The 72,089-nt window shown below is 41.8% G+C and overlaps 1 long non-coding RNA gene and 1 other non-coding gene across 2 annotated transcripts; both read left to right on the top strand.

Annotated features, from left to right (window-relative positions):
- The first annotated feature begins 12,493 nt into the window (after positions 1-12,493).
- trnai-uau (transfer RNA isoleucine (anticodon UAU)) lies at positions 12,494-12,583 on the top strand. The gene is given in 2 exon segments: positions 12,494-12,531; positions 12,548-12,583. It is a non-coding gene; the product is annotated as a tRNA-Ile (tRNA).
- A 27,265-nt stretch (positions 12,584-39,848) lies between these two features.
- Positions 39,849-55,575, top strand: LOC133485573 (uncharacterized). The gene is made up of 3 exons (XR_009790722.1): positions 39,849-39,939; positions 41,710-41,807; positions 55,463-55,575. It is a non-coding gene; the product is annotated as an uncharacterized LOC133485573 (long non-coding RNA).
- Positions 55,576-72,089: the final 16,514 nt, after the last annotated feature.

Genomic DNA, 72,089 nt, shown 5'->3' with positions numbered 1-72,089 from the left:
TCCTAGTTTTGTGTCAGCAAACCTAAGGATATTTACACAATATTTTGCTCTCAAACACTGTAAACTATATTTGACAGCAAATGTAAAATATGTGACAAACTAATGATCATAGAATCACTTGCTATTTCATTTTATATTGTATTAAGTCCATGTGTTGGCAGTTTGCAGTTATTTTCCTATACTGAAGGACAAATCCAATTATCTGGCACAAGATCGCCATGGTAGCACTTATCACTGGATGACTAAGTGCGCCTTTTGTAACGCAATTTGTACCCCACCTTCTTCCCATCATTCCCCTCTTTTGGTCCATTGAGGACTTATGCAATGTAATACTGTTCCTAGTTAGGGAAATCAAGTTAAATAAACTGTGACAAGAATTGAATCCAACCAGGGGCTGTTATGCAAGGAGAATGTTACTTCATAGATTAATGTATCTTGGAACTGCCACGCCGTACAGTCCCAAGACCTGTATTTATTTTCTTTAACACTGGAATTGTTTTGTAAGATTATTGATGATGACAGAAATAAAATGGAAACAATTAAATCCGACTTCATTTAAGATGTAAAACCAGCTGCAATTTAGTGGATCACATTTACTGCACGTTCACCCTGTGATTGTGTAGGGTTTCTCCTTCCTCCTACATTACAAAATAAAACAAACAAAAAACATGCATAATAGGTTAACTGAAGACTCAAAATCATTCATAGGTGTGAATGATTAAAGGGGAACCCTACAGTCTAACCCAATGTCAACTGGGATATGCTGCCAACAGGACCCTAGAAAATACATGGAGACCACCAAAAACAGCAATCGAATCATGTACAAATAATTTTAAAAGCAAAATAATTGATTAACAGGCAGAAAGAGCAGATATTCCATACACAGCAGTGATTAACTTCTTCTTTTCCTTTCAGCTTGTCCCATTAAGGGTTGCCACAGCGTGTCATCCTTTTCCATGTAAGCCTATCTCCTGCATCCTCCTCTCTAACACCAACTGCCCTCATGTCTTCCCTCACGACATCCATCAACCGTCTCTTTGGTCTACCTCTCTGGGCTGGCAGCTCCATCCTCATCATCCTACCAATATACTGACTATCACTCCTCTGGACATGTCCAAACCAAGTCTGCTCTCTCTAACTTTGTCTCCAAAACATCTAACCTTGGCTGTCCCTCTGATGAGCTCATTTCTAATTTTATCCTCCGAGAGCGAACCTCAACATCTTGATTTCCGCCACCTCCAGCTCTGCTTCTTGTTGTCTCTTCAGTGCCACTGTCTCTAATCCGTACATCATGGCTCGCCTCACCACTATTTTATAAACATTGCCCTTCATCCTAACAGAAACTCTTCTGTCACATAACACACCTGACACCTTCCTCCACCCGTTCCAACCTGCTTGGACCCATTTCCTCACTTCCTGACCACACTCACACTTTGGACTGTTGACCCCAAGTATTTGAAGTATTCCACCCTTGCTATCTCTTCTCCCTGTTGCTTCACTCTTCCCCCTCCACCCGTCTCATTCATGCACAGATATTCTGTCTTACTTCTTCATTCCTCTCCTTTCCAGTGTACCTTTGTAATTGTTCCTCCACCTGCTCCATGCTTTAACTGCAGATCACAATGTCATCTGCAAACATCATGGTCCACAGGGATTCAAGTCTAACCTCATCTGTCAGTCTATCCATCACCACTGCAAACAGGAAGGGGCTCAGGGCTGATCCCGAATGCAGTCCCACCTCCACCCTAAATTCCTTTGTCACACCTACAGAGCACCTCACCACTGTTCTGCTGCCCTCATACATGCCCTGTATTAACATTAGTATTAACATACTTCTCTGTCGCTCCAGACTTCCGCATGCAGTATGACTCTGGGTACTCTGTCATAGGCTTTCTCTAAATCTGCAAAGACACAATGTAACAACTTCTGACCTTCTCTGTTCTTTTCCATGAAAATCCTCAAGGCAAATAATGCATCTTTGGTACTCTTTCTAGGCATGAAACCATACTGTTACTTGCAAATACTCATTGTTGTCCTGACTACTCTGTCCCATAACTTTATTGTGTGGGTCATCAACTTTATTCCTCTATACCACAGCTCTGCAGATCACCCTTGTTCTTAAAAATGGGCACAGCACACTTTTCCTCCATTCCTCAGGCATCTTCTCACCCGCTAGAATTCTGTTAAACAAGGTGGTCAAAAACTCCACAGCCACCTCTTCTAGATGCTTCCATACCTCCACAGGAATGTCATCAGGACCAACTGCCTTTCCATTTTTCATCCTCTTTAATGCCTTTTTTACTTCCCCATTGCTAATCATTGCCACTTCCTGGTCCGCCACACTTGCCTCTTCTAATCTTCCTTCTCTCTCATTTTCCTCATTCATCAACTCCTCAAAGTATACTTTCCATCAATCCAGCACACTACTGGCACCAGTCAACACATTTCCATTTCTATCCTTAATCACCCAAACCTGCTACACATCCTTCTCATCTCTATCCCTCTGTCTGGCCAACCTGTATAGATCTTTTTCTCATTCTTTAGTGTCCAACCTGCCATACATGTCATCATATGCCTCTTGTTTGGCCTTTGCCACCTCTACCTTTGCCCTATGTTGCATCTCCATGTCTTCTTTTCTCCTCTCCTCTCTCCTCTCAGTGTCCCACTTCTTCTTTGCTAACCTCTTTCCTTGTATGATTTCCTGTACTTTAAGGTTCCAACACCAAGTCTCCTTCTCTCCTTTCCTGCCAGAATATACACCAAGTACTCTCCCGCCTGTCTCTCTGATCACCTTGGCTGTAGTGGCCCAGTCTTCTGGAAACACAGCAGTGATTAACTGATCCACTTAAACGAGATGCTGCATGTCAAGCGGATTTCCATAGAAATAAAACAGGTTTGACCAGGATAAAGAACCTGAGCAATTCTGTTGAGCTATGTCGCTATGGCTACGATTATAAATCTATTTGCTATAGCGCTTCCTCATTGGGGTCGCCGATGAACTGGAGCATTTTCCCGCTGCCGATGGGAGAGACTGGGTACACCCTGGACTGGTCACTAGACAATCGCATTTACACTCACCTATGGACAATTTATAGCCTTGACCCACACAACACATTTCACCAAATTGCATGCTTGTATCATCAGTTGAATGATTCTGTTCCAAAATCGCCTGTAACTGCTCCACTTCATTTAACCTACCATGCATGTCTTTGGAATGTAGGAGGAAGCTGGTTACTCAGAGAAAATCCACATAACATGGAGCGAAAATGCAAACACACTGGCGGGGCTGAGCCAAGATTCAAACGTAGGATTCCTCGACTGTGAGGCTAACTACGATGAGATTTGTGAAATTTAAAAATGTATTTCAGTCAGTCTGGTCTATTTGGATGATTGCATTGGAAGGCAAACTGTACAGAAATACCGGTACATAACAAAACTGATTCATGCCCACCTTGGTTTTTATCATCAGGCAGGTTCTTTCTTTAAATATGGCTAACTGATAAAATAGTTTTTGTGCAGGATCCAAGAACAGACAAAGATATAAATCAGGTTCTTTCTATTTAACTGCAATTTGTTTTATTGCATGATAACTGGAAAATGTTTATCCTGAATAGTATATAGCTCAGTATTGAGGTAATGCGACTTTGGGGGGTCATTGGTAGTGAAGTGGTTCACATCATTGACTTGATTTCAGATGGTCACTCCTTACCTCATTTTCTATGCCATCAGTCTGTGAGTGATAAGCTACAGCCTCTAATATGATCATGAACAGGATTCGATGATGACATTGAGTCTGAGTTATACAGAAGAGCTGCTTCGAAGACTTTTTGTAGAAACGTTTTATTTGCTGGCAGTTGAGAAAATGTGATGACACATGATGCCTGTGGCTTTCCATTCGGTTGCAGCGTGAGAGAAAAGTGGACCAGTCAGCCACCTTACGGCCACAGTCATGTCATTTTCTTCCCAAAACTTGTGACCATTGCTGAGAGCTGGAATCAAAATGGACTCGTAAGTTTAGATTTCCATTGTACCAGAAGTTTGTATTTTTAATTTTTTCCTTCAATCAGATGGTGATCCCTAATACCTCATTATCCACAGTGTTCATTGGTTATGTAAGTTGAACAATACCACAGACGGCTCTTTCCATTTGGAGCAATCATTCCTTCCTCTTTCTGTTTCCATCCATCACTCTGTGCCAGGCCACTTCCTGCAGCTGAGCTCAGCACTGATAGCAGCTTGGTGCATCCCACTGGACCGACCTTTGCCCTCATGTAGCGGATAAGGAAGTGTCAGTGGGAATAGGCCATGTCAGGTGGGTCTCTGCCTGGTCCCTGGCTGCTCCATTGCATTTCTATTCCTCCCTGCATGGAGTCCTCCACATGTGTTTCCTGTTGTTTTTCTCACTAACAGCCCTGTGCCGGTACAGCACACCAAAGCTGAGGCCTTTTTCCTGAATCTTTGTTGGGCTTGGCCTATGGGAAAGGCTTAAATTTAGGTGTGCATGATAAGAGTCACACAACCCTTGAACTTTTTTGTAACATGACAAATACAACTGAGACTCATCATTATCATTCTGTCATTTTACTGCCCAAAGTTATATTTTGAGACCATAGTGTCATATATCTACAAAGAGTTGTCGGGAAAGATTCAGGAGCAGACTGTGGATATTCTGATTTATAGTATCCCACAGATGCCATAATATTTTTTTCATTAAGCTCTAAAATGTATGCCAACAGTCAGTTACTTTGTGGGGTACTTTCAACCACCTAGTTGGTGGTTATTGAATTTTGTTGCCAAAATTACAGGCACAACTTTGCCTGCCATTGGTAATCAATTAGTTTTATATAGTGGCTTTGTCAGATATTTGTCAGTAAAGCACAAACCTCCAGTAATGTGCAAACTGTTTACAAAAGTGAAAAACTAGCGTCACACGTGTTTGTCCTTCTCTCCCCACCATTCTTCCATTCCATTAATAACATGATGAAAGTATCTCAACTTTGTCGGCATCCTCCAAAACTGAATGTGTTTTTTGATGGTCCATGCACGTCTTCATAACGTTTTGTGAAGTCAGGGGGCTAGTTGGTGCGAAAGTCACTTTATTGTGTGCCGAACACAGTAAGAAGTGACTTTGCAGATGGGACTGTGCAATTTTTTATTCAGAGTAATCTAACGGTACCACTCATCTTTCCACGTTCACAGTTGGTGGGACAAAAAAAAACACTAAACATAATGAAGGAAAAGTTAAATTTACATCAATTATCTTTGGGTCATTTTTTACATTCGGATTAGTGACCAACATTAATGATCAGTTAATGAAGAGATAAATGAGGCACTGTCCTGCGTAAAAGAAACTGAAAAAAGTGTACTTTTGCATAAGTGTAGTTGACACCAATGCAAGATGTCCACCAGTTTTTGTTTTTTTCTCGGTTAAATTGATTGGACTCAGCAGCTTGCTGTGTGATGGATTGATGAAAAAATACACTTGGAGTATTATGAAGATTGCAGCATGTCCCACTTCAAGAAACAGTCAACATTAGACAGTGGAAATTGGACTGTTCTGACCTAATTATCTCCAGCAGATTGCAAAGCCAGGCTGTTTATACCGCCTCAGATTTTTCCATAAAATATGGAGCTTGTAGAGACTTTATTAGAAGCAGCCGGGCTCATCTGCTCTCTCTCAGGCTCTGGTTCGTCTACTGGGACCTCAGCCCTTTCAACTGAAAGAACACCAAAACCAGAACCTCCCCCACCTTGACAGAGCACGACTCTCGCATTTCCAGGGTCTCAGAGGCCCCCTCTGTGCTGCCCCCCAAATGTTTTCCATCAAGGAACCGGCATACTAATTTACAGTGTGGTGGGAGGAAAAAAAGCTGGCGTTTCAGCAGTTCACTCTCTTCTTCCCGCTCCCTTCGGCACCCCCTTCTCTCTTCTTGCCCCCTCTTTCCTGACACAGCATTAGTGTGCCAGTGTGTGACATCACCGCACTCATCTCCACAAGACATGCAGACATTCCAAACAGAGACGGAAAATGGCTTCGAAAGGGGATGTGCAACTCCCCCGCCAGTTAACCTCGACCTCCTTCAGCATGGGGATGGTGGTTAATCTGCCCGATGAGAGGACAAGAAGAAGAAGAAGAAGAAGAAGAAGTAGAAGATGAGGAAGAAACAGGAGAGTTGGCTGTAGAGCTTTTTTTTTTGAAGCATGCCTTTCTTTTGTACAGACAGTGGACATTTCTAGACAGTTTATCCTGCTTTCCCGGATCTATCAATTTTAGACAGGAAAGACTTCTCATCAGGTTTCCTTCTCTTTTGCCCAGTGATTTGTATAATAGGAACTGAGATCTCAGTACTGGGCTGCTCTCCTTCTATTGGCCACAGGTTTGCCTTGGCCACAAGCCAGCCAGCTGCCTGACACTCCATAGCATGGGAACATCCTGCCATACACGCAAATCACTCACTTTTCTCTTTCCACATTATTGTAATAGATGCATGAAACGGTACCGAAAATGTTTCTTTTAGGAATCTTTAGTTCCACGTGGCTCTCATTTCACTCACAAATGCAATAAAGAGGCAGGTTATTACCTGGTAATGCAGCAGAATGTGTATTTGTGCGTGCACATGATCGGGTGTGTTTGACTGCACTCTAGCAGAGTGCCTCCAATGGAGGCCTGCAAAAAAGAGATTAATGAATGTCTGCCCTTGGTTTCTTCCAGGGGGCTCTCCAGTTCACTTTAAATCATTCACAAATACATAGACATCTGCACATGCTGCCACTTTAAACCACGCTTAAGCACAAGCCCAGGGTTCCTCTTTCTTCCAACCGTTTGATTTATACGTCCTCAGTCGGAGTGAAATGCTGTCCACAGATGGAAAAGTGTATTTTGTGTGGGGAAGTGTGTTTGCATGTCTGTGGAGCTGTGCACGTTGTGTTGTGTGAGTGCTCTCTGCTTTATGTGCGTTTACTTGTGGAGTGCTCGCAAGAAGAACAAGAAAGCGAAGCCCTCTTCAAAGCATCACCAAGATGCCAAGTAAATGCTTTGTTTGGCTGCCTTTTTTAAAAAAAATTCTCATTAGTCATAGTTCATGTCCAACTAATCCTTCCTTCTTTCCCCTGATTGCAGGATGTGCGTGTGTGTGTTAGTGTGTGTATCTGAGTGTGTGTGCGTGTGTGTGTGTTTGTGCATGTGTGTGTACAGGACCGTGGGGGCAATTATGGTCATCATCATCATGCAATACAATAGCAAAAAAATAAAGAAGACAATAAATTGGGCATGACTTTCTCCTTACATCCAACTCAAAAGCTATTCTTCAAGTAACTTATCATTAAAGGTGTTAGATAGTGCTGTTTTGGTTAAAGAAAAGGAGTCTCAATTAATCGAGAGGCATGCTCAATGGATTAACACATTCCTAGCCTTTATGAACAAATGTATAGCAGGGAGGAACGGCTGACCCAAATAAATGACTTCTCCAGCAATCAAGAGGGCCCGGTCATATTTTCTTCTCTCGAAAAACTCAAACATTCACTTTAGGGCAACTTCAAAAATCATGAAATTGGGGTCAAATGCATAATTATTTCCCCCAGGAAGTGGAGCAGAGACTGACGCAGGTTTGCCCAGTGCACCTCGTATGCAGCGGGCGAAATAAGTATTTAACACGTCACAATTCTTTTCACTAAATATACTTCCAAAGGTGCTATTGATCTGAAAGTTTCACCAGATGTTGGGAACAACCCAAGTAATCCATACATACAAATAAAGTAGAACAAATTAGCTCAGAAATTAAGTTGTGTATAAAAATGTGACACGACACAGGGAAAAAGTATTGAAGCCAATCATACCACCATAAACTTGCCTCGATCAGGTGCTCCTTGCAAGATTTCTGACAGAGGAGTGCAAAGAATAATCAGAAGAGCTGTCCAAAAGCCAAGGAGTACCTGTGGAAAGCTTCAAAAAGACCTGGAATTAGCAGGTACTGTTGTCACAAGGAAGACAGCAGACAGATAGTAAAAAAATATATAGGGGGTCTAGTTTACGACGATACGACATACAACTTACTGTAGCTGGTTTTCATTTGATTGTGTAGCATTCATGGGTTTTCATACAAATACTGTATTTACTGTAATTATGTTAGTGTAGTTTAGTGACATACTTAACATGTTCCATCCAACTACAAATTTGTAGGAGCAGAAGTCAGTCGTGAACTGAGTACAGTGAAATAGCAGAAGTACGTCGTAAACCGAGTGCTCCTCTCACCCTCTCTCTCGCTCTCCCTCCCTCTCTCTTTTCACAGTAATCAGCACCACCTCGGCCACGCACCTGTCATCAATCAGCCCTCATCATCACCTGCATATAAGCCTGCCAGATCCCGGAAACCCTCACCAGAGTATTGCAGCTTCTCCAGCGGTACAACGGCTCCCCAGTCTCCAAGTAATCTACTCTATTCCTTGTCATCGTTCTGACCTCCATGTTCTTCCTCGTCCTCGGTGTATCCTCCCTCGTCAAGTGGATCTCTGCCACCTCGCCATCAAGTCAGCCACCCGTCCTCGGCGCTGCCTGCCACGTATTCTCTGCATCAACAACCCGCCAGCGCATCTCAAGGACCATCCCCATTTACCTTTCAATAAAATGTTCATCACAACCTCTCAGCCTCCGCCTGCTCTTGGGTCAGGTCTCCAATCCGATCATGACAGAAATTTTGGCACCCTATTTTGTGCAACTGTGATAATTTTTTTTTTTTTTATTAATTAGCTTTACGAATAAGATGGAAAAGGGCCTGGAATGTGCGTGCACTTGCTTGTTGGTGATTCCTATGTGCAATGTAGGGTTGTATAGCTCCATCATTGAGTCTGATGCACTGCCAATAATAGAATACAATAAGGATGCATACAAAGCATCAATTCATTTTCGATAACGCTTGTCCTCCTTAGGGTCATGGGTGAGCTGAAGTCCATCCGAGCTGACTTTAGGCAAGAGGTGGAGTGCACCCTGTGGACTGGTCAATTGCAGGGCATAACTTGTATAAAACAACTCAGGCAAAAATTTGGGATATTTAGTTTTCATGCAAGAGGTGCTGTTGGAGCTGGTAGCCAAATCCAAATGCACGTTAAAGACAACCGCTCTGGGGTCACACCATACCGTCTTTCTAAGTGCTGTCCGTGTTCTTTAGCATCACAGCATATTTTCACATTTTCTAAATCCGATGGAGCTAAACACATGACTTACTGTAGCTCACTTCTTCTGCTTCCTCTTTGGGCCGCTGACCGCACAATGATGAAGTAAGATGCAAGAGAGGGTGAAAGAATCATAATTTAATTCATTGGTAGGCTTTACACGATCAGGATTTTTAGGGAAGATCATCGATCAGCGAGTGTAAAAAAACGGTAGCCGATCTGATCGCAAGATGGAGCAATGTGTCTATTTAAATGACGTGTTCATTTACTGCATATACTTGTGTACTTAATTGCTCAAAAAATTATATTTACAATAAATAATGTATGTTTGTTCATCTATTTATGGCAGTTAGACATAGTGACAGACAGAACAAATGAATGGTCTTCTATTAGATGGCAGGAAGTACATACATTACATTAATGTATCCACTTTTTGTGACATTTTTGTTTGTTGGTGTGCAGTGAGATTTTTCAATTGTAAAATATGTTCCTTGGCTCCATAAAGGTTGGAAATCACTGCTCTAGTCAGATCGTGTATTCTAATCAGTCAGGTCAAACCAACATTACAACATGACAGAAATAGTGGATGCTGTAATTAAATTACTTCACACACACCAAAACTTTAGAGCATGATTCGACAGGATGCCTGCATGTTCGCTTACAACCGTTAGTGCTAGCATTATCTTGCAAGGCAAATTACGTTCTGTTGCCTGCTTGCAAGCTGCAGCGTATTAAAACTACGGGAACATACCTCAAGCAATCCTTAAACGAACGTTGTCTCCCAAGCACTGGTGACCACCAACACGTTTTACCCCATTTCGTTCTTATAAACACACGGCGCGATCCATTCCTCACCATGGTAATGAGTGTATCCGGTCGCGTTTCAGTTGACAAGATAAAGCCCAGTGAACGTAAAAAACGAGATGCGGTGTTATCGGAATACAAGATTTTATTGCAGTAGTCTGACATAGTGCAATTGGGAAAGAGCAAATTTGTTTTGTAGTCTGAGCCAGGTATTACACGTTGTCTGTCTCAGACGTGTTGTCTGTCCCACACCGCTGACATGTTTTTTTTTAAAATAAATTTATTGGCGGTCAGATGTTTATAGTACTTCATCAAAAGACACACAACAAGGCTAAAAATAGAGCTTTTGGCTTCAAATATACTGTACACGATGGCAGTGCAGAGTATTGGATCGGCAAATTATGACATTAAAACCGTCGATCGGCATAAAATGCTAATTATCGGCCGATACCGATCAAGCCGATCAGATCGGTGTAAAGTCTGTTTGTTGGACGACATTTCTAAGTAATCACGCCCAAACACATTATTTAATATTAATTACAGATTCAGTTATATGCACTGCAATAAAATAGATTCCACAGATTGGAATGAGTTGGGAAGTTAGGTATTGTGATTCAATCTCAAATTCTATCCGTGATAGACTTCTATCCTTAGAAAAAGGTCCTGCGAATATTACTGGCGATGTACCTCCATGGTTTCTTACCATCATAGCTAAGGGCTTTTTTTAAAGTTATCTCTGCCTCAATGTCTAGATGATATAACATGCATTACTAGGATGTTGAACCCAAAGGCATAGTTCCATATGAAGCGTAAAGCAAACAACAACAAAAGAAAATACGAAGCCGTAACAACAAAATAAAACATAGTTACTTCAAGAGCCAGTGCCTGTGTGACTTCAAAGGTCAGCGTTTCAGAGCTCAGTGAGGCAGAGGAATGAAATTGTCTTCGAGTTAACAATCAGTCAAAGCTCACAATGCCAAAAATCCACAAAGTATGAGTACAAACATGGAAAAGTGATTGTACATATGTACTGTACATATTGCATTTTAAACATAATAATTACTTTTATGGGATCAATACAGTGGCGCACGGTGGACGACTGGTTAGAGCGTCTGGATGGATCAATATAATACATGTACCCATCTAATCGAATGTTTTTTTTCTTCCTCCATTATTACGTCATCATCATTCAAATGCGGTGAAGTGGAGGAGCAGGCAAATGTTAATGGTCTGATTTCAGTTGACTTGCTGTAACATAAGCACAAGATCTTATAACTAATTTTGAACAATGCTTGGCATAAGTTAGACATGGACCAGTAAATCAGCGCATTTAAATACTCTTATTCTAGTTCAATGCACACAAACTCATGTACACAACTCTTAAATCCATTAATACTGGGGTCAAGGCTCAACTAAAAGTAGAAATTCATTTTTTTTTTTTTTTTGAAAAATAGAAGTTTCATATTAGCCCTCCTTTACACAGCCTGGTAGGTCATGGAATGAAATGCAGGATAATTCCCAAAATAATTCCATCTAGTGAGAATAGGAATAAGGAGTCAGATAAAGAGGACTGGGGTGTACAAACACGCATAATTCTCATGTCCAAACCACCCCTATCACCACACATATCTCCTCAATCTCTGCTTGCATTTTCTTTTCAGAAACACACATGCGCATGCACACTTAAACACACATGCACTCATCCAGTGGAAATTCCCTCATCATGACTCCCGTTATGATAATAACTGTTATGTCCAACATTTCCATAGCAATGTTAACAAACATCAGAGCCAGACGGCGCAACTGCCAAAACTCAGACAGATAAAGCATCCAAATGTTTGATTCTATCGCACTGCTGCTCGGCCTGCAATCTTTGAGTGCCTGCACTTGCTGCAGTGAAGTTTAAATTCATCCTCACCACGAGGGTTTTGACTCTTATGCCTTGGTGGCTCTGGTGTTGATGATGAGGTGTTGAAAGAGCTCTGCTGGATGGAGTGGGGTGTTACTGTGGAAGTCTAACAAAACAGCATTTCAGCCACATGGGCTCTGCCGTTAACTTGCCACAAGGATGATTGGCTCAATATAATTGGGTGTGCATGTGTTTCAACAGCAAGTGAGAGCCTATGGAGTGATGATGGGTTGTGATCGATGTATGACCCATAAATCCATTGTTCCATGCCTTTTCCTGGGAGGCTACACTCATTCGGCACTCCATAGTTATGTTTATGAGTGCCCAGACTGTCGTTCAAGTGATTTAGTGGTGATCTTTGGACATTTCTGTGAGATTAGGTGCATAATCTCAGTCACATGCAAACTTGTTACAGTATGTCTAGACTGGACTTTCACGTTTTGCACATTGTTTCAACAGTTAAGCAAATTGTAACGGTTGAGACAACCTATTGTGCTTCAACTGTGTATTTTGGATGCTGTCAATAAAATAATTTTTTGTTGTTGTCTCAAAAAGGGTAGCGTTTTAAACAAATTATGTATAAAATAAACTGGATTATACTGTACAGGCCGAGCTCCAGTGGTGCAATCGGTTAGCGTGCGGTACTTATGACAGTACTGTAGAGCAATGCCGAGGTTGTGAGTTCGAGCCTCACCTGCAGCAGAATTTTGGCGGCATGGTGGGAGACTGGTTAGAACATCAGCCTCACAGTTCTGAGGACTGGGGTTCAAATCCCAGCCCTGCCTGTATGGAGTTTGCATGTTCTCCCGTGCCTGCGTGGGTTTTCTCCGGGCACTCTGTTTTCCTCCCACATTCCCAAAACATGCATGGTAGGTTGATTGAAAACTAAATTGCCCGTAGGTGTGAATATGAGTGTGAATGATTGTTTGTCTATATGTGCCCTGCAATTGGCTGGTGACCAGTTCAGGGTGTACCCTGCCTCTCGCCCGAAGATAGCTGTGATAGGCTCGCCACACTAGTGAGGATAAGCGTAACAGAAAATGGATGGATATACGCTCAAGATTTTCACCTATTCCATTACAGAATAGAAAAGACCTGTCCCACCTACACAGTGATTTTATATTTTAAGTGCTTCGGATTGCAGTGTTGTGTTTTATACCATACATTGGACTAACCGGCAATGATGAGTATTTGGTTCTCGTTAGTTGCATCGTTGCTCTGTTAATTAACTCTCACTATGACAAGGCAAAGAATATTCACACATCTAATCCATAAATGCATAGATCGGTTTCAAGGTATACCGCGGTTTTGAAACGTCACGTTTGGAAACCCTTTGAAAACTTTCCATCACCGGTATGAGTTTTTTTTTTTTTTTTTGTGGGGTTGTCACTGCAAGAAAATGGACACCACCCCTCACCCTCTTGTTGTTGGTGTGAGCAGTCCCCTATGACGTGGCTCTTTTGGCAGTTTTTCAGGTACTGCCGCTTTGTAGACGTAGGATTTTCTGCAAAACGTGCTTACAAAGAGTGACGGCTAGAGGAGGCCATGCTTCCAAAACTATATCACATATAGGAGAGCACCACCCATCACTCTTCAACAAATTCAATGTAACGTTAATATATTAATATCACATTGTCTTCAAATTTGCAATCAGCTATTAGAAGTAGCGAGTCTACAGTTGGTGAACTAAATACAATAGACTTGCTACTGAGGCAGATAACACTCTGAAATCAAATGATGCCAGACATTTTTTTATTTAATTTAGAAAAATGTTTATTGTTATTGTTTTATTGTTTATTTTGTTTTTACATTTACTAATGTACCAAATATCCTATATGTTGTTTAAAAATAAAATCGCTTGTATTTAATTCAATACTTATTTACACAAACATTTCCAAATAATACATTAAGAGCAGTACAACATTTAGAGCAGTACAAGAGTGCAATATGATGATACAACATTTTCGTCAGAATCTGATACTGGCCAATACCCACTTGAAACCAAAGCATGTTATCATGTTTTATGTGTGTTTAACAATTATTCACATAGTTACTGAACATTAGCTAAGTATGTATTTACTGCATGTATTTATTTAAATATTTGAAATATACAAATTATTTTTACAAACATTTTTACTGCCGTAGAAAACTTGACTTGTCACTCTATTTCATGACATTTTGGAATTCAGAGCTTGGACACAACTATAGATTTAGAATGACATCTCACATTAACAGCCAAGCTCTAATGTATGTAGTATGTTTCTGAAATATGTTTCATACAGGTTACAAAGAGAAAGCTACAATTGCTCTCTGGAATATAATTGTGTGATATAACTGATTGGTCAAGGTTGAGCAATAGTGCTGACATGTGCATGGGAGGATAAACAGACACTGTTCTTAAGACCGTCATATACAAACTCACACACATAGACACAGAAATATACACGTTGCTGCATTCCACCAGCATGAAAGTACTTTCATGTTTAGAGCAGAACAAACTAAAGAGGGCTTCATGTCCTGTGTTTATCTGCAATATGTTCGTTTCCATGACGGCATCGCCTTCCAACAGTAAGAAACTAAACATTTGTTTGACAATTAGTGAGAGTGATGATACAACACATACATTGATTTTAATTTGCAACTGTCATTGGCTACTCATTAGCACAACAGTTTAGTCATACACACTTCATCACCAACACTGTCCTTACTGTAAGATTACAGTATATCAAACCCAAGTGGTGGGCCAATGGAAACAACAACATACTATAGCTATTAAAGTATACGGTACAATGGTACAGTTTGGAATTCAGTCTACATTTTGATAAAATAAACTGCATAAGTCGAACTTGTGAGTCGAACTATCATCATTAGGGGTGTAACGATTCATCCACTACATCGATCTATTGATTCATATTCCTACACTACGACTCTATTGATGTGTGCTGGACAAAGTGGGCTTCGGTATGAAATATATCATTTTAAAATCGTTTAAAAAGTAACCAATTGATTGTATCGATACTAGGAAATAACGCATTGGCTTTACGCACAGCAAACTTTATGACTCACCGCGGTGCATGTTGGAGCCTTTCAAGTGGGCTTAGCTAGCGGCTAACATACAGTAGAGATGCGTTTGTGATCAACGACTCGCGAAGCAGAGATTACCTGTGTGTGTAAAGTTGTGATCAACGTGAAAAATTTTGAGTCGAGGACCCCCTAACAGTGGAGACATTTTTAATCTCAGCTGAAATAATATAAATAACAATAAGATGCTTCCCCCCCCCCCTTTATTTAATTGCAAAGCAATACAAGTACATCAGGAAAATCATTTATATTTAATGACCATAATTATTTTGTATCCGATTCTTACAGAAAGAAACAACAGGAATCTACAATTTCACCTACACTGTGCAGTATTCAGGTATTCATTTCACAGTCACACTGGTTGAATTTTTGTCTAAAAAGTTACTGAATCAATTTCAAGCCACTGAATTGTTTCAGATCATATTGTTCTAAATGAACCAACATTGCCCTTGAATTGAATCGGCAACAACAAATCGTTATAAGAATCGAATTGTTGTTAAAATAAATTGTTCCATCCTTAATCATCATGCATGATGTAATGTGAAACGCCTGTATTAATGCATACCAAAAGATGCCAACTGTCAATAAACAACGGAAGAACAACAAGCTAATGATGGGGATGAGATGAAGACCCCATCCTGTCCTAATGGGGTGTCCCGCATTACCAAGCCCTCAGTGTCATGCCAGCCAGGGATGAGGGAATCTTAAACCAGGAGTTGACCATCGGTAGTCACAGAGATGAGGGAGATTAGTGAAGATTGGTAGGCTGATGAAAATGTGAGGGTTATCTTAAATCTTTAACCGTTTGTGTTTATGTTATATTACGCACATTAAAGGTCCCATATTTTGCCTATTTAGATCTCCATAGAGTGACTCTCAACATGGACTTAGAAAAGTGTCTATTTCATTTCAGAAAAGACCCTGGTTTTGTCATACGAGTGTCCAAAAAAGCCCCTTCTGACAACTGCTAAGACTGCCCCCTTTCCTTTGATTGATTGCCTCTGTGTAGAGACCCACTTTTGAGAGTGCACGTTTGTTATGTTGACTGCGCTGGCTCGGGACAGAGAGGAAGGTAGAGATCTTCACTAGTGATGTAGATTAGCTCGCAAAATTCGAATGACTTGATTTCAGGCCACTCAGCAGACAAACGTCTGGAACTCAGGAATGCGTGCACAATTTTAACTCATATTTCACATTTACTGAGGCACCATAGAGCCAATATTACATCCCAAATACTTGTACTAGAAAAAGTCAGTTGGGCAATACACGGGACCTTTAAGTTAACCTGTCACAAGATGTTTACTGAGCAATTCAATTCAAAGTCAGCGCTGGAGAATACTAGGAACATAAAGGCAAAAATCTTTCACAGCATGATGACAGAGCACACTGGATGAAGAAATTGGATACACTCTTAAAGATCTAATGGACATGCATGTAAGAAGCATGTAAGAAGCGTAGCTTACCTGTGTGTGTCTTGTGTATGAGGGGGTGACCTGCTTATAAACTCTGAGGAGTGGGGGGTGCTGCAACGCCTGCCTTTGTGGCTTTGGCTTGATGCCCTTTTGTAAATGTTGTGCGTGTGTGCGTCTGTGTGTGTGTGTGAAATAAAATTAAACAACATTTTATTTAGATCAGTGGTTCTCAAACTTTTAACACCATGTAACACCTAAGAAAAAATAATCATACCGCTCCAAGTACCACCATCATGACCAACATTAAAACGCATGTTTAGGCCCAAGTGTTCATCAAAAACAAGACAAGTTTTATTCCTAAAAGGTATCCATCCATCCATCTTCTTCTCCTAATCTGGGGTCGGATTGTGGGGGCTGTAGTCTAAGCAAGGAAGGCAGTTTGTCCAGCTGGACTGGGGGGATCATGAGGCCTTCCCAGTGCAGCTGAGAAGAAATAATATATATATAATTTGTTAAGACACTGTAACATTATGCACAATTTGAACATTTAATTTTGTGATTCTTTCGTTTACCACTAGAGAAAGCTTGCCTCACACTAGCGTTAAGTGCCCTTTTGTTCTTTTCTTCAAGTTGGAGAAAGTGAGGCTCACCATTTTCTAACAAAATGATTTTCTTGATTGTGTGTCTTTTTTTTTTTTTTTTGCTTAATAACATGGATGCGTGGGTAAGCAAAAGGCGTGCACCTTTTCTATAAACTGCCATTCTCGTTGTCTTTAAGGTGAGTGTCTTTTATTATCTAATTTTCGTCAATTGGCTGCAAAGCTTATCGGAATGTCTTTGTTGCTTATCCCTACCCTCAAATAAAATTAAATCATACTATTCTGCCCATTGTCTTTAGCCTGACTGCTACCTACCTCTTGATTGCTTGATTGAATGATTGATTGATTTTCATTTAACACAAACGTAACAGAAGTTACAGTAATTATAAAGAAATCAGAAGAAAACAATTTGCTTAACAAGCTATGTCAAGGGGACAAATTAGTATTTCACGCTATACCTATTTCTTGCTATGTATACAGTGACCACTATTTAGGTAACCCCCACAACCTGGGCCTCTGCAAACATCAACTCCTGTGCCACCTAATAAGCCAGCAGCAGGCCAAGCAGGAGGACACCAGTCACGCACATCATTTCAGCCATACATCATTACATCCCAAATAGTAGAAAAAGTTGGTTTGGCGAAATACGGAACCTTTATTCATAAAATGAGAGCTGAGACACATCTGTGATGCAACTTTTATAACACTTTGGTCACTTGTCATTGAGTGTTTAAAGAATCTTTTATTGTTGAAGTATTATTATTACAGTGGTTAACATAGATTTTTGTATAGCTGTTAACAGTATCAAAATATAACTGAAACTTAAATTTATTGAACTTTTTTGTCATTGCTTGTACACAGCTCATTGTTTTAAAGTTTTATAATGGTGACAACATTATGAAATGGGTTGTTTGAGGTTCTACTGCAGAAGTCATAAGGTAATGAGTGTGTCAATAGCCAATTGCAAAAATGATAATAAGTGGTTAATGTTTTATGATACGTACATTCAGCAATTGTATTATAGTTCTCACTGTCAAACAACAGCAGGAAATTTACCAATAGAGCAGTGGTTTTCAAGCATTTTATGTCAAGTACTACCTAGAAAAGATTTGGCTTTCCAAGTATCACCATGAGGGCCAATATTAAAATACTGTACAGTAAAAAAATACAGAGGCAAAGATTTTAGTCCCAAAAGGCACATTTACTGTACTTAAGTTCAATACAACTGAACTGTACTTTAAAAACATATTGTACTTTAATTAAAAAATGTACTGTACAGGAAAAGTACAAAAATAAAAGTACTGAGCTGGATTTAAAAAAAACAAAAAAACAGATTACCTAAGATTTTGCATCGCTACAAGCTTTATTTGAATAGGTTTGTTTGTATTTCATGTTTTAAATATTCCATCCATCCATTTTCTGTGCCGCTTCTCCTCACTAGGGTCGCGGGCGTGCTGGAGCCTATCCCAGCTGTCATCGGACAGGAGGCGGGGTACACCCTGAACTGGTTGCCAGCCAATCGCAGGGCACATAGAAACAAATAACCATTCGCACTCACAGTCATGCCTACGGGCAATTTAGAGTCTCCAATTAATGCATGTTTTTGGGATGTGGGAGGAAACCGGAGTGCCCGCAGAAAACCCACGCAGGCACAGGGAGAACATGCAAACTCCACACAGGCGGGGCCGGGGATTGAACCCGTGTCCTCAGAACTGTGAGGCCGACGCTCTAACCAGTCGGCCACCGTGCCGCCAGTTTTAAATATTGTCAATTTTAATTGTATTAAATTCAGTTATTCTTTTGTGTACCACTAGAGAGAGCCCACGTACCACTATAGTGGTACTCGTACCATGCATTGAGAATCACTGCAATAGAGTATTACAACAAGTGTTACGCTTGACACAGTGTGGATGTGGCTTTAAAGATAAACAACAAGACCAAATAGCGGAATTGAGTTGTGTTGTGCTCTCCTCTTCATTATCATCTGTCATGACAATGCAAAGCAAAGCAGCAAGTCCAATGACTTTTCCCTGGCCAGACTGCAACAACAATAAAAATCTTGAATAATATTCATGTAACAATATTTATGTAGTCACTTTTTTAAATATATACCGAGAATGAATACATTTTGTGACCATAAAATGAAATGTAGACGTTACAATGTGCAAACTGACAGGAGGGTTCAAAGTAGTATGCACTGTATTGCTTTATAGACCATCCTAGTGTTTGATAGACAAGGATAGTTAATATAGACTATGTGTTTTAATGTATTTGTCAGTACTTGTGCGTTAGATAAGTTTGAGCCAGCGTTCGCCTCGCTCCATTTGAATCCAACCCCAACTGAAATAAAGAACATGTGGGAGCTTTTCTGAACCCCCACACCCCCTCCCTGCTGGTTAAAATCGTATTTCCCCTTGTGACTTCTTACTGTCTCACTCCAAACCTCTGCCCATCCCTCATCTTACCCTTTGTATGTACAACTGTACACTAGGAACAGGCAACACCAGTCAACCTCAAAATTTCCATTCGGAAAAGAGACGAAAAAGCTAAATAAACAGATGATGGGAAAAAAAAGAAAAAAAAGAAGAGAAACAACACTAGCGTGCACGGCAGCGATCGGGGGGCAGATGCTGTGCCAACTGTGTTATGGTTGGCAGACCTTGAAGTGCCTGATCGAGAGTTGCGGCAGGAGGGGAGAGAAAAAAACAGAACTGGATCGACAGTCTGCCATACAGTGCGGTTGCCAGCTGCTGTATGTTTCAACCATGGGAGAAATTTCACGTGGTTCTAATTTTCATATTAAAGTAATGGGGGTCTATCAGTGTTTGAGGTGTACAGCTTTCCGCCAGCTGCTCTGTGTATGTGTGTGTGTATGAGCCTGTACATTTGCACTGTTATTGAAGCTAGCACATGTTCTCAAAGCTTTACTGTAATTCGCTTGAGTGTTATTCTCAATTTCAGAATCACGACAGCACATTTGAACATTTTACGGTAAATTATAGGTATTTGTTACAATGTTGTTGTTTTTTTTCTTTTTTTAGAATTCAGTGTGAGGTCCACTTTTTAACCAACAGATGTGAGAAACAGTATAGTATGCAAATCACACATTAAGCAAAAGCTCTAATTCAAATTCTAATTTGATGAGATTTAGTCAAGTGAATATTCTACTTTGAATTCCTTTAAAGTTGTTACAAACATTGCAGAGGGACACAAACAGAAAAGATAATCTTGCCAAATTTGAAAATGTCCCTTTCCAATCAAAGTCAGCCTGTTTATCTGATGGATGTCTCTAAAGATTATCCTGACAGATTATCCTGTGGTGTGTACCATTCCTGATCTGCTTGCAAAAATCATCGTAAATGTTAAACATCTTCAGTATTTACGACCACGAATCATGTTGTGTGAGGTCAACACCAAGGACGTCTGAGCCACGGACTCAATGCTGGAACATAGCACAGGCCAATCAGGAAGCGAGCTGTGAGATGGACTTCAGAAATGAAGGACCAACTCTTTTAGTTGTGTGTCTATATAGAAGCCTTAATGACGCTGCTTTTCCAGCAGGCATTTGTTTGTCTGTTCCTTTCAGTCAGAACTAAAGCGGGAAATTACTGTGTCCATAGTGTACTTTCTCACAGCATTCAGATAATAAGATGCGTAGTCTGGAGAAGCGACAGTCAATACAAAAGAGGTTTAACTTTACACGCTGGTCCCCTTACACAAGGGCGCCGTTCTGCTTCTGATATTATGTCTCAAGGCAGAACATTTGCAGGTTGACTTCAACTCCCCATTTTGAATCGCTACGTTAAACACAGCATAGCAAGGTGGGAAAACTAGGATGAGCAGTGTGAAAGGAATTCATGTGCCCTCCTCGTCTCATCCTTAAAGAAATGATACTGAAAAGAATTGCCACTGCAATGGACTTAACAGAACTATAACAAGCTAACCTACCTTCTTGTTTTTATTTGGGTATGGGAAACATTACTACTTCCCAAAGGCCAGTCCGGGTGCTACATCAGCTCACGTTTGATTGTGTGAGGTTTTTAGGTTGTCGGTCAAGATTATTGATTGTTGGTGGACGGATCAATTAAGAATGAGATTTTTATTGTCATACATGAGGTCTGTCATATTTTTTTCAAATGACTAAGATTTTTTAAATCTTTATAGGTACACCTGACTGAAACGTCATGGCCCAACCAATCAATGGCACTTTCTGTAATAACTGAAAGATATAGCCTACTAGCCAAAGACTGCATGACTGAGTGACTCAAAAGCCAGCCAATGGTGAGATGGCATTTCTACAACAAGGTGGGACCTACATGGAGTCCCAGTGAGGTCCCAAATATAGGACAAGGACAATGCAGGTCTATTTGTTGCGACATTTCAATGGACAGAGGAATTAAATTTGTCCAGCCTTGCTCCCTTTTAGTTTCATTTCGTAGCTACTGCATCATTGCCTGTTCAAGGTTGAGGCTCTCAGTCAGCTGTTTTATCCTAAAATGCCTTTCAAGTTCATATCATTGTCTGCTGTTGCAACAAAGGCATTAAGGACAAGTCCTCTATATCAGTGACCCTTCGAAGCCTGTTGACACGGCAAGTCTCATGTTCAGGCTTCACATTTATCGCTCACCAGTGGTTTAATTCTAGCCGTATTTGTATAACTGAATGTGCTTCTATTTCACTGGGTGGTCTAATAAAGGGGAAACTTTGAATGTATCTTGACTTCAACATAACAAGAGATATTCGGGGACCGATTTACTATAAATCATCATTTAACTATCATTTCGCCATTCAACATGGATTGGTTTGAATTTCTTCTTGTCTTACAAGTACGTTTCATTTTGGTTGGAGCCTTTTCCCCCTAAGCTTTTTCCGTCACACTGCGTACGGCTACTGACCACTGAGTTTCACTCTCTGTTTATTTGGTTAAATAATGAGGCAAATGAACATTTCTCATAGTAGAAACCTGGGTAATGCCTTTAGTAATTAGGTGTATTGTGGCATATACGGTACGTATACAATTAATCAAATTTAGGGACTCTAGACATGCATCCCCCGCCAGCCACCTACCACTACCTCAAATTTCGACTTTTCGAAATTTAGACCAGGGCGTGTGTGGAACTTACTGTATGTATTTTCTACATTCCATGAAAATGGATAGTTTGTAACAACACAGAACAAAACAGAGCTGTAATGCTGACCAAATCACCTTTTGACATGCTCACAGCTAGCAGATTGTTCTCCAATATTTGGGGAGGTCTTGACAATAATTTAGGTCTTGACAATAATTTAGGTCAAGACAATAATTTAGGTCAAGAGGTCAAGTGCCAACAGAGGCAGACACACTTTGGTGAAATGGTGGGATATATGTGGATGGGGGACAAAGCTCAAACTGTCTCAAAAGTAATGTCTTGTCTATGGCATCAGCGTCATTCCTTTTGCCCCGAATGAAGGTGCTTTACGCAATGGACAGTAAACATGCTTGGTTTTCCTTGTCTTTAGCAAATCCTCTTGTTTGTCTCAGTGTGACGCACACATTTGACGTTTTTCTCCAACGTAGCCGGCTCTCTCTCCATCTTTGGTGGTTTTGAGTATGTCTGTGACAAGAGGTATTTTCATGACAAAGAGTGACTTGATCACTTTAATCACTCCACAAGTTGTTAAGTGAGAGCAGCATTTGAATATGTTGGGCTTGTGATTAATGAGCACTGTGTTGTTTGAACCCATAACTTAGAACATTCAAGTAGTCCAGGGTTTCACTGTGGTTACATTAAATTTTTTCTAATTGGGGCATTTTACAGCTAATTGATTAATTTTGTTTAACAAAACACCATTTTCAAATACAAAACTGCTGTTGAGTTTTGATTTGAGCTGACGTGCACCAAGTGTTTGACCCCCCCCATCTGTGAAGGTTTCCTGTGTAACTTGACTATGGGGGACAATCATCATTCCTCAGCTATTACCAACAAATCTCTGACCAGTTGTGTATATGGGGAGATGCTGTGTTGTCAGCTGGAAGGCTCTGGTTTCTCTACAGATGAGTGGAGAAGGGAATCAGTGACGCCTGTCAACGACCCCCAATGGCCCCTGGTTTCCTGTCCAGGCATCGCTCAATGGCCTCCATTACGTCCCATTGAAGAACCAAAATGGCCTCTGCTCTAGATTTCCACCTTGAAGCCTTTATCGTAATAGTTGCAATGCTGAAATTCAAGAGTTTTCATAATGAATACCCACTGAGGGCAAACGCTCGCATAGCAAAGATATATATACACTGATATAGGTAATTTACTATGAAAGTCAGTGGGGTTCTTTGTCCAATCTGAAAGATTGCAAATCTTTTCAAGGGTCTAATTTTCCTTGCAGATGTTAACGATAGACAACTGTAACTTTAGAAGAAGCAGGGAGGCTTGGCCAGCAGGAGGAAGGACACCATGGGAGTTTTGGAAGACAATCACTGAGTCTGTTCATCAAAATGTCTCTTTTAAAAAGAAGCACATGCAAGTTCAGTGCAAGCAGCTGCATGTGCAAGCTACAAACTGTTGAACACAAAGCAACCACATTTCCTTTACTGAAATGATCGCTGCTGATGCCAGAGTGATTTTCATCTGAGCTGAAATGGAAAGTAACATGAACTTGTAATAGTTCTCTTATGGCAACGGAGCTTAAACCTGGAAAACGATTGAACCAAAGAGAACAGGACCATTGAAATGTATTTCTTTACTTGTCATCTTTGTCCAGCTTCTTCAGCCATTCAGTGAACTAGCAAAATAAATAATTGAATAATGTCTCTACGTCACGGCATCTCTGTCTTTCACCGAAGTCTATTGCTCGTGTCAGGGGGTCTAGCTTCATCTTTAACTTTGGACTTTCGTGTATAATCAAAATGACTGCCATCATCATTGTTGCTGTGGATGATTAGCGTAGGAACTCAACAGTTTTTAAGGAAATTTTAGAGGGAGCAAAGTGCAACAATGTGTAACAATGTGCATTTGATTTGATTGTGGAAAAGATTTGAGCTAGAGTAATTCATTTATCATTAATTTTCCTCTGCTCATCAGTCTTGGGTCTCAGTTGTGGGGAGGAGAACACTCTTCAAAACCTGTTAACCCAGTATAACTATAGATATTCTATATGGTGGCTGGCGACCAGTTAAAGGTGTACCCCGCCTCTTGCCCGAAGATAGCTGGGATAGGCTCCAGCACGCCCATGACCCCAGTGAGGATAAGCGGTGCAGAAAATGTATGGATGTATTATTATTATTATATAATCAAAGTAGTGGTTAGTACATCTGTCTCACAGTTCAAAGGTCCTGGGTTTAAATCTCAGCCCAGGCCCTCTTGTGTGGCATTTCCACGTTCTTTAAATGCTTATGTGGATTTTCTAGGGGTAGTATGGCTTACTTCCAAAAATTCCAAAAACATTTAGGTTGATTGAAGACTCAAAATCCTTTATAAGTGGAACCTACTTCCGCATTTGGCAAAATGTGTCTAAGGACTTTTTCCCATTTCAGTTGAATGGAAAAGGAGACTAGATCAAACCCTAGGAACTTTAAACATCTACAATATCTTTATTTTAACACAACACCCCAGAGCCACCAAAGATTACAATATTCTATGTTTAGGCTTCGTTTCTGTTTACATATATCATATGATATTTGTGTATATAAATGATACACGTTTAGCTTTTGTCAGAAGACACCAGCCATAAAGAAAACAACATTATAGCAAGTTGGGCTTAAGCAATCAAACCGTAGTCATGCTCGTTAGAGTAGCATAGACAGGAAGTCAGTTTTGCCGTTTTTAAGTGTTTGGTCACATGATGTTCTGCATATAGCAGCTAGTCCTGAGGTGTGGACATAAATATGAATAGTTGTTTGTCTATATGTAGCCTGCGATTGACTGACAACCAATCCAAGGTGTACCCCGGCAATTGTCCAAAGTCAGCTGGGATCGGCTCCAGCTATCTCGGAATACTAATGAGGACAAGCGGTATAGAAAATGGATAACCAGATGACTTTTATCATTAATAATGTCAAGCAGAACATTAAAGTTGATTACACTCCATGTCTATTGCATGTCTCAGGCATGAGCAACTACCAAGCCAAGGCACATCTTTTCCAAATGTGCTGGGGCCATGGAGGTGTACCATGCTTGAGCGCAGCAAGATGCACAACAGTCTAACAATCCTTTGACTTTAGGTGTCAAGTGTGCCAATCACAGCATAAATTGCCAAGCATGAGTGCACCCTTATGGACAATCAAAGAGTGCCATGTATTGACACAACATCAATGTGGGTTGCAACTTAACCCAACTGCAAGATCTCTCTTGCCTGCATGCCTTACATGCAGGTATGAATGTAAGATAACAAAAGAACACACACACACGAACACACGTTACCTACTTTAAGGCCCCCTCATCCCAAAAGCCACTCATATCGTAGCAAAGACTGAAGCGTTAAGTGAAACCACATCCTCTCTGATTGAATCTGTAAATCTGTAGTCCTGCTGGGTCTGCAGGGTGGCTGTGCAAACAAACTGAGCTGGCCCATTACAGCCGGGCCTCTGTGGCGTCTCTTTCTCTGGCTCTCTGAAACACGAGTACACACACACACACACACACACACAACCCTAAAAACAAACGCTTAAGGTTATTTGGGAAGTTGTATTTAGTGGGGTGAAATACTAAACCTTCACGTTTTCCAATCTTCTTTTTCTATATCAAGAGGTAACTACATCAAAAATACCCACGCGCACACACCCTCACAATTTTCCTTTTTTTAATTCACATGCGCACAAATGCCTGTTTGAGAGAAACTGCAATATGTTTGTTGGCGGATCGACAACACAATGGGAATGCCGTTAAATCATGTTTGATTGCCAACTAAATTTGATTGACAGAAATTCAATAGGACATAACAGACTAGTAAAATAATATCACGGTAAGAGAAAGAAGGATCTCCTGGATGCAAATTCAAAGTTAATTCCTCAACAATGCAGAGGTATAACGTGACTGGGCATGAGGAACCACTGAACTCTGCTCCCCATCTGTGTTATTTTTCCACCTTTGCTTTGCTACTGTACTGGTATGTCTTTTAGCTTCAACAGTGTGATAGTGCAGATTTAGGTACCTTATATAACTCAATGATGAGGACAACCCGCTGGCTTTGTTTTCATTACCCCTCCCCCCTCCCTTTTTAATTTACTCTCCAAACTTACTCTTCTCTGAGACTTTGGTTTGGTCTATCTCCCCATATCCATGCTCCCAAATTTTGCAGTGTGTTTGAATGTGTTTCTAATAATTGACCCCTTTGAAATGAAGAAATGACCAGCTTACTTAACCTGACAAACCAAATGGTTTGATTGAACAAAAATAAGTAGTTAATAAATAAGTTTGTTTCTCAAATGTACACAAATCCAATCCAAATTGTTTTGAAAAAGACAGATTCTAATGCTTGTTTTACAAGCAGCTCATATTTCATGACCACAGAAGACAAAAATGACAGAAACATCCTACATCCAGGAATGCCTTAAAGTGCAACCAAACTCATTTTCTTGTTTTGTTTCTAAATACATTACATATGTTTGAAGTTCTGAAAATGTGCCAAGACTGAGAACAATATAGTATTGAATTGCTTAGATATGGCTTAAAACTCTTTTTCACCTTCTAAATTTTCTTGATCTTGTGGGCGGGGGGGTATATACTCTACCTTAAACACCAAGCGCCCCTATTCCATGCAATGACCAATTGGCGGAATTGCAATTCCTTGTTGATAACTTCACCCAGTTCTACCAGTATAGTGTGCAATTAGCCATGAAACTATGCCCACAACTTGAAAAAAATACCATACATCTTCCCTGAATTGTAATATGATTTGTTTTATTTGGGCAGCTTCTCTTGCCGTTTGACAACCACGTTCGTTGTGAGGCAGCGGTGAAACGGACAAGGTGTGCAGCCCCGCGGCCCATTGCTAGCGGTTAGAGGACCCGCTGGAGTTCCAGCAAACAGTAGTTATTAAGGCTTCTTTATACTCGCGTGGACGGCGACCACGCTGACGTCATTGCGGCTGTCCCACGCGTAGTTTGCCTTTATACTCGAGCGCAACCCACGCACGCAGTTTTGAAAATGTACTGCAGTTCACCTCCAAGTCGGGGGTGTCGCTACGACTGGTATTGGCAAGGACAATTTGTGCATTTTTTCCAGTAGCCGTTTTTACTTTCCTTTCCGGAACAAGAAACAAAGCAACAACAATGGCTGCTAGAACAAATGGACCTAGATGACCAGATGATACGTTTAATTATGCTGCAAAATCGATCGAGAAGACGGCGGCGTAGGTGGTATGTAGAACCAAGGGGCACGCTGAGTACGTCATCACAGCATGTGACTAAAACAGACCAATCACGAGAGATGATCTCCGCGTCAAGCTAGGCAGACGGGCCGCGCGAGGCAATTCGTCGGTCGCGTCATGCAATGCGGGCGTTGTCGGCTGCGCGACCGCGGGAGTATCATGAGGCCTTTAGCCTCACAGCCTCCTTATTCGGGGCGAGGACGAGGTGGGGAAAATTCATTCGGGGGACCGGAGCGTGTTATGGGCGCTTTGGTCGCTTATGGAGCACCATTCGGTGGCCACAAAAGCCTGTTGCTCACTGAATTTCAAAGGAGGGAAAATTGTGCTGGCGGCGCGGTTTGTGGTCATTATGCTGGCTCAGAGGCTGCTTCTCTGCAGCCCGTGAAAGCGTGTGATATATTGGTCGCTGGAAAAGAGCCGTGAGAGAAGGAAGGTGGTACTATGTTTGATTGACAGGAGAGGCGGGATTTGCAGAGCTCTCAGCGACACGCCCACAGTGTCTGCAAGCTGAAACAATGTCTCAATTCTTGGACATTTTGAAACCTGATTTCACATACTTTGTAATTTTTTAATTAATTCATTCCTTGTCAGGCTTGTTAACAACACTTTTCTGTCTGTGAAGTGTCAAATTTACAAGACATTTTTTTCTCCTGTTTGGTTGCACTTTAAGTGCAATGCGTAAAAATGCGTACTCTATGTTGTAAATTGATTGCTGTGAAAACATTGCTGAGTTTTCACATTTGGGTCATAGCAAATATTTACCTGCAGCTGCGGAGCCAATCTCCTGAATGGAAATTAAATGCTTTCATAATTAAATGACTGGCGTGTTTGATTTTAAGAAGTAGTTGAAGTTATGGCTAAGGGGGAACAAATCCTGTGACTTTCTCAAATGTTTTAAAGTAGCGTACCAGAGGGTGATGTGCACTAAGTTCATGCACATGTAAGCGGCTACTCCATAGCCATAAGGCAACATCCATTTTATAGTAGTGCAATATTATCAAGAGGCCTTGTAGAATGCAAATGTGCATTTTATGCTTTTGAAATGGGACTTCATACATAATTACAGTGAATATGTTACTACATTAGGTACTCTGTTTTGGAAACACTTTTGTACTCAGTTGGTCGTGACTTATTTATTGTCTGTTCTGCTGTATTTTGTGGTCTGTTTGGTTGTTGGTACCTGTACTACTTTGTACAATCAACTTGCCAAGGGATTAGAGAACTATAAATTAAGAAATCTGAATATTGTTGCATTACCCAATCCTCAAATATTGTCCATGACTATGGCTACCGCTGTGACCTCTTTTTCGGAAGCTGCTTATCGTGCACATGGCTTTCGACATGGCCATGGGAATGTGTTGTCTGTGATAAAAGCAAGGAAGATGAGTCAGAGCAGTGAGGGATCATATCTTGTTTGTACAGTGGTTTCCTCATTTGTAGAACAAGTGACATGCAGAGAAACGACTGTCACCTTCAGAGATCAGTAAAGGATGTTTTTTCTTCACAAAAATTTCAATGCATCTGTTGCAGCACTAGCTTTTTCTCTGGGCTTTTTGGCTATAAAAAAAATGCAAATGCTGTTATTTATTCAGTCTAGTAATAATTTGCCGATTTGCAAATGTAACAGAACAACGGAGGTCAATTCATTTTTTTTCTGCAGAATGAAAACATTTGGGGTTGACATCAAAAGATGAATATGAGACAAAACATCATAAATTTAGGTTTGTTTCTTGATACTTTCATCTCCATCTCATTCACAACTAAAGATCCTTTTGTTTGAATCTTCTCATTTTTCATGCAAGGAAAATCACTTAAGTGTTTTGTTGCCCAGATGTCCTATTACATTGATTATTCCAACAATAAATAGTACTGAATGTCGACACTTAGTTTTAGATTTGGGTTTTGTCTATGATGACTACAGTACATTTTTATTTATTTATTACACTTATTTGTTTACCTCAAAGGAAAATTCAACTCCCACTCCAATGTATACTCAGTTCACACACATACTCAACATGCAGGCATGCGAGGAGAGATTAAGAGTGAAAGAAGTGCGCTTCGTATGCTGCACCACTTGAGCTGGAGTGGTGTGGACAATGCCTTGCTCAAGGGCACTTTGACAGTAGCCAGCAAGAAGACTAGCATCTCTCCAACAACTAGTTGCCATTTTTTACATTTTTGACCATACTGGGACTTGAACCTGTGCCCTCCAACTCCAAAGCACAACTCTTTACAGAGTGACCAACATGTAATTAACATGACACCAGAGAGATCGCTATCGGCTGAAAAACAACCAAATGTGAAGCTGAGAAAATGGAAAATCTGAAAAATTTCACAAAAATTGGCAATAAAAAATACAACCATTTGTAACGTCCTAGAGACGAAAGAATGGTGTACTAAATCAGCAATTCCCAACCACTGTGCCACAGCACATTTGTGTGCCATGAGAGATCATCAAGTGTGCCACAGGAAATTATCAAATTTCTCTACCCACTGGGTTTTCACTGACATTATTTACTACAAATAATGTGTCTTTGTTCATCTAGCGCTGGCACGGTGGTCGACTGTTTAGCACATCTCCCTCACAGTTCTGCGGACCAGGGTTCAAATCCGGCCTCGCCTGTGTGGACTTTGCAGATTCTCCCCGTGCCTGGGTGGGTTTTCTCCGGGCACTCCGGTTTCCTCCCACATCCCAAAAACATGCGTGGTAGGTTGATTGAAGACTCTAAATTGCCCGTAGGTGTGAATGTGAGTGCGAATGTTTGGTTGGTTCTATGTGCCCTGCGATTGGCTGGCAACCAGTTCAGGGTGTACCCCGCCTCCTGCCCGATGACAGCTGGGATAGGCTCCAGCACGCCCGCGACCCTAGTGAAGAGAAGCGGCTCAGAAAATGGATGGATGGATACAGAATAATTTTTTGACCTGCGCCACACCTAATAATCTCTCTTGGCACACTAATGTGCCGTGGAACAGTGGTTGGGAATCGTTGAGCCAGAGGATCAAAACATGACTCAAAGTACATAGTTAATTAAAAAGCCACAAAATCCTCTGTCACTTCATCACTATGAGTGAATGTGGTAAATATTGATGTATAAACATTCATTCTTGCATCTTACATTACGAATTAATCATGGAGTGGCTTGACAAAATGACAGTATGACTTTGTTCACTCATTTTTTCAGCCGCACGGCTCCCCTCTTTCCTTTCTTATTACAGATCTGTGTGACTGCCTCGGTTCCTTTGCAGATAGAGCTCCATGTCATGAAAAAAAGTAATGACACTTCACCTGCTGTTCTCAACATTCCCTGCTTCTGTAATCCTGGGAGCCATAGTCAATACAAACAGAGTGGCTCAAACCCAGTTTGAGCGAATAGGAGGTGCGGAGGGTGGAAACTGATGACTATTCTTGGTGCAGAGTAATCCTTTTGCAAACAGACATGTCGGCGGCACGGTTGATGACTGGTTAGAGCATCAGCCTCACAGTTCTGAGGACCGGGGTTCAATCCCCTGCCCCACCTGTGTGGAGTTCACATGTTCTCCCCGTGCCAGCGTGGGTTTTCTCCGGGCACTCCGGTTTCCTCCCACATCCCAAAAACATGCATGAATTGGAGACTCTAAATTGCCCGTAGGTGTGAATGTGAGTGCGAATGGTTGTTTGTTTGTATGTGCCCTGCGATTGGCTGGCAACCAGTTCAGGGTGTACCCCGCCTCCTGCCCGATGACAGCTGGGATAGGCTCCAGCACGCCCGCGACCCGCGTGGGGAGAAGCGGCTCAGAAAATGGATGGATGGACAATGTACATGTCCATGTGGTGCTCTTTCTCACTGTCTTTCTCTCTCTCTCTCTCTCTCTCTCTTTCTCTTTCTCACACTTCCTCTCTCTCTCACACAGACATCTTCGTCTTTACACATATACACGCATGCAAGCACAATCGTAACCTCGTTAATATAACTGTACACGATAGGGCCACCCAAATATTCAGCGTGTTTCTTTCATTTCTGACTGGATTGTTTTGTGGTTTTACAGAGCATCTCCTTTCCTCCAAGATCGTCTTCCCAAAATAGTGGAAAATATAAATGCTCCACTGCACACTAAAACACACAGGCCCACCCAAAGTTTAATGTTAGCAGATTTATAAAACATGCAAATACCCAGCGCTCCAACTGTGTCGCTTTTGTATACATGACGACCATTGATGTGGAGAATGGGTGGGGGGCTTCTCAAAGAGAGAATGGATTTCCGAATGACCAAACACACACAAGCAAGCATCATCATCCATTCTGGACTGCCTTAAAGCGGCACTAAACAGGCTAAAAAAATTGTCATGTTTCCACACACCACAGAGAAGAGTAATTTTAACAAGCCTGCCAAATTGAATGAATAATTAAAAAAAAAATCGCTAAGTATATAAAATCAGTTGTCAAAACTTGAATAATAAGGGCCACCTCTCAGCTTTCAAATGCTGTGGGTGTGTCGAATGGATGCGCCAAAAAGAATCAAACATACTGAGGAGGTGATAGCTTATATGATGTATGATCACATTAGGAAGCTCAACTTCAAAATTGGATGGTTATTTTGGACTATATTCATAAAAAAAAAAAACACAAGTCAACTTATCCTCATTGTTGGTGACATAATGTCAGAGCCGGCACCTGACGACAGCGGGACGGTAGGAGGAAGCCCAAGTAGTTACCCAGGAGGCCATGTTGTCTCAAATATACAATAAAATATACTGAGGAGATGTGTGTGTACCAACAAAGACATTTCGCACGTTCAATTACAACAAGCTGTGGTTCACTGCCAAACTTCACAGCAACTTCGCCAGGCTAAAGAGGACGGCTATCGAAGTGGGGAAATAGCCGTGTACAATCGTGCTAGAAACCAGCTAACAAAAGACATTAACATCGCAAAGAGAAATTATGCAGAAAAGTTGGAAAAACAGTTTACCGCTAACGACTCTACAGTAAGTCAGTCTGGCGTGGATTACAATCGCGAACCAACTACAGGCGACTATCCCCCCAAGCAGAGAACCATGAAGGAACAGCTGAGGACTTCTACTGCAGATTTGAATCAGAATCAGAATCATCTTTATTTGCCAAGTATGTCAAAAACACACAAGGTATTTATCTCCGGTAGTTGGAGATGCTCTAGTACGACAACAGACAGTCAATTGACAGAGAATACCTTTGAGACATAAAGACATTGAAAAAAAACAGTCACAGAGTAATAAAAGGTTGGTAGTAATCTGGTAATACCGGTACAATTGTTTTTTTTTTTTTTGTTTTGTGCAAAAAGATGCAGAGTCCTCTCGCAATTAGAGCTGTTTGAAATGACTAATAGAACAATGGTCTGGGGCAATGATCATTGTGCAACGGGCGCTGAGAGTTCAAGAAATGCATGCAGTTTAAAGTGACTTGTTGTGCGATAATCTGGGACAATGTTGATTCTGCAAATGTTCCAGATGCTACTCAGACACATGAGTGGCAAGTATTGGTCAACAACAGATATGCAAATAGTGCAGTGTGGCGAGACTACTGCTGTGAGTGCACGCTTAATGTATAATTGGCCCGACAAAGATGTGACAACAATCTCAAAACAAAAATTGGCAGCATGTTAAAATGGAAATGTAAGTTAACTGTTTAAGAAGTTAATGGCAAGAGGGAAGAAGCTGTTGGAATGTCTGCTAGTTTTATTTTGCATTGTTCGATAGCGCCTAACTGAGGTAAGGAGCTGGAAGAGGTGGTGACCAGGATGTGGAGGGTCTAAGAGGATTTTGCATTCTCTTGCCTTAGTTCTGACAGCGTGCAAGTCCTCAACGGTGAGTAGGGGGGTACCGACAATCTTTTCAGCAGTTTTGATTGTCCATTGCAGTTGGAGTTTGTCCTTTTTTTGTAGCAGAACCAAACAGGACTGTGATGGAATAACACAGGACTGATTCGATGACTGCTGTGTAGAACTGCCTCAATAGCTCCTGTGGAAGTACATCCTCTGCTGGGCCTTTTTGAGGATGGAGTTGATATTGGTCTTCCCCTTCAGGTCCAGAGAGACTGTAATTCCCAGGAACTTGAAGGTCTCGACTGTTGACACAGGGCAGTTGGACAACATGAGGGGCAGCTCTGGCGAAGGATGCCTCCTGAACTCCACCATCATCTCTACAGTCTTGAGCGTGTTCAGCTCCAGGTTGTGTCGGCCACACCACAGCTCCAGCCGCTCCACTTTCTGTCAATACGCAGAGTCCTCACCGTCTTTGATGAGGTCGATGACTGTGGTGTCGTCTGCAAACTTCAGGAGTTCGACTGCCGGGTGCATTGAGGCACAGTGGTTCGTGTAGAGAGAGAAGAGCAGTGGAGAGAGGACACAACCTTGGGGCGCCCCGCTGCTGGTGGTGCGTGTAGATGAGGTGGCCTCCCCCAGCCTCACCTGCTGTGTCCTACCTGTCAGAAAGCTGTAAATCCACTGGCAGATGGCAGGCGAGACGCTGAGCTGGAGAAGCTTAGAGGAGAGGAGTTCGGGGATGATGGTGTTGAACGCAGAGCTGAAGTCCCCGAACAGGATCCTATGCATCATCCACAGACCTGTTTGCTCCGTAGGCAAACTGCAGGGGGTCCAGCAGGGGACCTTTGACGTTCTTGAGGTGGTCCAGCACGAGGCGTTCAAAGGACTTCATGACCACAGATGTCAATGCGACAGGCCTGTAGTCATTCAGACCCGTGATTGCAGGTTTCTTTGGGACTGGGATGATGGTGGAGCGTTTCAAACAGGATGGTACTTCGCACAGTTCCAGAGATCTATTGAAGATCTGTGTGAAGATTGGAGCGAGCTGGTCCGCGCAGACTTTGAGATAGGATGGGGACACAAGGTCTGGGCCTGCCGCTTTGTTCGTTTGAAGATGCGTCTCACATCCTGTTCGCCTCAATGCACCATAGACCACAGTCGTCCCCCCAGTGAGTAACACGGGGAAAAAACTGAGCGGATTTGCGAAAGTTGGTGAAAGAAAGTCCGGGGTAGACTCCCTGATGTTTAGAAAGTCTTCCCTTGAGTAAGTGAGTCGTGTAATGTCTCTAAAGGCGAACGAAAAACAAAAACATAGACAATACTAGTGAGCACGTAACCGAGGCGTCCACACGGATACGTGCCATCTTGGTTGTACAAAAGGACACTTTCACACCCCACACCCACCCAGCCGCACCACCGACCACCATCACACCTCTGACTCCCCCTCCTGCATTGACCATCCACGAACAGGATGTGAAACGTATCTTCAAAAGATCAACAAAACGGCAGCCCCAGACCTTGTCTCCCCATGGTGCCTCAAAGTCTGTGCGGACCACCTCGCTCCAGTCTTCTGAAGCTGGTCCTGGTCCTTCAAATAGATCTCTTGAACTGTGTGAAGTACCATCCAGTTTCAAACATCATCCCAGTCCCCAAGAAACCTGCAATCTCGGGTCTGAATGATTACAGGCCTGTCCCCCTGACATCTGTGGCCATGAAGTCCTTTGAACGCCTCGTGCTGCACCACTTAAAGAGCCTCACAAGTCGCCTGCTGAACGCCTTGCAGTTAGCCTATTAAGCAAACAGGTCTGCAGATGACGCAGTCAACATTGGACTGCACTTCATCCTAGAACACCTTGATGGCACAGGTACCTACATGAGAATCCTGTTCGTGGACATCTGCTGTGCATTCAACACCATCATCCCCGAACTCCTCTCCCCCAAGCCTCTCCAGCTCAGCTTCTTGCCTGCCATCTGCCATTGGATTTACAGGTTCCTAACGGACAGGACACAGCAGGTGAGGACACCACCTCATCTACAAGGATGTGTTCTCTCTCCACTGCTCTTTTTTCTCTCCATGAACAATTGCACCTCAACACACCTGGCTGTAGTGTGCTCCTGAAGTTTGCGGATGACACCACAGTCATCGGCCTCATCAAAGACGGTGACGAGTCTGCGTATCAACAGGAAGTGGAGCGGCTGGAGCTGTGGTGCGCCTACACAACCTGGAGCTGAACACGCTCAAGACTGTAGAGATGATTGTGGACTTCAGGAGGACTTCATCCTTCGCCACAGCTGCCCCTCACGCTGTCCAGCTGCCTTGTGTCAACCGTCGAGACCTTCAAGTTCCTGGGAATTACAGTCTCTCAGGAACTGAAGTGCCAACTCCATTCTCCAAAAAGCCCAGCACAAAATGTACTTCCTGCGGATTCTGAGGAAGCACGGCCTGCCACAGGAGCTGTTGAGGCAGTTCTACACAGCAGTCATTGAATCTGTCCTGTGTTCATTTATCACAATCTGGTTTGGTGCTGCCACAAAAAAGGACAAACTCCGAATGAAATGGAAAATTAAAATTCTAAAAATATTGTCGGTACCCCCCTACTCACCGCCAGAGCATGCAAAATCCTCTTGGACCCTCCACATCCTGGTCACCACCTCTTCCAGATCCTTACCTCAGTTAGGCGCTATCGAACAATGCAAAATAAAACTAGCAGACATTCCAACAGCTTCTTCCCTCTTGCCATTAACTTCTTAAACAGTTACCTTACAATTCCATTTTAACATGCTGCCAATTTTTGTTTTGAGATTGTTGTCACATCTTTGTCGGGCCAATTATACATTGTTCATGCACACACTCTAGTAGTCTCACCACTCTGCATGATTTGCATATCTGTTGTTGACCACTCGTGCTTGTGAAGTATCTGCACCATTTGCACAATGGACACTGTTGCAGATTAACACAGTACTAGTGACTTTAAACTACCTCTCTTGAAGTCTCTACACCATTTGCAAAATAGTCACTTTACCAGATTAATCATTTTAAACAGCTCTAAATTGCTAGAGGGCTCTGAATCATTTGCACAATTGTCAAAAAAATTACAAAAATAAAATTATGTCTCAAAAGTATTTTCTGTAAAATGGCTGTCTTTTGTTGTACCAGACTGGCTCCAACTATCAGAAACAAATTCCTTGTGTGTGTTTGACGTACTAAAATCAATTTAGGAGGCTCAACTTAAAATTTGAATGCTTATTGTGGACTACAATCATAAAAATAAGCACACAAGTCAACTTACCCTCATTGTTGGTGACACAATGTCACAGGCAAACACGGCACCTGACGACAGCGTTACGACGGTAGGAGGAAGCCCAAGTAGTTAGACATTCGGCACTGCCCCAATCACTAGTATCAAGTTACCCAGGAGGCCATGTTGTCTCCGGTGAAAGTTTACAAAACCTAAGTTGTAAAATGCGCACTGCGGTTGGGTGGTAGTGTTGATGTTCAGCTCACCATCTACGTGTTTTCAAAAAGCCACTTCATCCCTTTTTAATTTAAAATGTTTTGGGAGTTTCAATAACATCACCGACCTGTTCTATAAATTGAGGCATCCAGCAAAGACGCATTTTCGGGATGTAGCCATCGTTAGCTTACTAGCTGCATGCTGGAGTGGTAAATGGGCCTTGTTATGGAAATTAAGCACAGCTAACTCAAAACTGAGCAGCGTGGCCAAACGAAACGACGTCACTTTGTCCTTATATAGTGGGGGAGGGAACTCACGCTAGAAAGTATACGCCCCAGCCCCGTGATGTCCTGGAGCTGGGCTTTAGCCCCATCCACAAAATCAGGAAAATTCAAACGGTGAAAAAGATGCTTATCTTAACAATTCAGCACTGTATTGTTATACAGTAAGTCTTTGCATATGTTTTTAGCACTTCAAACATATTTAATGAATTTAGGAACAAAACATGGATATCTGCTTACCTACTCTTTAAAGATGTCTTGACTTCACTTCCTTCTGTCTAGAAGGTAGAAATCGGGGGTTGGTTGTGGTGTCCAATTCAACTCCTTGACCAGCTCAACACAACAACAACTCAAATAGGTTGCAGATGTGAGTCCACTTGACTACCAAATTAGTTGGAATCTCAGCAGCTGTGAGGGAATGGGGGTATGATCAGGAATTTAGGCGGTAATTTGGATGTGCACGTGTATGTTAAAAAATGGATATGCGTCTATGACGTGAGCTCATGTCCATAATGTTGAGTATACATTTAGGAATAATGTGCAGTAAATAGATGTAAAATCACAGGTTACCACATTTGGTCCATGTTTACATTTATGCTGAACATTTATTACTAAAATTGAATAATCTTGAATTATTTGAGTCTGACAGTATATTTCATCAAGTAAGCATATGTGCAAGCCTTGCTGAGTTACATGTTTTTCTTTTACTGTAGAAAAATCTATTTTACCGTCGGGGATTTCACCTGTCAGTAGTCTGGTTAAACTTGGTTCACTTTACGATTAACTGTGTTCACACACTACACAAATCGTACACTTGAACTTGAAAGCACACAAACCTACTGATCAAACAGGTTTTGTGCACGCACAAACATGAACACACACAAGCTTGGAATAGAGGGAATGCTGTTTTCTGCATAAAACAACAATGCCAAAACTGTGTGCATGTTGCTGGTATGCCTGGGTTCACTTAGCATATAAGCCACATAACACCCCGCTACAAACACACAACCGCACACACACGCACACACACACACACGCACACACACACACACGCGCGGATGCACGCACACACACTTGCTGACCTTTCCAATAACAAATTGAATACACATATACAGTATATATATTCTGTATCTATATAGTATATAGTTCTATATAGTTGTTCTCTTCCCTCTGTCTCAGTCAATGACACCTTATATAAACTGTGTGTGTGTGTGTGTGTGTGTGTGCGCGTGTGTGCGTGTGTGTGCAAGTGTGTTGGTGTGGAGAGAAAAGCCACGGTGACATTAAACACGGTTGATGGGGAGAGGGCAGAATAAACAAGGTCCTGAGTAGAAAGGCTCCCATTGGAACACTTCATTCAGCGAGCATTGTACCAGGATCAACAGTGTTTATCAGTCCTGAGGCTACAGAGACAAAGACAGAGGGCTGGGGAGATAAGGGGGGAATGGGATTTAAGGAATGAGTATTTGACTATGTAGGGTGGAATAAGGCATGATTTCCAGACGTGGAGAAAAGTTCATTTTTAAAGGCTGTGATGCACTTGCAGGCAGGCAGGGAGTTTGACCATCACATAGACTACATCCATTTATTTTCTGTACTGCTTATCCTCACTAGGGTCGCGGGCGTGCTGTAGCCTATTCCAGCTATCTTAGGGCGAGAGGCGGGTTACACCCTGAACTGGTCACCAGCCAATCGCAGGGCACATATAAACAAACCAGCATTCACTTTCACACCTACGGGCAATTTTGAGTCTTCAATTAACCTACCACGCAAACAGATATTAGATGTATTCCCCACCTTTGATAAAATTAAAGCGTTACAAGTGTTGCAAGTAGCCCTGTTATCAAGTTTTCGCATGAAATATGGGTAAACTTATGAGTGCTTCTGCCTAGATGCCATGTTGGAAAGGTTCATACCCAAAATCCACTTCTTGCATGTGACGTCATCACACAGATGAGGCAAGGTGAATCGATAAGCTCTGTCTGTTTCTGTGCGTATGTGCCGCTGTGATTGATTGATGACCAGTGCAGCGTGTAATCTGGAACAGGATAAACTGTTTTGACAACAAATGGATGGTTAATAAATCTTCATTGTGGATTACAGTTTGACCCTGCAAATTAGGCTGTGTTCACACTACAAGTTAATTCCATTTTTTTTGGCCCAATGTGACATGCATCTGATTTTTTTCACGTCAATGTTAAGAGTACAATTCCAAGTTTTCATATCCGACCCAGGCCTCTTTTATATGTGGATATAAATCGGATATGTATCCAATGCGAGTGCAATATGGATGCTTACAGCGCGCTCATCCGACAAAAGGCGACAAACGTCACAACTGTTCCACAAAAGCAAACGGCAGACAAAGGAGCAGAAAACTTTACAACTGATAAACATGAGAAAATGTTGGCTCCTGTTGCACAAAATCCTTGAAATTTCCACAAATGCGTCTTGACGAGACCTGCGCGAGGGGCCGCCTTTACTTCTGTAAACATGTCGCCTGGCAGTTGTGTGCATACGTGTGAGGTCACGGATGCATTCCATCCAAAGTACAAAGTCGCATTTGTTTTTGTAATGTGAACGACTACATAAAAAGATCGGATTGAACAAACAATCCGAGTTGGGCATCATGCCCTGCAGTGTGAAACGTAGCCATAGTTGTATTTTTATTAATTCAGAAGGCAAAATGGATTCTTATTTTGAATACATGAGCATTTGATCAGCAGTTCGGAAGACCTTTGACTGAAGTTTGAGTTGATTTTACAACAGCATATGAGTAGATTCTAATTGTAGTTATTAACTGAGTTTTAAAATTTCATGATCTGTGTTTTGTTACATTGGTCCTGATCATTTCAATTTCCTGTTTTGTGATTTACTTTTGGTTTGCTTTCCTGTGTCTTTCTCATCTGCTCGTTATGTCTTTGTCTCCACCTGTTCTCGTCGGTCCTCTTGCATCAACCAATCAGCTCTTTCCAGTCACTCATGTCTTATCTAGGTGTGGTGCGTTGTTTCGTCACTATTTAGCTCTCTGTTTTGCATTCAGTTGGTCTCTGACTGTTACCGAATGTCAAATGGAGCATGTTCTGGGTCGGTTTATGTTGCCTGTCGCTTATGCCGGTGAGCCTGAACCTTGAGTTTCTTTGTTTCTTGGTTTTTGGACTTCATTATTATAGCCGAGTAGCTTTTTTTTTGCCTTTTGGCGTATACCATGAACTCATTGCCTTGCCGTTGGTCCAAATTTGTTTGCACACCACCATGATGAACAATGGCAATGAAATGGTTTTAGGATAATAACATTGCACGTATATCTGAGCATTTTTTTAGGGATTATTATATTTGATCTTGTAAGACTACTTAGACCTTTCTTTCACTGTTCCACGTAGCTCCACAAAGCATATACTGTGTCTTTACAGCAAATCTGGCTGGTTGGTTGTGGGTGTGCATTCATTCGGACATATGTCGAAGATAAAGTGTATGTTCTGTGGGTTTATGTGCACGTTTAACTCTGATTGTGTGTCGCGATCATAAAGTCTCTCAGCAGGACAGGAAATTGTGCTGAGTTCAGAGTGTATTACACATACTGCAGTTCAAAAGCAGGGCCCAGAAAAAAATCTGAGCAATCCGAACATTTATGAGATTGGAATCCATCTCACAGCATACATCACTCCTACTCTGAGAGCTCTAATGCTACCATGCAACAAGTACAATATGAGTTTGACTGAGAACTTTTCTCCATTTCTAGTCAAATTTGATCATTTTGAACTGACCTGTTTCTTTGCACAGTAAACGCAAGAGGACCAATTTTGTGTTTCTTTTGTGACATACCCATATACCATTTTTTTAAAAGTATAACGGATTTTTAAAATGTGAGACCCCACACATGATGAGTAAAAAAGCAGCGTGGGTGTTTTTACTGCTCTTATGGTGTGTGGTGTATGCGAGATGACCAACACAGCTCATCACACATATCTACTGTATCTCCACCACTATCCCGAGTCTTCTCCCCCTGACCAAATGTCTGTCATAGTACATAGACTGACCTTTGAGAGGCAGCTTGGTGCAACAGGGAAACCTAACTGATGGCTAATAGAAAGAAGGAGACAGCGTAGTAGAAGAAAAAAATAGAATTGGCAAGGCTAACTGTTACATTATCTGGTAACTTGATTGTAATTCCTAGTGTGCATTCCGCACTTTGGGGACACGTACAAACACTCAACACAACCAATTGCTCCTGGCAACAGCGCAAGCTTCAGGTTGCTTCCTAATTGGCTATAGTTCTGTTTCACCTCACAATCACGCAGTTCGTGACTTAGCTAAACTTGGTGTTGATCACACACATAAGGATTTGAGATTGAAAATATTGAACAGGTTTACCAGTTATGATTTTCAGCCCCGACCGATAGTCGGGCCTTGCCTGATTTTGACTGAAAGGGGGTGGGGAGGGGACTCAAATTTCATAATTACTGCGTGTTTAGTTGTTGGAAACTGAGACCATTTTGTTCAACAATTTTGTCTGCACAAGACACTTTTCAAAAACACAAATGGAAAACTACATTTTCACTAGATTTTTAATTGTAAATGTACCCATCGTCCATACTGGATTAGTTCATAACCACAGTGAATATGACCTGACACAGTAGCTTTAAAAGTCACAGTTAAGTTCATCTTGTACCAGCATGCAGAAGTTCTTCATAACACAGATAAAACAATCTGGTGGCAGTTTGTACAGATGATGTTAAAAGTTGGCATGACACAACTACACGTGAATTGACATGCTTGTCACTTATCTTGTACGAGCTCTTGCATCATGCTAAACCGTCCCTTGCTCTGGGTCACGTTCTCACCTTCCATCTGTCATTCTCCCCACTTTGTCCTGTTCTAACGCAGCCTGAGTCATCAAAGAGTACCACAGTATAATCCTGCCGACTGCAGACACACAAGCCTCCTTTGTTTCAATGCAGACATGAAGAAAAATCTCAAGTCAGGTTTGTAAATTAAGCTTTGAAAATATTTTTGAATGTGCTGCACTGAGGCAAATTCTCTGCACTTCAAATGAAAATCATCAGAAGGCTTACCTCCAGAGTAATCTGTAAGGGTTTGCCTTGGGGTTGCACATTAATGACTTGCGCATGTGTGTGTGTGTGTGTGTGTGTGTGTGTGTGTGTGTCTGTGAACATGCAAAGCTTATCCGCAAGTCAAACCTGAACTAGTGACACTTTATAAAGTCAGACATGCAGGCTGTGAAAATATTTGGTCCAGCCCCAGAGTAAATATAGGAAATGCACTGTTAATTTATTTCAAGTTAAGTACAGTCCCCTAATGTACTGTTTTTATCCTCCTCTGTGTGTGTGTGTGCGTGCGTGTGCGTGGGTGTGTGCGTGGGCGTGTGCGTGCGTGCGTGCTTGCTTGTGTGTGTGAGTGTGTAGAATGAGTCACTTCAAGTCATTGTTCGTATCCATCCCCTTATTTGAGTACGGCCTGCATGTGCAAACATGTTTGCACGTTCAGCCTTATGCTGTCACATTTAATTCTCAGAAAACAAATGTCAAACTACTTCTTTACCTTTTATGGTAATCTGACTGTGATATTTCTCAACATTTTTTGTTTATCACACATCCATCTGAGATGCATACGGATTTTACGTTTAGAAGTGGGGATTTTCTGCTTCCCATTCTCAGCAGCTATTTTTGGGATGTTTATGCTTTATGATTTCCTATTTGCTGATGTTATTATATAATGTAATTGCTTTAATTATGAATAATGTGATCTCAAGATAGAAAGAAATGCAAACATCTGACAAATATAAGGAGCCGTTAGGGAGACAGGTTACATGGAAATTAACAGTCATTACATGTGAGCCAAATAATTATTGATGAGTGTCTTCAGCCCAAAATATTTATATTTGTAAATCAATAGAATTGGATTCAGGGATGCCAATATAAATTGGTGATGCCCATTCAGTTGACTGAGAGAACAGAGAGCACAGCCGTTTTATCCAAGCTTCCCTCATCCATGACTGACTGACTGACTGAGAAGACAAAGCAAAACACCGTTCACTCTTCTGTCTCAACTTGTCGTTGAGTTTATCAGGCTGTGTGTACCAGGAAATTGCCCCTTTTTACAGAGCAAACCGCAAGTTTCTTTGTACGGCTGCTTCCTTACCTACACAATTAACCTCACACACCCACAACACACTCATACATCCAGAGTAGATATACAAGCATACAAACATGCTTTACACACATGCACAGATACCCACATGCATTCTGTCAAACACAGCATGTACTGTATGCACAGGTATGCCGGAAGGCTATATAGTGTATAGATGTGGGGCGATTGTGATTGAGTGTGTGAATGTGTGTATTTTTTGGGTCCTGTCTGTAATGTTGTCCAGGATGCCAAAGCTGTGGGAGGTCTGATGAGGAACCACAAGGTCTTACGTCAGCTGGCACATCATTTGTGTATTTTACAGTAGAGATTTGTTTACACTATTATGTGTCTTGGCCTGTAAGTTCTTGCTTTCCTGGTTTTGTGTGACTGCATGACTCCCTTCCAGTGATTTGTTTACCTGTTAAATAGAATTTCAGAGCCTTGTTCCGTAATCTATAATGCTATTTGGGAGAAAGACTATGATCTTAATCGCCTATATGATTTTCTATGATACTGGTTAATGGTAAATTGTACTTGCAGGTTAGTTAGTGGTGGAACCTGGCTTGCACGAGGAAAGATAATGGACTTTTATCAAGCCACAGATCATCAGAAACTCTTATGGGATGTCATAAGTTATCGCCTCTGCAGGGTTATTTTGAGGTCATTCTACCACAGCCCTCCCAACTTTATTCATGAAAATATGATGCGAGATTGAAATTCCAAACTTTTAAATTAAAGTGTAATGGTCAAAGGAAAACATTTTATTTAGGAAAAGCAAAGCCTTTAAATGAATGCTGACAAATAAGATGTCACATGCATAGGATACGATGCTTACAGATGGCTGTGATATTTTTTTCCCCCCTTACAAATATTATTAGGGCAAAAGTGTGGACCCATTTCATTTTTTATACAACTGCTATAAGACTGATTTTCTTGTAATTTTTTTTTACTACAGATGGACAATTAATCCAATACAAAATTCCCGATAGAATTCCCAGAATATAAAGTGTGGAAAAAGGTGAAGTCAAAGGGGGATAAGACAACAAATATTTTGCGTTAACTCCAAGGTCACCCAAAATTGTACACCAACTATTAGCCAAAAATATATAATAAATATAATAAATAATACTTAATAATAAATAATAAAACAGTTTACCGCTAATGACTCTAAATCAGTCTGACATGCATTACAATTGCTAGTCAATTACAAGCAACCAAACCCCCAAGCCGAGAACAATAAAAGACCAGCCAACGACGTGAACACCTTCTACTGCAGATTTGAAAAGGACACTTTCACACCCACACCTACCCAGCCGCACCACCAACCACCATCACATCTCTGACTTCTGCGTTGACCATCCACGAACAGGATCTTCAAACAACAAAAGATCAACAAAGCGGCAGGCCCAGAGCTTGTGTCCCCATCCTGCCGCAAAGTCGGCGCAGACCAGCTCGCTCCAGTCTTACACAGATCTTCAATAGATCTCTGGAACTGTGTGAAGTACCATCATGTTTCAAACGATCCACCATCATCCCAGTCGCCAAGAAACCTGAGGACTGAGGACTACGACTAGAACTAGGACAAGAGCATACAAAATGCTTGGACCCTCCACATCCTGGTCACCACCTCTACCAGCTCCTTCCCTCAGGTAGGCGCTATTGAACAATGCAAACTAAAACAAACAGACATTCCAACAGCTTTTCCCCTCTTGCCATTAACTTCTTAAACAGTTAATTCCATTGCAACATGCTGCCAATCTTGTCTTGAGGTTGTTGTCACATCTCTGTCAGGCCAATTATACATTACTCGTGCACTCACTGTAGTAGTCTCGCCACGCTGCACTATTTGCATATCTGTTGTTGACCAATACTGGCCACTCATGTGCCTGAGTAGCATCTGCAACATTTGCACAATCAACATTGTCCCAGATTATCGCACTACTAGTCACTTTAAACTGCATACATTTCTTGAAGTCTCTGCGCCCTTTGCACAGTTGTCATTGCACCGGACTATTGTTCTATTAGTCATTTCAAACTGCTCTAATTGGATTCTGCATCTTTTTGCACAATTGTCAAAAAATAATTTAATAAAATTGTTCCGGCATTACCACATTACTGGTAACCTTTTATTGCTCAGTGACTTTTGTTGTTTTTTATGTCTTTATGTCTCAAAGGTATTCTCTGTCAATTGACTGTCTGTTGTCATACTAGAGCGGCTCCAACTACCGGAGACAAATTCCTTGTATTTTTGACATACTTGGCAAATAAAGATGATTCGGATTCTGATGAAAGAACTCCATGAAATGTGTTTTGGTTACTGTGAATTTCTACGGTGTTCTGCAATGGTTTTTTTACGCAGTTTTAAATATTTGTAATATTTTTGCTGCATGTATCCATCCAGCCGTCCGTCCATCCATCCATCCATCTTCTTTCGCTTATCTGGGTTTGTGTTGCAGGGGCAGCAGGCTATACAGAGAAGCCCAGATTTCCCTCTTCCCAGCCACTTCTTCCAGCTATTCCAATGGGAACCAGATGTGTTCCCAGGCCAGCTGGTAGACTTAGGATCTCTTTTAGTAGCTAGCGCATCTGCAGTGGGTCGCAAATGCTGGCGGATCCTGATTTTCGTGCAAGCCCAAGCCTCGCTACATGTGTTTTCAAATTTGGCAGACCATTTTGCGCCAAGCTGGGCATTCCGGCGCAACAAGGTAGTGTCCTTGGAGATCTGCCCGGCGGAGTGACAATTGGGTGGCAGCAAGTCGATCTAAATTTATACCTGCTCGGACCACTTCTAAATCCTAGCACAGGGTAGACCACTGGTCTAACATGATTTTGGTGAATTTGATCGGGGCACAGGCAGACAGATTCTGAGCTTTGTGGACATATTTAAGCCACTCACCAGCTCATTCTATATGCCCGTTCACATTGTCTGCTGATACACCGGCCAGAGTATTGAAAATGCTCCATTCATGCACGGATCGCTGCGATTATGCATTGACCTCTTCTGCACAGACATGCCATCTTCGAAACTGTCAGTTGCACCACATTTAAAGGGAAGAGTTGTTTTTTTTGGTTTGATTGTCGGCTGTAAATACTCCCACAGTGGTGCAGTCCACCCAGCTTCAGATTCGCTAGGCTGCACGTATCTAGGAAATTACCAACACCAATCTAACCCACCTCTGGTGCCTCATTTCGCTGCCCGCCATGTTGGATTTACGCCGTTCATAAAAATAAGCCCCACAGTCTCTCCAGCATGTCCTTTTTGTGGTTTTTGCTCTGAGCCTCCTTTCGGTGACATGTGCTTAGACCACCTCACCAGAGAAGCCTCTAGCAAGCATCCTAACCAGATGGCTGAACCACCACATCTGGCTCCTCTTGATGCAGAGGTGCAGCGACACTACTCTGATCCCCGCCCGGATGATCGAGCGCTTCACCCTAGCCCTAAGGGTGAGAGCCCAGTCACGCGGGGGAGGAAACGCTTTTCAGCCACTTGTGCCCATTATTTTGTTCTTCTTGTCACTTCCTACAGCTTGTGACCATAAGTGAGAGTGACAGCGTGGATTGACCGGTAATTCAAGACCACAGGAGACCGATGCACGGTCTGCATCACTCCAGATGCTGCACTGACCAGCCATTCAATCTTCCACTCCACTCTTCCCTCACTCGTGAACAAGACCCCAAGTAAATTGTACTTTGACATTTGGGTCATGATCTGGAGAGGGCACTCCACCCTTTCCTGGCAAAGGACTGAGGTCTCAGCCATGGAAGTGATAATTCTAATCTTAACCACTTCATATTCATCTGTGAACTGCTCCAGCAGGAGCTAAGGATTCCAGCTTGATGAAGCCAACAGAATCACATCATTTTCAAAAGGCAGAAACGCAATACTGAGGTCACCAAAATGAAACCCCTCAATGCACAGGCTTCGTCTAGAAATTCTGTCCGAGAAGGTTATCAACATAATCAGTAACAATGTGCAGCCTTGACAGAGTCAAAGCCTCACCGGAAACAAATCTGATTTACTGCCATCAATGCTGACCAAACACTGACCCTGGTTATACAGGGACCGAAAGGCCGTATAAGGGGTAGCCAGTACACCATACTTCCAGAGCACCATCCACAACCACCCCCTTATAGCCCCTCCCATAGGACTACTCGAGGGACATGGTTCAAACACCTTCTCAAAGTTAACAAAGCACATGTGGACTGTTTGGGTGAACTCCCATGCACACTCCAGGACCCTGCTGAAGGTGTAGAGCTGGTCCACTGTTCCAAGGCCAGGAGGAAAACCACACTGCTCATTGCAAGTTTTTCATCCCTACGGTAATTCTTTTGTGCAAGTGGCCATAATGTGGCTTCTTGGCATATATATATATAAATATATATATAAAAAACATGAATGGTGTTCTCAGGATATTTGAGTCTGAGAATAATACTGGAGTTATAGGTTAATTGGACAACTCCATTCTGCTTTGGATAATTTTTTAATCCATCTCACATTAATTAATCAGCACACAGGTTTGTGATCAAATTGTTGACCCTAAAAGACTGAGTTGTATTTTATTTGATGATCGAGTCACTCTTCCCCACTCTATGAGGTTCAGTAAGAAATGTCTGTTAATCTGAGTGACACATTTCTCTTTTTGCAGATACACTCTAGACCTGTTAGAGGTACAGATGTTTCACCTAGTTCAAGTGTTTAGTAATGCGGTACACTCAGTCCAAGCTAAACAGCCATGCAGGTTTTGATTTCAGACCTGCTGCAGCCTTTAATGGCTAAATCAACATGAAGTCAACAGCGGAGTGTTACAGCTGCTGAATGTTCGGGCAGTAGAAAGGTGGGTCTTTTATACACTGAACCTCTTGTGTGTGCTAAAGGATGTGGTGATGGAATTTAAAACGCAGTGTTAAAGCATTGTTTGGTTTGGATTTTAAGCAATGTTAAAGACATTTTGCTTTGTAAAAATCAAAGGTAACTAGAATGTCCCTTGGCACATTCTAGTATTCAAGTGATGACTAGGGAGATTATGGAGTTTCCTTTTTTAAAGGGTTCTTGCTTGAGAAAGTCCATGATTTATATATATAGAATTCTATGAGGTTAAGTTACACCTCTCCTGAATTCAAGACTCAACTTGAAGTGCCAATATGCAACGTTTTGCCTTGCAGCACAAAGCATGTTGTTCGCTCTCCTCTCTGTCCGTCGGTCAAGTTCCCATCCTTGCATCTATCAGCCATTTTGCTGAAATCTCTTCCTGTGAAATATCACCTGTGGCCTAAGGTTGACAGAGCTGGGCTGGAAGAGGCCAAGGATATAGTATACACCTTTATGTTTTCAAATGTCTTTATTTGCTGGTTCAAATTACCACAGTTCAGATGTTTTCTTTTTTTGGTTACGCAATTCAGATATGTAATGGCAAATAAAACAAAAACACTGGGAATTGGATACCCGTAGGTCCAAATAATATATGGATGAAAACCAGATGGGAATTTGGATGTAAGCACAATTAAGATTCCCCATTGGCCATGACGTGGCATATGACATGAGTCACATAAAACTTGATGGAGGAAGTTAGGCCCAGTAGGTCAAGGTCATCCAAACGTTGTGCATATTTGGACTAGGGCTGGAAACTGAATCCTTCACGGTAACTGTATATATTGCGATAGACACTTCAATGTAAAAATTATAATGAAAGTACAGTGGACCCCGATATAATGGATATTGGGACTTAACATTGTGTCCAAAATAGTTTCCATTTGTCACTTAAACTACATTTGATTAAGTCTGTTCATTCCAGAATTGGCCGCTGTTGTTTGGTAGCACTGTGGCACAATGCAGGCAGAGAATGGGACTGATCTACAGTATTTCCTGGTCACAGATATACAATATGACTTGATCCAATTCCAAAAGACGTGCCTCCCGTGGCTACCTGGCTGCCATGTTGAATGTGGGGCATTGACGTGGCAGCCATGACATGTTAGGGACGCAAAGTTACAGTGGGTACGGAAAGTATTCAGATCCCCTTAAATTTTTCACTCTTTGTTACAACCCCAATTCCAATGAACTTGGGACGTTGTATTAAACATAAATCAAAACAGAATACAATGATTTACAAATCATGTTCAACCTATATTTAATTGAATAAACTAAAAAGACAAGATATTTAATGTTCAAACATGAAAAACTTGATTGTTTTTAGCAAATAATCATTAACTTAGAATTTTATTGCTGCAACACGTTCCAAAAAAGCTGGGACAGGTGGCAAAAAAGACTGAGAAAGTTGAGGAATGCTCATCAATACCTGTTTGGAACATCCCACAGGTGAACAGGATAAGTGGGAACAGGTGGGTGCCATGATTGGGTATAAAAGGAGCTTCCCTGAATTGCTCAGTCATTCACAAGCAAAGATGGGGCGAGGTTCACCACTTTGTGAACAAGCGCGTGAGAAAATAGTCGAACACATTAAGGACAATGTTCCTCAACGTACAATTGCAAGGAATTTAGGGAATTCATCATCTACGGTCCATAATATCATCAAAAACTTCAGAGAATCTTCATGCATCACTGCATGTAAGCGGCAAGGCCGAAAACCAACATTGAATGCCCGTGACCTTCAATCCCTCAGGCGGCACTGCATCAAAAACCGACATCAGTGTGTAAAGGATATCACCACATGGGCTCAGGACCACTTCAGAAAACCAATGTCAGTAAATACAGTTTGGCGCTACATCCGTAAGTGCAACTTGAAACTCTACTATGCAAAGCAAAAGCCATTTATCAACAACACCCAGGAATGCTGCCGGCTTCTCTGGGCCCGAGCTCATCTAAGATGGACTGATGCAAAGTGGAAATTTGTTTTATGGTTCGTCAAGTCCACATTTCAAATTGTTTTTGAAAATTGTGGACATCTTGTCCTCCGGGCCAAAGAGGAAAAGAATCATCCGGACTGTTAGGGACGCAAAGTTTTGGAGAAACATATGCTGCCATCCAAGCAACGTCTTTTTCATGGACGCCCCTGCTTATTTCAGCAAGACAATGCCAAACCACTTTCTGCACGTGTTACAACAGCGTGGCTTCGTAGTAAAAGAGTGCGGGTACTAGCCCTGTCTCCCATTGAAAATGTGTGGCGCATTATGAAGCATAAAATACGACAACGGACACCCCGGACTGTTGAACAGCTGAAGCTGTACATCAAGCAAGAATGGGAAAGAATTCCACCTACAAAACTTCAACAATTAGCCATTTTCCATTTACCATTTTCAGGTCTCTCCAGAGATGCTCAATTGAGTTTAAGTCAGGGCTCTGGCTGCACCATTCAAGAACAGTCACAGAGTTATTCTGCAGCCACTCCATTATTTTATCTGTGTGCTGCCCTCATCTAAGAAATGACTGCAAAATTGCTTGTCTTTGTCATTGTCTTGTTGGAAGGTGAAACTTTGGCCCAGTCTGAGGTCCTGAGCACTACGGAGAAAGTTTTCTTCCAGTATATCCCTGTACTCGGCCGCATTCGTCTTTCCTTCAATTGTCTCCCTGTCCCTGCAACTAAAAAACACCCTACAGCATGATGCTGCCACCACCATGCTTCACTGATGGGACTGTATTGGACAGGTGATGAGCAGTGCCTGGTTTTCTCCACACATACCGCTTAGAATTAAGGTAAAAAAAATCTATCTTGGGCTCATCAGACCAAAGAATCTTATTTCTCACCGTCTTGGAGTTCTTCAGGCGTTTCTTGGCAAACTCCATGCGGGCTTTCATGTGTCTTGCACTGAGGAGAAGCTTCCGTCGGGCCACTCTGCCATAAAGCCCCGACTGGGGGAGGACTGCAGTGATGGATGATTTTCTGGAACTTTGTCCCATCTCCCGACTGCATCTCTGGAGCTCAGCTGCAGTGATCTTTGGGTTCTTCTTTACCTCTCTCATCAAGGCTCTTCTCCCCCGATTGCTCACTCAGTTTGGCCGGACAGCCAGCTCTAGGAAGGGTTCTGGTCCTCCCAAACGTCTTCCATTTAAGGATTATGGAGGCCACTGTGCTCTTAGGAACCTTAAGTGCAGCAGAATGTTTTATGTAACCTTGGCCAGATCTGTGCCTTGCCACAATTTCCTTTGACCTCATGATTCTCGTTTGCTCTGACATGCACTGTGAGCTGTAAGGTCTTATATAGACAGGTGTGTGGCTTTCATAATCAAGTCCAATCAGTATACTGTGATCAAACACAGCTGGACTCCAATGAAGGTGTAGAACCATCTCAAGGATGAGCAGAAGAAATGGACAGCACCCGAGTTCAATATATGAGTGTCACAGCAAAGGGTCTGAATACTTATGGCTGTGTGATATTTCAGTTTTTCTTTTTTAATAAATCTGAAAACATTTTAAAAATTCTGTTATTTTCTGTCAATATCGGGTTCTGTGTGTACATTAATGAGGGGAAAAATGAACTTAAATGATTTTAGCAAATGGCTGCACTATAACAAAGTGTGAGGAAGACAGAGAGAGAGAGATAGAGACAGCATCAGAGAGAGAGAGAGAGACAGAGAGAGAGAGAGAGAGAGAGAGAGAGAGAGAGAGAGAGTGTCATGGAGGCAGTGTTAACTGTGAGGAATACAAAACAAGTCTCTGGAGTCTGGAACATTTTTGGTGCAGTCTTTTTTCATTTTCTTTGGTCAAGTCGTTCGCCTTTTGCAACAGATTTGGAACTAGGAAGCATACTAATTCCTCGCGGTTCATGAAAGCGACTCAACTATGATGAGTACTGTGTATGTCAACAATACCACCATGACCAAACACACCGGCTTGCTAAATTTGGATAAATGTTCTGTTTCATGATGTGAATTCATGCATAACGTTCACTCTTCAACCTCCTTCATCTTTATGTAAATAGCCAGCCAATAGTTCTGGGTTCTTCATCACTGCTGGTAGAAACAATTAGTTAGCTCCGGAAAGTCTCATGCTACTACTAGCTTGTGAATTAGAGTGCCCCCCCCCCCGCATACTTGTGGTTTCTCAGCCCCGGGATTCATCTATCCACTAATTTATTTTTTCTTTCTTTTATTTCCCTCCCAATTTCTTTCTTTTTTCTGTTCTCTTTTTTTCTTTCTTTTTTGGGGGGAAACTAATCCCAAGAAGGGTTATTGTCGTTTTATCCCTGCCTAGTCAAGATTTTTTTGGGGTAAAAATATTGTTTAAAAAAAAGTTAAATAACCAAATTATTTAGGGGGGCTTAAGAACTGTTTAGGGGGGCTGAAGCATCCCCTGAAATAGGCCTAATGACGCCACTGCATTAATCACGCCTCATCCTCCTTTAGTTTTAATAATACTTGTCATAAATGTTGCTTGCTACTCGCAATGGAAGCAAGGATTACAGTAGGAAGTACACCAACGTGAACTCGATGTTGCATTTGTCAACATGCAAGCCACTCCTGGATTCCTGAATTGTGAAAAACTTTTGAGGTCGACCTGCTAATCTGTTTTTAATTTAGTTAACCATTTCTCTCTCATAAATTACCTGTAAGAGTAAAGGGGAAAAGGTCTAGCTCACCAGCAGGGTATTTTTTGGGCTTTCCCACGAGCTTTTGAGTGGGTGGTCTTTAAATCTGTTCCTATTTGTGATCATACTGCAATCAGATATTGGTATCAGGTGGCCAAGACCACCTTCATATTTGCTCTGAGTCATTTGATTTACTCTAAATGTATAGTCACAGCATTCACTTAGAGACCACTTTGGAAAGGACCACTCTAGACACGTTTTAACAACAGTACAACTGCCTTTTAGCACTGTTTCTAGAAGTATGGAACAAGCCAAGGACTTTGTCGAGATCTGCTCTACCTCATGATCCACAGTCTTAATAAAAATCTGCCCCTTTTAAGAGGTAGTTATTACCAATGTGCACTGTCTTTCACTGATTTCAGTTGATTTAACTGACATTCAAAACGTAGTGTATCTCAAGACACTGGATCAGAGTATTATGCACTGGATGCTGTTTTTGGTCAGCTCGTACCATAGCTTGAAAAGCAGATCTACTTACCTCACTACCCCAATTATTAGCTCATTAAAAATTACATATCACCCCCACAGTCACCTTTTATTGGAAGGTAATCTTTGACATTTGTCAAATGAAGAGCTAACTTCTGACCCTCCTCTGCTATAGACACACTGGTGATGTCAGTCAGATTTCCTCCAATCACAGCAGACTTTTTAACTTTCTTAATTGCCTGTGGTGGTGAGTCACTCAATAATACTTGTGCATTCACATTGAGCTCATATTCCGTTTATAGCCTTCTGCTGTAAGGCGCATAGTCCTCTGTCATCATAGCTTTTCCACACACCATCAGTAATAACTTAAAGAGGCTGTTTCTGAAATGTGCCACTCTAGGCAGCACTGAAAATGCACCTTTTATAGGCCAATCTGTGCTGTATAGTACCTCCTGTTTAATAGATACTTTTTATGGTAATGCAACGCCCACAGCAAGGTCTATTACTTCATAACTTTAACAAAGAGTCTGTTTGTAGGACTAAGAGGACAATGAGGAAAATGAAAACTATTACATTGTATAGCAGGAGTCACCAACCTTTTTGAAACTGAGAGCTACTTCTGGGGAATTGATTAATGCGAAGGGCTACCAGTTTGATATATACTTCTGAAATAACAAATTTGCTCAAATTTGCTCAAATTTAAATGATCAATAATGATATCCATGCAACCTCCGGGCCAAAGAGGAAAAGAACCATCCGGACTGTTATAGACGCAAAGTTCAAAAGCCAGCATGTGTGATGGTATGGGGCTGTGTTAGTGTCAATGGCATGGGTAACTTACACATCTGTGAAGGCACCATTAATGCTGAAAGGTACATACAGGTTTTGGAGAAACATATGCTGCCATCCAAGCAATGTCTTTTTCATGGGCACCCCTGCTTATTTCAGCTAGACAAAGCCAAACCACATTCTGCACGTGTTACAACAGCGTGGCTTCGTAGTAAGAGTGCGAGTACTAGACTGCCCTGCCTGCAGTCCAGATCTGTCTCCCATTGAAAATGTGTGGCGCATTATGAAGCGTAAAATGCAACAACGGAGACCCCGGACTGTTGAACAGCTGAAGCTGTACATCAAGCAAGAATGGGAAAGAATTCCACCTACAAAGCTTTAACAAATAGTGTCCTCAGTTCCTAAACGTTTATTGAATGTTGTTAAAAGAAAAGGTGATGTAACACAATGGTAAACATGACCCTGTCCCAGCTTTTTTGGAACGTGTTGCAGCCATAAAATTCTAAGTTAATGATTATTGGCTAAAAACAATAAAGTTTATCAATTTGAACATTAAATATCTTGTCTTTGTAGTGTATTAAATTAAACATATGTTGAACATGATTTGCAAATCATTGTATTCTGTTTTTATTTATGTTTAACACAATGTCCCAACTTCATTGGAATTGGGGTTGTAAATCTTCTCTCACAAAATCTATCAACAATGATTGAACCTGGTGTCCGGCACGGTAGACGGCTGGTTATGGCGTCTGCCTCACAGTTCTGGGGACCGGGGTTCGAATCCCGGCCTCGCCTGTGTGGAGTTTGTTTCCCCGTGCCTGCGTGGGTTTTCTCCAGGTACTCCAGTTCCTCCCTCATCCCCAAAACATGCATGTTCATTGAAGACTCTAAATTGCCGGTAGGTGTGAATGTGAGTGTGAATGGTTGTTTGTTTAAATGTGCCCTGCGATTGACTGACAACCAGTTCAGGATGTATCCCGCCTCTCGCCTGAAGGTTAGGCTCCCGTGACCCTAGTGAGGATAAGCGGTACAGAAAATGGATGGGATGGATGGATTTAACCTGGCAGGAAACAAATCAACATCAATATGCAACACTAACTCAAGTCAAGTCAAAACGAACAAGAGCACAACAACAGGTGCATCAACAACAGTAATAGACCCATTTCTATAAATCTTTGCAACTGTTTACATTTTCTAATGATCACGTCTACAACATTCCTAGAAAGTCACATTGACCCATCACTGGTGATCTGGTGAACTGACATTTTTATGTACAGGATTTCAATGAATGACCTGTATATGATGGTTGATGATCAAAGCTCGGGTGTTACGGATACTGATAGTGTAGTACATGCACAGAGATGCAGTAGGATAGTAAGAATATTTTCTATTCCTCCCTCAAATGAAGCAGAACAGAATGTTCTTGGCTGATGGCCCGACGGTGAATGAAGCACATATCTCTTTCTCTCTTTCACTCTCTATTTACCTCTCACTCCTCAAGAGGAACGGTTGATGGGGGAATGGAGAACAAACAGTACACAGCAGCCAGATTGCTCAGCTCTTGTAATGTCATTCACAACACTGCTTTTGTGTCAGGGTGGAACCCTGCAAATGTAGACATTTAAAATTTTGTTTGTTATATATGTTGTATGTTGGTGATCACGTTTGTTTTACTGCTTGTGTGTGTTATGCAGATGGGAGGACACACTGACACATATACCTGTTTCTACAGGCGCAGTGTATGTATGCAGTGATTTACTGAAGCTTCTGCCAAGTCTTATATAACTCACTCAAGCTGTTGGAGGGGACTGGGCCATGATGTTGTCAAGCACTGAAGGATGAAAACACACACTTAACTCTCAGCTGTGAGTGGACTGTCTTGACATTATTATGTGTGTGAGCGTGCGTGCATGCGTACTTGTGTGTGTGTGTGTGTGTGTATTTGCGAAAGAGAGAGAGAGAGAGACAGAGAAAGAGAGAGAGAGAGAGAGAGAGATAAACGCATGAATAATAAACTTTGGGTGAACTGTCCGTGTTTTCTTCCTTTTAATATGTACAGTAGTGATATCTTCACAAGTCCTCTGACATGAACTCGCAGGGGCAGCATGAGGTTAAGTTGCACGAGAGAGTCACTCCTCTCACCTCAAGGCTAAATGATCTCACGTCCAACGTCTCTTTCTATCCCCTGACCCCCTCTCTCACTGACAGCCTTTTGCAGTTTATTTGTGAAGGTCTTTCACTAATCAGCTGCATGTTTTGTCTCATGATTGGCTGTAGTAATGAGGTCTTGAAGGTCAATGGTAGAGACCTGTGACCTCTGTCCATTTTCTAATTGTGTGCCTGTGTGTGTGTTCATGAACAGTTCATACAGACTGATGCTTGTGATTCACAAGCACACACACACACACACACACACACACACGCACACACTGATTGATGGTCCAGCTAATGTGGTCTTGTGAAATAGAGGAGAGTGAGGCAGTTCGCTGCCTACTGACATCCAGCCATCAATATCTCTCTGTACTGTGTGTGAGTCTGTGTGTGAAGTACACCTTGATTGCAGAAATTATTTATTTATATTCGGAAGAAAGAAAAAAAAAAAGGGTGTCAGGAAGTGTTCCAGATCAGGAGGTAAGACTTTGTCTGTCTCCTCTTTGTTACCCTCACGTGCACAAAGGAATGCAGAGTCACTGTCTTTCTCCTTGGGGGTGACTCTCACATCATGTTTTATTATAAACTGCTGTATAAAATGTTGACATTTCGGGGCAAACTGATGCATTTTATAACAAAACGTGTTATAAGCAGGCGGCATGGTGGCCGACTGGTTAGAGCGTCAGTCTCACAGTTCTGAGGACCGGGGTTCAATCCTCAGCCTCGCCTGTGTGGAGTTTGCATGTTCTCCCCGTGCCTGCGTGGGTTTTCTCCGGTACAACCAGTTCAGGGTGTATCCCGTCTCCTGCCCGATGATAGCTGTGATAGGCTCCAGCACGCCCGCGACCCGAGTGAGGAGAAGCGGCTCAGAAAATGGATGGATTGATGTTATAAGGAAACCTCAGTTCTCTAATGAATATGTATTTCATGTATATATTACTATGTTAGTTAATGAAGTTAAAGAAGTGTTAGATTGAAAAGTTAAATGTTCAATTTAAAGTCAAACACATTCTGTTTTAATTTAGAATCTTTTTTCCCAAAAGGAAGTAATAGCATTCACTATAACTATATTTTGTACAATTGACAACTAAAAAGTCCATCCAATGTAATTTTCTTCACAGGATCTATCCTCCTCTTGTATGTATTGTGCTGGCAGAGGACACCTAATACAAATGAAATGGTGATATGCTGGAGCATTTTAATGCAAGGCTTAAATCATGTGTTAAAACTTGTTTTCATCACGGGACACATCGTCGTTATGGTTTCACTCAGTGAGCCAGTCATCACGGCGAAAACGCATCGATAAGATAATCACAGTTCGGTCTGTACTTTTTTTTTTTCATGCTCATTTAGAGAACAAAAGGCAAAACAAACTGCTTATCTTTTGTTTAAGTAGCAACAGATTTATTGATATTTAAAATGAAATATTTATTTTTAGGATATGACATCGATAGTTTGTCTTTGTAGGAAATTAAGCATGCAGACAAGTACAAAAGTTTGTAGTCGTGTCAATTATAGACTAAAGAACAATAATAATGGGATTTGTTACAAGTTTTTACACACTGCACAGTAAAGTCCACAGTGATGCTATTTCAAATGAGTTAACAAAAATTATATTCTGCCAAAAGCATATTCATTCATTCATTCATTCATTTTCCCAGCAGCTTATCCTCACTTGGATCGCGGGCATGCTGGAGCCTATCCCAGCTATCTTTGGGCAGGAGGCGGGGTACACCCTGAACTTGTCGCCAGCCAATCACAGCGCACAGAGAAACAAGCAACCCTTCTCACTCACATTCACACCTGCGGGCAATTTAGAGTCTTCAATTAACCTACCAGGCAAGTTTTTGGGATGTGGGGGGAAACCGGAGTACCCGGAGAAAACCCACGCAGGCACGGGGGATATCATGCAAACTCCACACAGGCGAGGCCAGATTTGAACCGGAGTCCTCAGAACTGTGAGGCAGATGTGCCAACCAGTCGTCCACCGTGCCGCCCCAAAAGCATATGACTATCCATAATGTCTGGTGGCCAGAAGCTGAGCTGCCCTTTGTTTACAAATGAGGTACGTGACTAGAGAGCAAGACAGTTACACTTCTTGTCCTCCTGCAGGAACCTTCATAATCGCCCCTTCATATCACAATCGATCCCTGCTTTGTCCATCATTTTCATGGCTAGATTTGAACAGAAGTCAGAGAAATTTTGGGCAAGCTTTCACTGGCCACATAGTACGTGACTGACATGGAGGGCCAGATCTGGCCCTATGGCCTTCAGTTTGACACGGTGGTGGTGTTGTTGTAGTATAGCCACGTAAAAATGCAGTTACTATACCGTTGAATCATTATCCACTGACAAAAGTGTGAAATGTGTGTTACATCTTCTTTCCATCTTTCACTAGCCATACGCACTCATACCTAACCGTATGTCCTGACTCCCCAGGCACATTTTGTTTCCCTAATTGAGTTGATCAAGAGGACATAAAGTCTGGGAAAAATCCCAGCGCCAAAGATCAGAGGAATTCGAGAGTCATTATTGCATCCACATCTGCTGATTTCACTCAACCCAGGGTCCCCCTGGTGCTAATACGTGTTAGATAACTTTAGGCGCTGAGTAGAGTTAGATAGAAAGCCGAGCTGCAGAAGATGAAGAAACACTAGGGGGCAGTCTAATACAAAGCGTGATGGATGGAGGCACATCATTAACTAGATGGAGTGACTGAGGTTCATAACTCTCCTTACTTAAAACCAGCATGGCTCAAATCGGGCACAAGCATACACTCTTCTTGTTTATACACATAACCATTACTATGCAATTTACCAATTTTGTAATTTAGTCTTTAATGACTGTGTTCCTTATCCCATTAGTAAGTGCTGGACCCCTGAAAGGCTGCTAGGTACTACAGACTACATTACTCAATGGGTTGACAAAGAGCACAGAATAATCCACCTTTTCTTCACTATTTTACTGTTGAATATTCATTCTAGCCCATTATGGTTATATAAACAACACCAGAGATTGCTAGCCACATCCTCTAACTTAGATTCCATTGGATCTGCATATAAAGGCTGTTGTGGCTGTACTGTGGCGAAGAGGGATATGCCCCCTCCCCACCCCCCTTTATTGCGAAACCTTGATGTGGCCACAGAGGAATGACGGCCACAGCCACAGATGGAGCTGCTTCAGCATGCTGCAATATGATTCACAAAACAACACCAGACGCCTGCAGCTATACTCAATCACAGCGTGCTGTTTGTGTGTAAAAAGTTGTGGGTTTTTATATGAACACTGATTGCTGAAACACTACTGTCATTTGATACAACACTTCTGTTGATGCCAATACATTTAGAATTGGAATCGATGTTACATTTTACACTTGCTGACCAAGGTTTGCCTGTTCTTACACCACCTGCTCTGTGAACGTTTTAGCCTCCTTAAATAAGCAGATATGGAGGTGTCTATTTCTGACGTGAAGTTTACACAATTATCATGGTGTAATCAAACATAGCCTTTAATTTCATAGAATTCGAAGTTTAATGTTGCACACCCCATTTTGACCCCACTGCAACATACCATTCTTTTCAATCATGTGATGAAAACATTACGTTCATAATCCAAGCTGGTTGGAAATGTGTTTATTGATAATAAATAATGACAGTAAGCTCCATTCTTGACGGTATTGTGAGTGCTCGCTTATTATAATGTACAAACCCCAATTCCAGTGAAGTTGGGAAGCTGTGCAAAATGTATATAAAAACAGAATACAATGATTGGCAAATCCTTTTCAACCTTTATCCAACTGAATACAATCCAAAGACAAGATATTTAATGTTCAAACTTATGAATATTTGTATGTATTTATTTATTTTTTTGCAAACATTCTCTCATTTTGAATTTGATGCCTGCAACGTTTTCCGAAAAAGCTGGGACAGAGTCAACCAAAGATGGGGAAAGTTGAGTAATGCTCAAAAAACACCTGTTTGGAACATTGCACAACAGGCTAATTGGAACCAGGTGAGCGCCATGATTGGATGTAAAGGAGCATCCCCGAAAGGCTCAGTTGTTTACGAGCAAGGATGGGGCGAAGTTCACCACTTTGTGAAAAGCTGCGTGAGCAAATAGTTCAACAGTTTAAGAACGTTTCTCAATTGCAAGGAATTTAGGGATTTCATCATCTACAGTCCATAATGTCATCAAAAAATGTAAGTGCTTTGAAAAAGTATTAGCCCCCTTCTCAAATTCTTATAATTTTGCATAGTTTTCTGACTTTAATCCTTAAGATCATCAAACAAATGTATCAGACAAATATAACTCAAGTGAACTTAAAATGTTGTTTTTAAATGGTATTTTTATTTATTAACGAAAAAAAAAACTATTCAAAGTTACCTGGCCCTGTGTCAAAAAGTAATTACCCCCTTGTTAAATCGTGAATTAATTGTGGCCAATCACAACTTTGGTTAATTTTCCACTAATCACAGCCAAGCCTGATTACCTACAGACCTCCTGACCTCAAGAAATCACTTAAACATAAGTTGTCTGACAAAAATCTAAAAAAAGTTGCAACAAAATGACACAATCCAAACAAATTCAAAAACAGTCAAGAAATAAGGTCATTGAAATCTATCAGGTGCCCTGCAATTGGCTGGCAACCAGTTCAGGGTGTACCCAGCCTCCTGCCCGATGATAGCTGGAATAGGCTCCAGCATGCCCGCGACCCTAGTGAGGATAAGCGGTACAGAAAATGGATGGATGGATGGACATCTAACAGTCTGGAAAGGGTTACAAAAGCGATTTCTAAAGCTTTAAGATTTCAGCGAGCCATAGGCAGAGCCATTAACGTCAAATGGAGAAATTATGGAACTGTGGTGAACCTTCCCAGGAGTGGCCGGCCTACAAAGATTACCCCAAGAGTACAGTAATGACTCATCCAGTAGGCCACAAAGCAACTTCGGACAACTTCTAAAGAACTCCAGGCCACCCTTGCCTCAGTTAAGGTCAGTGTTCATGACACAGCAACAAGGAAGAGACGGGGCAAAAATGGCATCCATGACAGGAAAACATCCCAGGCGAAAACCACTGCTGACCAAAAAGAACATAAAGGCTTATCTTACTTTTGGGGGGAAAAAAAATCTGAATGATTCCCAAGACTTTTGGGAGAATATATGGACTGACGAGATGAAGGTTGAGCTTCTTGGAAGGTGTGTGTCTTATTACATCTGGTGTAAATGCAGCACAGCATTTCAGAAAAAGAACATCCCACCAAACATTGTGGTGGTAGTGTGATGGTCTTGGGCTGCGTTGCTCCTGCAGGACCTGGACAACTCGCTGTGATTGATGGAGGCGTGTATTCTGCGCTTTAACAGAAAGTCGTGAAGAAGAATGCTCAGCCATCAGTTTGTATATATATACAACCCCAATTCCAATGAAGTTGGGATGTTGTGTTAAACATAAATAAAAACAGAATACAATGATTTGCAAATCATGCTCAACCTATATTTAATTGAATACACTACAAAGATAAGATATGTAATGTTCAAACTGATAAACTTTATTTTTTGTAGCAAATAATCATGAATTTAGGATTTTATGGCTGCAACACGTTCCAAAAAAGCTGGGACAGGGTGATGTTTACCACTGTGTTACATCACCTTTTCTTTTAACACCATTCAATAAACGTTTGGGAACTGAGGACACTAATTGTTAAAGCTTTGTAGGTAGAATTCTTTCCCATTCTTGCTTGATGTACAGCTTCAGCTGTTCAACAGTCCGGGGTCTCCATTGTCATATTTTACGCTTCATTATGCGCCACACATTTTCAATGGGAGACAGGTCTGGACTGCAGGCGGGCCAGTCTAGAACCCGCACTCTTTTACTACGAAGCCACGCTGTTGTAACACGCGCAGAATGTGGTTTGGCATTGTCTTGATGAAATAAGCAGGGGCGTCCATAAATAAGACGTTGCTTGGATGTCAGCATATGTTTCTCCAAAACCTGTATGTACCTTTCAGCATTAATGGTGCCTTCACAGATGTGTAAGTTACCCATGCTATTGGCACTAACAATTGAACTTTGCGTCCATAACAGTCTGGTTCTTTTCATCTTTGGCCCGGAGGACACGACGTCCACAATTTCCAAAAACAATTTGAAATGTGGACTCGCCCGACCACAGAACACTTTTCCACTTTGCATCAGTCCATCTTAGATGAGCTCGGGCCCAGAGAAGCCGGCGGCGTTTCTGGGTGTTGTTGATAAATGGCTTTTGCTTTGCATAGTAAAGTTTCAAGTTGCACTTACGGATGTAGAGCCGAACTGTATTTACTGACATTGGTTTTCTGAAGTGTTCCTGAGCTCATGTGGTGATATCCTTTACACATTGATGTCGGTTTTTGATGCAGTGCCGCCTGAGGGATCGAAGGTCACGGGCATTCAATGTTGGTTTTCGGCCTTGCCACTTACATGCAGTGATTTCTCCAGATTCTCGGAACCTTTTAATGATATTATGGACCGTAGATGATGAAATCCCTAAATTCCTTGCAATTGTACATTGAGGAACATTGTCCTTACACAGTTCGACTATTTTCTCACGCACTTGTTCATAAAGAGGTGAATCTCGCCCCATCTTTGCTTGTGAATGACTGAGCAATTCAGGGAAGCTCCTTTTATACCCAATCATGGCACCCACCTGTTCCCAATTAGCCTGTTCACCTGTGGGATGTTCCAAACAGGTGCTTGATGAGCATTCCTCAACTTTCTTTTTTGCTACCTTTCCCAGCTTTTTTGGAACGTGTTGCAGCCATAACATTCTAAGTTAATGATTATTTGCTAAAAACAATCAAGTTGATCAGTTTGAACATTAAATATCTTGTCTTTGTAGTGTATTCAATTAAATATAGGTCGAACATGATTTGCAAATCATTGTATTCTGTTTTTATTTATGTTCAACACAACATCCCAACTTCATTGGAATTGGGGTTGTGTATATATATATATATATACATATATATATATATACATAATAGCATAATAGCACTCAAATTCTTTTAATTATTACAGTGGTTGTTAGATATTTTTAGCGGCTGCAGTGTTACATACCATGTACAGGTAATAAATGTTTTATGCTTTGTTAACAGTTGATCTTGGCACTTTCACTGTAATATAATGATCTAAAGTTGAAGGAAGCGGGGGTGACACCCTGACTGGAGTCAAGATTCTCATTCCCCCATGGAGATGGTTACAAATAAAGGAGTGCTCAGCTCCACGAGCACATTTTGCACAACATTGCATTATTCTTGAATGAAATGCATTGGACGAAACAAGTGGACGTTCTGGCAATTACTGCAGATCTGTGCCACTTATTGCCAGCTACACACACCCTTTATCACCCAGGCTGCTTCATAAGTTCATTAGTGATTAGCCTGTCTGCTTGATGAAAGATGAAGAGGAAAAAAAAAATCAAAGCAACAGATTTGGACCATGAAGCCCAAAGACTGAAGGGCAAAAAAAGAAAAAGGCTGAGTTAAGCTCCCTGGTTTCACGCGTATGCCGGGGTTAGACATTTTTGAGTCCCGGGGGAATGATCAGAGCTGACAGGAAGCAATCACCGCTGATGTCTCTTGTGTATATGTTTGCCTGTGTATTCGTTCTCACGCATGCAGGGAAGCTTTCAGCAACTGGTGTGAAGGAATTCAACTCCAGTAGCAGTGAACCCCAAAGATTGACTTCCCCTCTGCCTTCACCCCCCTCCTCGATTTTCCTTCTTCCTCCCTCCACTTCTTGTTCACCTCTTCATCATATCACCCTTGAGCCACCTGCCCGGCTGCCGAAGACATTATGTGCTGTGTGAATGAGTGAGAGATAAAAAGAAATAAAAAATTGTAAGAATGGAATAAAGCATTTGAGAAATGGAGGAAGAGTGAATTTGATACAGTTGCAGTGACATACACCATTTCTAAAGCTTCCTCTCGTAAGTATTCACATCTGGTCTAAAAAGGAAACCTATGTTGTACTGGTGACATCTGGCTCGCAGGTCTACATCAGAGCTAAGAGGAGAATGTTGATTCAAAAGGACAGATACTCATATGCATCTCAACATCTCACCATAAGAATGTTGCACTTCCTGTATGTTAAGCATTTGGTGGGCTTATGGCAGAGGATCAAACCTGATCTGAGTTCTGCATGTTACTTCACTGCCAACTGAAGGGGCATTTCACAGTTCCTCAATTTCAAAATTGCCTACTCAGCATGGAAAAGTACATTTCTTGGAAGAGAAGAAAATATATAGAAAAAGCCACTGAGGCCATATTCCAATTTTAGATTGAAATCACTCTCCTCCAGTCTTCTATATTATTTGGGCATGTACGCAAAACATTTGGCTTTTGATTTATGGGTGAGTTTGTTGGGTTCATTATGGATGTGTCTGTTCCCATACGTATGTCTGTATCCATATTCTCATTCACGCCTGTTACGCTCGGTCTGCATTGTACACATAACCTTCACAGTGCAGCTGCTGGAACAACGTGACTTGTGCCACCAGCATAACTGACTTCCTTAGCATAATAAACATTCAATCATAAGCCTATGTCATCATATCATTATAATTATACAATATCCACAATTCTGGAAAGAAATGTGGTTAAGTGTCATCCAAATGAGTCAAATAAAAAATAGGTTTTAAAAAAATATATCACTCCAGTTTTCCCTTTGTGCGTTTTGTGCTTGGAATTTGTGTGTACTTCTGGTGGAAAGGGAATGTTGAAAGACACCGCTGTGAATGTGAAAGCAACTATGGAGTTGCATTATGGGATATGGGATATGTGGCACCCAGGATTCTTGAAGTGCAAAGGAGTACAAATGTAGGTATTTCGGGGGTCTGCAATGTATGTATTTTTTTGTTCATGCTCTATGTAGAATACAATACCGTACTATTGCTTTTGACATCCATCCATTGCACTGTTTTTTCTTTTCATTGACACTGTACTTAAATGTGCAGTTCATAGCTCAGGTAGCTGTGTCCTCTCGTGAACATATTTTTTTTGGCCTTTGCCTGAAAAATGTCTGTATTTGTTTGTGTCATTGGGTTTGCCAAAAGCTGTGGTATTGTCTGAGCATATTTGCAAAGTGTTAATCATTGTGGAAGTGTATACTTTGTGGGAGCATACTAGCTCCTTCATTAAAATGGTAACCAGGCCACTCTGACAATGAATGCTCTGTTTGCAGCCCTGTCCTCTTCATGCTGAACTTTATTTCTTTCTCTGCTTTTCACTCTGTCGCAATCACTTTTCATCTCTCTCTTCCAGTTGCACTGACTGAAACCACAAGCCCACAAACACAGAGGCACATTTAGTTTGACCTTAAATCAGTTTTTTAAACTCTCTTTTATGTCAGTCTTTATTTGGTTGCTATAACTGTGTCAGACCTCTTTAGTTTCACCTTTAACACATTTCAACTCTGTATGAACCACGTAGTCATAAATCACATTATGCACAGGCACACTAATGTTACTGAATTACCTTTGCATAAGCATGAGCATACAGTGTAAAAATGGGTGGGTATCTGTGTGCCCACAAGCACGTCTGACTATATGAATTCACTTAGAATTTGAAGGAAAAAAAAATAATAAAAAAAAAAAAAATATATATATATATAGAGAGAGAGAGAGAGAGAGAGAGAGAGAGAGAGAGAGAGAGAGAGAGAGAGAGAGAGAGAGAGAGGGACGGAGAGATGTAGATGTGATTCCATAGTTGCTCTTGTAGAAGAGTGAGATTAAGGAATTACTTAGGTAATCATGAATTTTTAGCTTCATTTTTTTCAAGTAATTGTAAGTAGATAATTGTAAGTAGATTATTTTTAACTCATTCAATGCCAGCCGTTTTCAGAAAAGATAGCCTCGAGTGCCAGCCATTTTTAAGGATTATGACTGATCTTTCAAGGCTTACAGAATACTGTGTTCTATGGTTATATACATATCAAAAGCACTAAATTAAAGGATGGACTCTTTTCTTTCAGCAGAAAAAACAGCCAGATCCTACCCTTTTACATTCTTTAGTTATGTGCAGTGAAACATACGTAGGTTGGTTTTTACGTTTTTTGGTCTCAGAATTGTCTTTTTGTGAAAAGAAGCATTTGTGCAAAAGCAACTTCAATACTTGTATATTTTTTTGGTTTTTGTCACACCTTGGACATCTGAAAGTGTTTTCATTGTATAATCCAGTTAAAACAACATTTAAGAATGGCTTTTCATTGCAAAATAATCATCTACAGTATTTAGCTATATAATCCGCTGTGAGTGACACAAACTCACCGGAAATCACATCAGTCAAGACGCTCCGTGTTGTTTACTGGCTGTTGACATGGCGACTGTGATCCTGGTTATACAAGAGCTCAGTTACACACACTTCTGACTCAAACACACAATTGTGCTACCTACCACAATTCATATTCTGCGAATACGATAGATGTAGTTTATCTCTTGGAATGTAAAAATACTTAAGCTCATCCGAATTCCAACTTGTGCACTCCGCCATTTTTGGCCGTAAACTGCTGTGTGCATACAATCAGAGCTCTGAGGGCTGCTTGTCAAATCTAAAATGGTGCATCGCTGCCCTCTGTTCGTGATTGTGCCTCAGTACAATGCTTCCCAAGATCTCTATTCTCTGTGGTGCTGTGTCAGCGCCTCCTCTACCACCTCCTGTGAAAACATGTAAACACGTATTAATACGTGTTTGGCACTGAACAGTTGCTTTTTAAGTCATGTATTTATACGTTGTTGGCACTAAATGAGACTGGTCTCCATTGGAAAAAAATTCTAATAATTACAACAGATTGACCAGCATCAAGGAATGGAATGTCCATTTTCGTGACACTGCACGGAGGCAGGTTAGATCGGTGTTGGCAATGTGTCTTGCACTGAGGAAAGGTTTCCGTCGGCCCGCTCTGCCATAAAGCCCCGACTGGTGGAGGGCTGCAGTGATGGTGGACTTTCTAGTACATCCTCCCATCTCCCGACTGCATCTCTGGAGCTCAGCCACAGTGATCTTTGGGTTCTTCTTTACCATTCTCACCAAGGCTCTTCTCCCCCGATTGCTCAGTTTGGCCGGACGGCCAGCTCTAAGAAGGGTTCTGGTCATTCCAAACGTTTTCCATTTAAGGATTATGGAGGCCACTGTGCTCTTAGGAACCTTAAGTGCAGCAGAATCTGTGCCTTGCCATAATTCTGTCTCTGAGCTCTTCAGGCAGTTTCTTTGACCTCATGATTCTCATTTGCTCTGACATGCACTGTGAGCTGTAATCTCTTATATAGACAGGTGTGTGGATTTGCTAATCAAGTCCAATCAGTGTAATCAAACACAGCTGGACTCCAATGAAGGTGTAGAACCATCTCAAGGATGATCAGAAGAAATGGACAGCACCTGAGTTAAATATATGAGTGTCAGAGCAAAGGGTCTGTATACTTATGGCTGTGTGATATTTCAGTTTTTATTTTTTAATAAAACTGTAAAAATTTAAACAATTCTGTTTTTTTCTGTCAATATAGGGTGCTGTGTGTAAATTAATCAGAACAAAAATGAGTTTAAATGATTTTTGCAAATGGCTGCAATATAACAAAGAGTTTAAGGGGGTAGGAAAACTTTCTGTACCCACTGCATCTGTTGTGTTTTACAATAATACTTAACTATATTCATAATTTATGATGTAGCATGACCCAATTTATGATGAAATAGTGCAGCTTGCTGCCAAAATGTGCAAAAGTAATGAACGTGTTCGTGTGAATGGGAGACAAGCCTGACCTCAAACTACCCCCCTCTTTTAATTTTACACACACATCCCCTTTCAGCTCACGTTCCCTAATAGTCGACCAGCAATCCAACGCTTAATGAACTGTGCTTCACAATGATAGTAAGACAAGGATCCTAACACAATGTCGCTATGAACGCTTGGCCACCTCAAGCCGCTAGACGCTGTGATATCTCCAAGGACCAAACAGAACAAACTGTTTTCTGTATTTAAATTAGAATAACAGTGATCCAATCAGAGCAAAGCTTATATACATATAAAATATTCATATAAACAAAGTGCAGTTCAGCTTCTGGCTAGGAGACATTATGGATAGTCATATGCTTTTGGGACATCACAGTTAACCACTGGTTAGCACATCTGCCTCACAGTTCTGAGGACGGGTTCAAATCCCGGCCCTGCCTGTGTGGAGTTTGCATGTTCTCCCCGTGCCCGGGTGGGTTTTCTCCGGGCACTCCGGTTTTCTCCCACATCCCAAAACCATGCGTGGTAGGTTGATTGAAGACTCTACATAGCCCATAGGTGTGAATGTGAGTGTGAATGGTTTTTTGTTTATATATACCCTGCGATTGGCTGGCGACCACTTCAGGTTTTACCACGCCTCTTGCCCGAAGATAGCTGGGATAGGCTCCAGCACGCCCGCGACCCTAGTGAGGATAATCGATACAGAAAATGGATGGATGGATATTCTTGGGTAATCTGGCCGTTTTAAATACCCAGTAGAAAAAAACCAACTAGAATAGCTTGTAAAAGGACATTTTGGGCAATTCCACCCCAAATTGATTGTTCAAAATTGATTTAAATAATTGATGGAAGGGTACCTTTAAAAGTATATAATTTGGAATCATGCTCATTTTGGCACTCAGACCTATGCAGATTTAAAATGTCTGCTTTAAATACATACACAAATAAATGTCTGTGTATTTTGGCTCAAGTAAGTGCTCCAACTTTGAAAAAATCCGTGCTGTTTGACCGTGAGAGCGTCTGGGCTTGGTTTCTGGTTCACCTGTCCCTGAGGATCATCAGTGGAGCTGAGACTGAGGCGATGGATAAAGGGGAGTTGCGGGGCCTGGGGGAGGTGGGGCGTCTGGGGTAACATCATCGAAGGAGGGGTGATTTAGGGGTTGTGGTACTCCTCCAGAGACCGGTAATCTACATGTAGTGCTGGAACAAGGATCAAAGTCCTTGACACCCGTGGCTCCCTTGGGTCATGTAGCTCCGTATCCTAATGCCCCTGTCCACTGCCATCACCGCTGCGTTCCCAAGCATCAAAGCTATCGATTGTGAAGGAGAAACAGGTGGAGAACTGGGCTGCTCATGTGTGCATGTGTGTGTGCTTTGAGCCCACAGCCTCTCAGCACTGCAGCTGGGCAGCTTATCTGGCTGCCACCACAATAAAAATGATAATGACCCTTCCGATTTTCTGAGCGCCGTTTCCTCTTAAACAAAAGTGCCCCTCTTCATGGCTTAACCATGTGAGTCTCACACACACGCACACACATATAAAACATTACATATCTGTGACTTGAATTCTTAACTCCCAACTGTCATTATACAGCCAAATCCAGCGTGAATAGTGCGTGCTCATGTAACAGACACTCCACTCCCAGTCAATCAATTGATATTAAAAAGGAAATGATGTAATGACATTTTGCTTGAGTCATGAGGAAGAGAAGATGAAAACCAGAATCGTGCAAACTGAGTGCTGTGCTCCCACGTGGCTGTCAATTACATCTCTCTTTCACACTTATTCACGCACACAGACAAACACACACACTCACACACATGCTGTACATACATTGAAAACCCTTAGTCACCTACATTTCCACTTTGCAAATTACAGCCTAAATTACAGCCCCCACCAATCATAGCATGCATCTGTCACCAGCCTGACGTTCATTAATCTTCTATGATGCTTGCCGCCATGGAGGGCTGTCGAGGTAGACTTAAGGCGGTCATTTGCAACTCAAGCCTATAGTTAAAGACCATGGGAACCGAAGGTTGTCCATCTTTGGCGCCCTGCAGACCCTCACACAACTCCTGTGGATTGCAGGGTTGCATAAATGTAAATACAAAATACAGTTTGTTTCACATAGCCAAATTATGTTTGTGCATTTTGTGAGTGCATCCAAAGGATACGTTTATCATGGACAAGTTATATACTGTTGCAAAATACATCCAAACTAGCAGATGTCAGATTTGATATGTATCTCTCAAAATAGAGTGTACGAAAACTTGGGAGCCTATGTATGGGATTTACCCGCAAACTACACGGTAGCAGTTCCAAACACTGTGGACTATATACTGTAGGGTTGGGAGGAACACGTTTCAGGAAAACCACAGAAAAACAATTTACATAATGTACTTTTATACGTTATGCTATATACTCCTAAAATAAGTGATCCACACAGCACTGTTGTGAGCTGAGTAATCAGAATCAGAATCATCTTTATTTGCCAAGTATGTCAAAAATACAATTTGTCTCCGGTAGTTGGAGCCGCTCTAGTACGACAACAGACAGTCAACTGACAAAAAACATAAACACTGTCAATGAGCAATAAAAGGTTACCAGTAATGTGCTAATGCTGATACATTTTTTTTTTTTTTGACAATTGTGCAAATGATGCAGAGTCCTCTAGCAATTTAGAGCAGTTAGAAATGACTGCTAGTTTTTAGTTTCCATTGTTCGCTAGTGCCTACCTTAGGGAAGGAGCTGGAAGAGGTGGTGACCAGGATGTGGAGGGTCCAAGAGGATTTTGCATGCTCTTATTTCTGGCAGCATGCAAGTCCTCAAGGGTAGATAGGGTGGTACTGACAATTTTTTCAGCAGTTTTGATTGTCGGTTGCAGTCGGAGTTTGTCCGTTTTTGTGGCAGCACCAAACCAAACTGTGATGGATGAACACAGGAATGATTCAATGAGCAGCTCCTGTGGCAGGCCATGCTACCTCAGAAGCTGCAGGAAGTACATCCTCTGCTGGGCCTTTTTGAGGATGGAGTTGATATTGGTATCCCCATTCAGGTCCTGAGAGACTGTAATTCCCAGGAACTTGAAGGTCTCGACGGTTGACACAGGGCAGTTGGACAGCGTGAGGGGCAGCTGTGGCAAAGGATGCCTCCTGAAGTACGCATCTCTACAGTCTTGAGCGTGTTCAGCTCCAGGTTGTGTCAGCCGCACCAGGGCTCCACCCGCTTCACTTCCTGTCGATACGGAGACTCGTCATCATCTTTGATGAGGCCGATGACTGTGGTGTCGTCTGCAAACTTCAGGAGTTTGACAGCAAGGTGCAATGAGGTGCAGTCGTTCGTCCAGAGAGAGAAGCGCAGCGGAGAGAGGGCACATCCTTGGGGCGCCCCAGTGCTGGTGGTGCGTGTAAATGAGGTGGTGTCCACCAGTCTCATCTGCTGTGTCCTGCCCGTCCAGAAGCTGTAAATCCACTGGTAGATGACAGGCGAGACGCTGAGCTGGAGAAGCTTGGAGGAGAGGAGTTCGGGGATGATGGTGTTGAACGCAAAGCTGAAGTCCACGAACAGGATCGTCGCATAGGTCCCCGCGCCTTTGAGGTGTTCTAGGATGAAGTGCAGTCCCATGTTGACTGTTGACGGTCTCTGCGGCCTCTTCCGGGTGGCCGGTTGACGTGGCGCCTCGGTGGGGCTGGCGGACCGCCCTGGTTCCCTCGGTGTGGGACGTTTTCCGGCCGCCAGGCTGCTCTCAGGTGGACTCCTGGGCCCGATCCCACCTCTCGATTGATTGGGTGGGGTCCTCAGCCTCCGTGGTGCAGGCACGGCAATTACAGGACACTTCGGTCAGTCATTGTGCATGCGAAACGGTGTCAATTCACTTGCATGTGTCCGCAGGCACACACCCTTGGGACTTTTTTGCTGGGTGTGGGGCCACTCACTTATTGCGAGAAATAACTCATGAATATGCGAATTGCTTGGGTATCCCCATACTCACACTCTGGAGATAGATGATAGATGTTTATAATTTACATGGCCACTCCCACCAAACTTAAGTTGTACAGCCAGGTTCACGACCCTTGTCCTGCATGCTTCCTCTCCTGTCCTTGTCCTGTCCTATCGTGTCCTGTCCTTAACGCACAGGGTGTAGCACTACTGCCCCATACAACACTCATATTTAATGTGTCATTGTTCAAGATATACAGTATAAGGATTTACTTTATTCATCTTATTTACAGTTAGTGCTTGGCCTTTTGTTGTCTTCTTTTCTCACTCCCCTCTAGAAACCTTGTTCTGTTCGACTGATCGACTCTGATTCTCAATAAATATCCATGATCATACTAAGAAACCACAGCGACAGCTTAGAAACTCCATTTTGACACAGTAAAACTGTTCCGGCTTTTTTTTAAAAAGCAAGTCTTGCCTTGCGTAAGTGAGTCGCGTAATGTCGCCAAAGACG

This window comes from Phyllopteryx taeniolatus, chromosome 11 (genome assembly GCF_024500385.1).
Source record: "Phyllopteryx taeniolatus isolate TA_2022b chromosome 11, UOR_Ptae_1.2, whole genome shotgun sequence".
Lineage (NCBI taxonomy): Eukaryota > Metazoa > Chordata > Actinopteri > Syngnathiformes > Syngnathidae > Phyllopteryx > Phyllopteryx taeniolatus.
This window is presented reverse-complemented; position numbering and strand designations above follow the sequence as displayed.